General features: G+C 45.7%; 2 protein-coding genes across 7 annotated transcripts; one reads left to right on the plus strand and one right to left on the minus strand.

Moving 5' to 3' along the window:
- The first annotated feature begins 14,639 nt into the window (after positions 1-14,639).
- PLAAT1 (phospholipase A and acyltransferase 1) lies at positions 14,640-16,762 on the plus strand. Of its 4 annotated transcripts, none has more exons than XM_062006181.1 (4): positions 14,640-14,788; positions 15,229-15,455; positions 15,645-15,913; positions 16,300-16,762. In XM_062006181.1, the coding sequence occupies exons 2-4, from the start codon at positions 15,326-15,328 to the stop codon at positions 16,399-16,401; spliced, it is 501 nt and encodes a 166-aa protein (XP_061862165.1). In that variant the 5' UTR covers positions 14,640-14,788; positions 15,229-15,325; the 3' UTR covers positions 16,402-16,762. The 4 variants fall into 4 exon arrangements, with proteins under 4 accessions (XP_061862165.1, XP_061862164.1, XP_061862168.1 ...); XM_062006180.1 differs by having other exon boundaries at positions 15,232-15,455; XM_062006184.1 differs by lacking the exon at positions 14,640-14,788 and adding an exon at positions 14,802-14,995.
- A 1,480-nt stretch (positions 16,763-18,242) lies between these two features.
- On the minus strand, positions 18,243-54,833 carry LOC104561897 (probable cation-transporting ATPase 13A5). 3 transcript variants are annotated; one of them, XM_010207754.2, is made up of 30 exons: positions 54,771-54,833; positions 48,161-48,334; positions 46,845-46,991; positions 46,554-46,624; positions 46,397-46,477; positions 44,866-44,935; positions 43,175-43,309; positions 40,886-40,958; positions 39,984-40,115; positions 39,188-39,358; positions 38,790-38,947; positions 38,333-38,521; positions 38,047-38,108; positions 35,317-35,467; positions 33,968-34,051; positions 32,379-32,535; positions 30,928-31,045; positions 29,631-29,755; positions 29,306-29,469; positions 28,658-28,780; positions 27,766-27,845; positions 26,374-26,416; positions 25,437-25,546; positions 24,658-24,754; positions 23,595-23,667; positions 22,829-23,003; positions 22,300-22,490; positions 20,782-20,870; positions 19,866-19,946; positions 18,243-19,120 (listed from the first exon to the last, which is right to left on the minus strand). In XM_010207754.2, the coding sequence occupies exons 1-30, from the start codon at positions 54,831-54,833 to the stop codon at positions 18,920-18,922; spliced, it is 3,588 nt and encodes a 1,195-aa protein (XP_010206056.2). In that variant the 3' UTR covers positions 18,243-18,919. The 3 variants fall into 3 exon arrangements, with proteins under 3 accessions (XP_010206056.2, XP_061862163.1, XP_061862162.1); XM_062006178.1 differs by lacking the exons at positions 18,243-19,120; positions 19,866-19,946; positions 20,782-20,870; positions 22,300-22,490 and having other exon boundaries at positions 22,779-23,003; positions 29,631-29,782; XM_062006179.1 differs by lacking the exons at positions 18,243-19,120; positions 19,866-19,946; positions 20,782-20,870; positions 22,829-23,003; positions 23,595-23,667 and having other exon boundaries at positions 22,306-22,490; positions 29,631-29,782.
- Positions 54,834-60,948: the final 6,115 nt, after the last annotated feature.

Raw genomic sequence — 60,948 nt, forward strand, 5'->3', positions numbered from 1 at the left:
TAATAACAATGAGGATTAGGTTGCTGCACTAATGCAAACATCTTTGGTCAGCTGAGTCCATGGTGAAACCCAGTCCAAAGTTCTTAGATCATTTTTTCACCTTCAGGCCAAGCAACATGTCAAGTGGCAGGAGATCCCCATTATTTCACTTTTGATGGAGTCATGTACACCTTTGTGGGTACTTGCACCTACACCTTGGTTGAGGTTGCCAATAACGACAACGTCATTCCTATAACCATCCTTGGCAAGAATGAAGACAGAGGATTAAGAGGGGCCACATACCTCAAAGAAGTCTACATAGATGTGTACGGTGTACGAATCACTCTTCAAAAAAGCCAAGGAATCATGGTAGGTGGTGGTGCTCTTTATTCTGTTTGTTAGCCCACTCCAGTAGCCATACAAAAAAGCACCTTCACGTTTCCTCAGGATTATACATGTTTATGCTCAGTACTTGTGGGAATCTCCATTAACTGAGTATCACAGGGAAGGATTATTTCTCGCTAGTTCCCAAGGCTTCTGGATTTGGTTTACTGGTCTATTGGCCATCTCTTGGAGATGGAACTCAGAGCCTCCAGACTGGAGAACTGTTGTCTCTACTAAAGAATGGGGCTATCTATTTCAGTAGCTGTTGTCAACTTAGTCACCTATAGCTAGTTAGCAAGAGCAGAGGAGAAGCACACTGGTTTGGTCTAGAATAGCACAGGGATTCATGGCAGAACCAAAGGCAGGGAATCCACTCTACGGTGGGTAAGAGCTTGCTTACTACCAGCGATCTTTCCAGCTCCCTGTTAAAGGCACAAGCTATGAGTTTCCCAGCTCTCTTCAACTAAAAGGCTGATTCCTACAACCCGTAGTTGGAATAAGCAGTGCTAGAAATGCAAAGGAGCTAAAACTGACAGAGAGAAATCTTCAGCACTGCAAGGAACAGCACTGCAAGATTGTGAACAGAAAAACTTTAATGGAAGAATGTCTATACTGACAAATGATATGTCTCTCCAGCTGAACAATGAGAGAGTCTACACTCCAGTGGAGAACCGGTTGCGAGGCGTGACCATTGCAAGCGTTGGCAGATTTATAGTAGTGGAAACTGACTTTGGTGTGATAGTGAAATATGATGGCGATCATCATCTGGAAATCACCCTCCCTCAGTCTTATTTTTCAAAGGTAAGATTTAGTATGTAAACATTTGGCAATGTTTCAAAACTGCTGCTTTGTGCATTTACTTTCCATTTCTTTTATTCCTGTGTTTGGCCACTGCATCTTTCTTTGTAGCTGTATTGCAACATATGTCTTTTTTTTGCCTTTCCATTTTTTTTCTCTTCACAACAATTTACTTGTGTTCCAAGGAGGTAGTTAAAGAAAATGACCTGGCTAGGAGAATACATCCAACTTATAGAATTAAACATTTTGAAGCCTTAGGGAACCACAGATTTACTGCAGTTCCTATTTTATTTCTCCACGGGTGCAGTCAGGCACTACCCAGTATGTCTGAAATGGTGTAATGTCTGGTGTAAGACTGGTTGGTGGTGGTGATTCGGTCACATCATTTTATAGGACATGAACTTCTTAGTTATTGGGGGAGCTGATTTAGAACAGAGTGTGCTTAGAGTGCGGGTCTTGTTCATTTGCAGGTCCATGGCATGTGTGGTAACTTCAATGATAATCATGAAGACGATCTGTCCTTGCCCAATGGTACACTCGTCAGTGTCCCACAGTTTGGAAATAGCTGGAAAGTGGAGGCAGACAGTGATGAAGGGTAAATGTAACTTCTTTTCATACCTCCCATCTTCCTCTGATTTTGACTGTTTACTACTTTATAACATGTAAGTAATCTATATGAGACTTTTGTCAATCTGAATCTCACAAAAAAAAAAAAAAGAAAAGCCATCAGCACAGGAAATCACTGCACAGGCCAGAAGGAAACCATAGCCACCCTACTGATGTATGTACACACTTGGGGAATCGGGCTTCGGGGCAGTCCACAGTGTGGACATATTCTCTGTGGATTTTACACTGAAAACAGCAGGAGCAAGATGATGGTGTTGAGAAACAGTGAGGAGACTGCTGCTCCCTAAGGGACACGAAGCCAAGTCCTGTGTGATAACACAGGTGAGAGGACAGTGGCCTCACCAGCCAGGTCCCATCCCATACTACTTGAGCAAGGCCAGACCCAAGGGTGGAAACCAATGTCAGCCAAGGGTCCAGATCACTACACGAGTTTGCAGCAATGAGACAGGTCTGAGATCAAGCAGAGCAGTCAATTGTCTAGTCAGGGTCAAGCTCAGTGACAGTAACGAGGTTCAGACACAAGCATAGCGATTAGGTCTTTTGCCTAATCTTCCACTCACATGCAGAAAGAAGACCAGAGTCTCTAGTGTTATTTGTTTAATACCTTTCAGTGGAAACAAACTTCTCAGTTTCAGTCTCATCTATGCCTTTGAAACTTAAATGCAGTTATGTCTGTGCTTTCATGCAGTTGTTTATCAGACTTAACAGAAGATGATGCTCCTCCATGCACTGCTGAGAATAAACCAGTCATTGAAAGCCAGTGCAATGTCCTAAAATCAGACAAATTCAAAGCATGTCATAACCTAGTCAAGCCTGATGACTTCATACAGATGTGCATCTATGACATGTGCCGGTACGATGGCATGAAGTCTGCCCTCTGTGACATAGTTCAAGTCTACGTGGACACCTGCAAGAGTTATGGAATCACCATTACGTGGAGGAACAGCACATTCTGTCGTAAGTGCACGAGCAAGTGGAAAAGCTGAAACCTGGCTGGCTGATAGCATGAGAATGAATTAGCAGTATTAGATGAACAAGTTGCGTAAAAGAAAATTGAATGCAAATTCTTACTAAATGCACTTCTATTATTATGATTTTATGATTTTGTTGTTGCACTGAACTGTGTCTAGTTTGAGCTAAACCTGATTACTCAGGACTAGACAAGAATGGCATTAGTAGCCAAATGTGTGCCATGAAGCATCACAATAAGCCTAAAACGGATAAATAACATAACCAGAAGACTAAAACAAAGTGGTATACTCTGTTAGGACACAGGGCTCAAGGTCACTTACTGTGTTTTAAATGAAAACTGGCATTTGGTCAGTTGATTCTTCAGTGCCACATTCTCAGATTAATTTGCAGTGTGTCCCTCACTCCATCCACTCAGCAACACTACAAACAAGTTATGTAAAAATGAGTCAAGATTAAACAATGAGTTTCTTTTTGTTGTTTTTTTTTCTTTCATCATTTCACATTATATTGAGGAACTAATTATCACATAATGTGGGGGACAAAAAAAATTAACTTGTTAAAAACCAAACTAGATGAATGTTGACTAGATCCACCAGAAATTCCTAGTTGCCTCCTTGCCACAGGTGGAGGAAAATACTGGACAAATGAGCACTTTGTCCTGCTGCCCGGTTTCTTGAACTGTCCTCTTATGCCTGTCTAGCCATTGGTAGAAATAGGATATAGATCTAGGTGAATCTTCAGTCTGACAATGCAAATCTGTTATTTTTGCATGTGTTTGTGTCTGTGGTTAAGCTAGATATACACTTGCTGTGCATTACTGGAGGACTGAACATTGTAAGAAACTTGTCCTAAAGATTCTCATTTCCAGCAGTGTCCAAAGAGGTATTTGCAGCTGAACTGGGATCTGAATGATCTAGTGCCAGGTGCCACCAGTTCAGACATACCTGCAATAGAACTGAATCAGCAGCTCCTGAGAGGGTTCTGTGGTTTGGTTTTGTGCTTTTTTAAAAATAAAATAGAAAAAAATCAAAACTGTTTGATGATCAAAATCAGCTATGAAAAGGCAGTTCTATGCTACCACTTTATAAGCCCAGTTGTAGCTTTCAGGCAGGTGCATGTGTTTGCAGTGCACTTTCTAAATGCATTTAATAATGCTGTTTCTATTCTCTTTGCCCCCCCCCCCCCCCAGCATTGTCCTGTGCGCCCCACAGCCATTACACAAACTGTGTCTCCAACTGCCCATCAACATGCAACAACATATTTGCCTCTTCTCTTTGTGAGAAGACAGAAGAGTGCACAGAGGGCTGTGAGTGTGATGATAATTATGTGCTCAGTAACGGCAACTGTGTACCTCTGAGCGATTGTGGCTGCAGGGATGATGACAACAACTACTACAGTGTAAGTAGTTTGTGAAGCAAATCCCTGTCTGCAAAACTTGTAGAAAGTTGGTCTCCTGTCCATCTCAATGGACAAACCCCTACCATTCTATGATTCTATGATCTATGTCTTAAATACCTTTCATTTGATTAGTAAAAGCTGCAGGGTCAGGTATTAGGAAATGTGGGAGCCTGGTGCTTCACATCTGAGGATAAAATTGAAGCTTGTTCTAAACCAGTCAATTGATCGATCATTCAGGCAATCTGTCCTTGTTCTGTTTAGTGGTCAAATTCTCATGTTGAAAACAATTAGATAAATGGACTGGGATCCCCCTTCCCAGCCTCTTGGTGAGACTACACCTGAACTGAGCAGTTGTGGAATCGCCAGCTAGCCAGGTTGCATCCAGCCAGTCCCCATACCCCATGCTATTAAACTTTTATTGCATTTCAAAGCTGAGCACCTTGATAACTTATTATTAACATCACCTGTGTCCAGGCTGAGGAGACCTGGTTAACTCCACACTGTACCAAAAGATGCCAGTGTCAGAAGAACGGTGTCATCACATGTAAGAGCTATAGCTGTGATTCTAGAGAAGTCTGCGTGGTCAAAAATGGAAAATACAAGTGCAATCCAACAGGTATGTGCAGGCAAGGCTACACGTGGTGTTCCATCAGGGCTGGAGACAGAGGAAGGATCTAAGTGTCCATTCTTTCCTTCACAGCACTTCCAGTCCTTTCCACAGGGAAAGAAGGCAGCTCTGGCAGTTCTATTGGTGATACATTATTGAGCACAAAAAGGTCTCAGTTCTCAGAATAGGAAGTTCCAGTACAGACAGAGAATTTGTAGAGGGAAATGGAAGGAGATGGAAAATTTACTCATATCTCAAAATTTGACACTTCAGTCTGACTGATTTAAATTTTTAAAAGAAAAATATTTGCAGTGAATCTACCAAAACCAAAACTCAGATGTCTGTGAATCTTTGGGCAATTATCATGTTTTTCCCATTGTATGTTGACTTGAGAAAAGAAAAAAACAAAGGCAAAACAAGACCAAGCAAACCTGAAAAGATAGTAGTTGCTTTGGCTAAGTAAAGCCAATCCTATATTCCAAGGTAAACAGATTGTTTAAAACAACTTTTTGCAATGTGTCTCTACACTTGAACTTTGAAGGCTAGTACAGCATAGGTCCTACTGTACGGATGATCAGTACAAGAGCATAATGCAAAACCAGCTTCCCTCTCCACTTCAGCAAAACACCACAGCAGAGGCACTCCAGCAGTCTAAAGGAGAGCCTTGCTCCTTGAATAATGGTTTGCTCTGCCCTCAGTGGTCATGGAGAATAAAACAATAGGCACCGCACCTGATTGTTAGGTCTGGTGAACCCAATGATCAGTTCAGTAACGTCAGAAGAAATCAGTGTGACAGCAGTGAGCCAGACAAAATTAGACAATGCTTTTCATGTTCCAGTAATTTTGTAGCAACATATTTGTTGAGGACTATGAAACCAACATCTCTAAGAGCCCACTGTGAGCCGTGCTGTGTGCCAGAGTCATTCCTCTGACGTGGACCAACGTGTTCTCAGCAGAGGAATGAACTTCTCTGGCCATTCTCTCCGAGTACCCATTCACTTGGGTGATGCCTGAGCACCCATCTTTACTTTGAGAGACCTGCATGCTAGCCACTGTTATGTTTATCTAACATTTTTAAGTGATCCATGGGATTTGGCACACACATATTCAGACTGGAGAGTAATGAAGCTGTTCCCCTTTAGGATTTGGGAAATGCCAGATCATGGGTGACCCACACTACATCACCTTCGACGGGCTGGTGCACCACTTCCAAGGGAAATACACGTATATTCTGGCTCAGACCATCCCTAACCTACCTGATACTCTGACAACGTTCAGCATCGAAGGCACAAACTATCCTATTGGTCTCTTCCGACGCATTACTAACCTGAAAGAGGTTCTCATCAATGTTTACAACCACACAGTGCGATTCAGGCAGAAAAAGCAGCTTGTGGTAAGTCTCTCATTTGACTGCAGAGAAAGACCCTCCCTTGGAGCATCCTTTCAGTGATAAATGTCTCTCTTGAAGAATTTAAGTATTAAAGCTACCTGCATTATTACAGCAGTGCTATGGGGCAACCACAAATGTGATTTTCAGTTGTCTGTTTTTTTCTCTATAGCTATGGAGGATATAATTCTACTTCAAACAAATAAATGAATAGAGATTTAGAAATAAGACATCAAATTTCTCAGGACTTACAATAAAGCCACACAAGTTTGTATCAGTGGTAGGGAAAAGAAAAATGTGAATTATGGCAGGAAAACTTCATTTCCTACCCCTTTATTGGTGTGTAATGGTATTCCTAGCTCCTATATACATAGATCAAGAATAGTAAGCTCTTAGGACACATGAAAATACTGTGTCCAGATCACTTTCCTGAATACATGATTCTGTTAACTTCAAAAAATTGAGCACTGAGTTTTTTACCTGGTTAAATTATCTGATATATTTAGCATAAAACCAGAGGAGAGGAGTGATCATTTGTAGCATTGACTGGTGCTGAAACCAGATTTGGGTTTGGCCTATATATTACAAATTTTAACTGATTCTTTCCGTGTTAGTTGGATGGTGTGAAGGTGATACCCCCTGCTTATCCTCATGATGGTATTCGTATCTATCTGAGAACAACACGAATTTACCTGGAGACAGATTTTGGCTTATATGTGAGCTTTGATGGCAAACAAAATGCAGGTAAGTGCTACTAGGACAATGTGCAGGAATATTTATGGACAGTCTCAAAAAATGTTCTCATTCTACAAGAGGTCTAAACCCAAGGCAGAATTTGAAACTGTCACCCTTTGACCCTGTGGTGCTTTGTGATACGAACTTCGACAAAATGAAAACAAACAACACTTCCTAGGAACTAGGAAAAAACATAACACTGGTGTTTCTCTGTCTGGATCCACCTGAACTTAGGAGAAATGAGATGTAGAGTCAGACTGTTCTACTCTTTTAATGTTGAATAAGGCCTGAGTAATAAAAACAAAGGTAAATCACTTAAAATTGCTGATCAGGATGATGGGGTGAAGTCTGGATCCACCTCTTTACCAGCTTAACTCAGTCATAGGACCAAGGCTCTCAAGCTATACAGCTGTGCGTTCATCCTTTTGCATGCTGCTTCTTGAGACTGTTCCAGATAATCCCATTCTTTAGTGTTTCTCAGCAGGACTGTTGTATCACATATACAAAACTGACTCATGTAAGTTGAACACAGATTACCTCCTCTGTTCAAAGCTGAGTTATTCCTGATTTACAAGAGAACATAGCCATGGTTTTTCCGAGTGTCTTGTGAAAGTGCCGTGACCATAATTCCAAACCCTAATGGTTCATTTGCAGAAACAATTTTATAGGAATTCTCTTTCGCAGTGAGCAAGTGGATTGCAAGTGAGGACAAAAAGCAGATGGTGCATTCAGTTTCTTGCAAAGCAGTAAACAGCATGCACTAACACTCAGGTAGTGATATAATACCCTATTGGCTGAAAGAAAAGACTTTTGTCATGATCCTTGTTGCAGAGCACAGAAACAGTCCTGTGAATACATGTATGAACATCTATGTTCAGAGCTGTGTTCATATCCTACAGAGGAGGCCCATGTCACATTACCAATTGTGATCTGAATCATAAACCCTGATACTTGGCACTGCTTTCCACCTCTTCCTTACACTCAGAAACAAAGATCTCTCTGTAATGGCTTTTTTCTTCTTCTGAACCTCCCCAGATATAAGGCTGCCCACCACCTACGGAAGCAGAGTGGAAGGCTTGTGTGGTAACTTTGATGGGAGATCTAGAAATGACTTCACAAACCCAGATGGCGTTTGGGTGAAGCGTGTGGATACATTTGGTGAGAGCTGGAAAGTTCCTCTGAAAAGAACAACCTCTCGGATCAGGTACTTGATTTTCTATTGGATATCCATGGCAAGCACAGCCTTGCAGAAGTGAGAGAATTCACTCACAGAAGTGAGCAAATTAAGACATAGTTAATATCCAGGAATAACTACATCGTCTTATTTCTGGTCTTTCTTCTTGCCTCACCCTGTGTGTAGCTCATCACTAAGGTGAACTGTTAGTGCCCTACTATCTAGCCAAAAGAAAGTAGAAAGCAGTATGTAGGCTAGTGTTGAGCATACAGAGGCTCTGGAGGCTATGCCTGCAAGAGAATTCTGGCACTTCAGGCATGCAGCCAGTTGTTCAGAGAAAGTGAGCATATGTCTAAGAAATAGTGGCCTATTCCAGCTGCATCTTTCTGACTGATGTTTCAAGTTTTATTGAATTGATTGGATGAAGGAAACATTGGATGAAGCCTGCATCATGCAGAATTTCCCAAGACACAATTACAGATATCCCTTTTGATTTAAATACTCATGTCTCTGAGATGGCACAAAGTGTTCTAGTGTATCTTTGATTTGCTTTATCTATCTCCTGCCCATTCAGGACAAATCATGAGAGAGAAATAAGCTTACACCACAAGGCAGAAGTACTCTCGTTCTTAGAGAGTAGTACCATGAATGCAGGATTTCCAGATAACTGACTTTCATAATGACTTCATTTACAGACGAGATGTCAGCTCAGATGATGAGTCTGAGGAGGAACCAGATACAGGGCTCTTCCAAGGCTGCAGTGAAAATAAGCTGGAGCAAGAAAACAGCACCTCCAGATGTCAAATCCTGACTAACCCCAACGGTCCCTTTGTAAACTGTCATTCTGTAATCTCACCAAGCTTCTATTTCACGTGAGTGTCTACTGCAGACAGTTATTCTCCCCATTTGCAAAATCATTTTGGTGCTAGCCTCTGACAAGAACTTTTTATCTTCAGACTCCAGGAACTGAGGAGCGTGTATTAAGTGTCTATTGAGAACTGGGCTCAGTGATTCCATTATTGATATATTTTAATATCTTTTAGTATTTTTTAATAATGGTGATGATCTGTCTTTCTATCTATTCAGAGTTTCACTTTTCTGTTAGCTCTAGAAAGCAGTTTTCCTCCTCTCCTACACAGATAAAGCAGCAGTGTTAAGCATTCCACCTGTAGGCTGGGATTTCCAGTGTGCAGTTCTCATCCCACATTCAGGGAGAATTTAGAACCTTGCTGTATTAGTTTCCTACCTGGGAATGAATGCTTTCTCCTGTTGCACACAGGAGCTGTTTGTTTGATATGTGTGTGGAAGAAGACCAGGACACTACTTTATGCCGCAGTCTGGAGGAATATGTGCTGACTTGTCAGCTGCAAGGAGTCAACATGGATGGCTGGAGGCAACAGACAGAGTGTGGTAAGCACAGGCAGGACAAGCAAAGAGGGTTTCTGCCTCAAAAATCTGAGGCTTTTCCTAGATGCACCATATATCAAAGCTTCCCTGGGCTTAAAAGCATGTTGGTTCACACTTCAATCAATGTTCAGAGTTTAGCATGTACACTTGCTCTTCTGGCCTCTCTTCTGTGTCTTATGCTGACTTGTGCATTTACACTCCACCTTAGAAAGCTACTAAGGAAAGCAGATCTGTCAGCTCCTATCATCAGAAGTTTTGTGAGATAAAACAACGCCCCTGTTCCCAACTAGGCAAAACAGTTCAAATTTTGAAGACCATCACAAGCCGTAAATCTGAAGGGAAAACATTACATTTCAATCTCTTTTGAAATCTATAAAATATCCTCACTCACGTCTCCTATAAAATTTCAAATTAAAAAAAAATCAGCTGGAAACTTCAAATCTTTCAGACTAAAAAACCTGCTGAAATAAAACTTATAAACAATAATACCAAACAGTAATATACATATTATAAACAATCACAGCAAACTTTTTCTTCCTAATTTTTTCTTTCAACTTGGGAGGTTCATCAAACTCTCCTTCCCTCACGTCACTCATGGTTAGATGACTTTGTATCCCTGCTGAAACACAGTTACCACAGTTGTGAAACAGCTCTGGTACTTGCAGGGACAGCTACCCTGAACGTGACTGAAGTTATCTGAGATCAGTGAACACCGGGAATGAGGGCACAGCATACAAATAGCTCTGACAGTACATTTCCTGACTTTGGAGTGCTTCACTTACAGCTTCACTGCTGTTATACATGCATGCACATCTCTGCATATGTGCCTTCATCATACTGTCTCCTACAAAACAGTAACATCCTCTGGAGCTCCAAGGGCACTGTGTAGGTAAGTAATGCCCAGCAGCTTGCTGTAACTGCGCTCTCCTTATTTTTACAGCTTTAGCATGTCCTGCCAACAGCAACTACAGCTCCTGCACATCCGCGTGCCCACCGTCCTGCAGCGACCTCACCAGCTCCTCAGAGTGCGAGATGCCGTGCGTGGAGGGCTGTGAATGTCTCCCTGGCTATGTGCTCAGTGGCTCTGAGTGTGTGCCTTACAAGCAATGTGGCTGCACCTACCTTAACAAATATTACAAGGTACAGTCTCTCTGGGGGTCAGACGGGCTTCCACAGCACCAAACAATGTTTTCTTCTGATAATCCTTTTGACAATCTCCTCGTGCTCCTCGGCAGGTAACTCTGCATTAGAAACAAAGAGCAGTTGTTTAATAAACTTCTGGTCTCTAGAGGAAGGGAAGAGAATTGATCACTTGCTCTGCCTCTGAAACTCTGCCTGCCAGCATACTCAGGCACTTGGAGAAAGTGTATGATTATACTCTGACCTCCAGGTTAATTCTTCACCTTTATCATGCTAAATAATAGCCTCACAGGTTCTTAGGTTTACAAGGTAACAGCTACAGAGAAATTCCGTTGGTCACTGTGGTCCCTCTCCTGAGACTGAAGAGTGCTATAGGCAGGGTTGAGAATCTGCAGAGCTGGCTGTGACATGGATAGAGCCCCAAGCAAGGCTGGATTCTGAAGGACATGGAGAAGGCATCAAAGAGAGTAGCACATGCCCCCAGTGCTCCAGTCATAGGTTTTCTGGATGAATTTATTTGATATATTTTAACATTTAACTACTGTCTTCCAGATTGGAGAAACATTCACCACTGATGACTGCTCTCAGATATGCCAGTGCACAGAAAGCTCCACTGTCTCCTGCAATAACACAGTGTGTGGATCTGATTATATCTGTGACATTTCAAACTACACTCGTGGATGCTTTAAGAGTGAGTCCAACCACTATCACATTGTCTTTGAGGCTAAGAAGCCTTGACTTACTGCTTATAGGACATGACTAGGTTGGGGGGAGTTGCAACAGAGTGTGTAAAGAAGAAAAGCAGTTTGCTCTGATGGCTCACTGTAGAAACAGTGTTTTTCCCTTATTCTTGTAGTCAGGTACAAGAAATGTGCCTTAAAATACAGGGACTGTCCAGCATTAGGAGTCAGTGTAATCTAGGCAAGAACACTTCTCTTAGACTTGGATTACCTGAGAATCCGAAACATTTCTGCTTCCTTTTTGCTAGGTGGACCATGTATGCCAAGTCCTTGCAAGAACGATGGAGTTTGCTATGAAACTAACAGCAACACCTCCTCCCTCTTCCACTGTGAATGTTCAGAACTGTACACAGGAACAAGCTGCGAGGAGGAAAGGATAGGTAATAAAACATGTTTGGATTTCACTGTCTGCATTACAGAAGGCATGACAGCAGGGCTCTGTAGAGCACACAGGGCCTGGGTGTGACACCACTCCAGGAAGCTACATCCATCAGAGAACACAGCATAAACCAAGCAGACAGGCAAGAGTTGAGAAAGCGTCTGTTCGCACTGGAGTTAGCTGTCACTGACAGGGCTCTTATTTCTTCTTCAGTTGAAGATGTCACCGAGGATCCTGAGAACCACACAGTTGCCATTGTGGTTGGAGTTGTGGCAGGCGTAGTTGTCATCGCCATTCTCATCTCCTCTGCAGTCTACCTGTTCAGGTAAGGCTTTTCCAGCTTGACTGCATTCAGCAGAATCAAGACACATACGCTCTCTTTAGCACCTGTAGACCTCAAAATTCCCATTAGTCACATACCTGCAGGACCAGAAAGGAACCACAGGACTTCATTTGGGAAACGTGAGGGGAAATCTACCTTTTCCTACCAAAATGAACACATGCCATTTCCTTTACACGGGGCACATGCATCACTAAAACACAAAACTTGAGCATCTCCAAGATCTGACTTCATTTTTGCTCACACTATTATTTAACCCCTCACCAAAGCTAAGAATATAAATTTTAAAAGGTTCTTTCTTTTTTCCATTGTACAGAAAGAAGAGGAAGACAGATGCATCAGATTTTTCTAGGAACCACTCCAGGGATGTACTGGATGACAGAGTACGTGAGAGAGATTATGTCAGCGTCATAAATACTGCATTTGACAAAAATGAATCCTCAAATACATACCTATAGTTAGCAGTATGTTGCCAATTCATTTGCATTACCTTCTGCTCTTGTGACAGTAGTTCTACTACCTTGAGAAGAAATAATAATAAATAAAACATTGCATTTTCTGAAAACCTTTGGAATTGTTCATTTAAAATATCTCTCAGATGTCATGTTGTAGATCCAAAATGAAGTATGTCCTAATGCACATAAGAGACTGTGATGTCTCCAGAGGCTGTTGCAAAAACACAAAGCCCACACAGAATTTGTCAACACAAGTGTGCTGCACACCATCACATCCACATCTCTGGCAGATGTAGGAACTGTAGGCTGATGCAAAGTTAATCGTGCATCCCAGGCAGGTGGTCATGAGATTATCTTGCCCAAATCCTTCCCTGGGGAGAGGATTAGCTGACTGAGCTGGACACAGTTCTGTACCCGTCTTCTGGCAAGACATGTCCAACTGGGGAGAGAAGTACATAAGAAGACACTGAGCTTGTTGGGTGACAGATGTAATACAAACAATGGCCCCCACTGTCCCCCCTCAGAGTCATCAGGCCCCTACCTGTAGGGGCTAAGCAAGAGCATAACTTTCTAAAGAATGAGATCCTGTCATAAACTCCCCTTGGGGTCTTTGCAGACCCTGAAGCAGCCACATGCTGATCAACGTGGGTAGAGGCCAGCATCAGCTCAGTCCCAGACAGTGCTAAGGAACCCCCTCAGCAGAAGACTGAAGGTGTTTTGGCAAGGTCTAATAACTTGTAGTATGTGAGACACCCATGCTTGACACAGACCTTAAGGCTCAAGGGACCAAGGCGGTGCCTGGGCCTTGTCCAAGCCCCAACCAAACCTCCAGTGCCACAAGTGAAGCTTTGAGATGCAAAGAGTGCACCACTAAGGCTTCTCTGCTGTTCTTTGCAGGCTCATTTCTGATTACAGTGAGGAACAGCATAGGCTTCCTCTTGTTTCTGCCACAATGCTGGTTATGGTTTACTTACCCTTTCTCCTCTCCCTTGTATCGATAAACTCACATGCGCTGTTAGCCGGAAAAGTATATGTAACCTCTGTGAACAGTCAGGTAGCTAAATGACATTTTACCCTGGCCTGTTCAAGAACATGCCAGCTGTCCATATGTGCACAGCACAGCTATTTCGGAGAGGATGTGAATGGAAAGAGGCTTTCAGCCTCGTGTTACACAATAAAAACAAATCAGCGCCAGAGAGCCACTCATGCACAAACCTTAGGCTGGAATTCCACCGCGACCATAAAGGCACGTTTCCTGCCTGTTCAGCAGCAGCCTGCAGCTGCGCGCCAGCGTTTGCCACGGGCGCGGCTCCGTGAGCGCCCGTCCCGGCGGGCGGGGGGAGCGCGGGCCCGTCCCTGCCCCGCGGGATCCCAACCCGACCCTCCCGAGCCACAGGGCCCGGCTGTGCCCAGCTAAAGCAGATTTCTGTGGATACACTTGGGGTTTTCTCGGCACCACAATAATTGCCTTGGCTTTCCACTGCAAATACTTCAGACTTGAAGCAAGAGATGGTAACAGAAACTAACGGAAACGCTCCACGGAATTAACTGTATCATGCCAACAGAAGCCAGAACGATGACAAATCTTCCCCTGTTCTGACCTTCAAATCAACCAGCTTGCTCACCTGACTTCTGAACCTTTGGGCTTTAAATATATTGCTTTGTTTACCCCACCAGAGCGGTTTGATTGGTAGTGAACCCTCCTTCATAGTGCCAGCAATAGCTTAGGAGATGGTCCTGCCTGCTCAGCGCTCGGGTCACAGAACTCTTGCTGGGCACAATCATAAGGCTCCTCTGATCTTCTAAAGGTGTCACGGCCCACAGCATGACAAGCCATCCTAGCAGCTTCTTTGCCCTAAAATGACCACTGGGATTTAGTCTGAACCTCCACCTCCTTTTGCTTCTTTTCACCAGCAAAAAAAAATGAAACAGTAGCAGCATCCCTTTTCCCCGTGAAAGGCTCCCTGACGAGCGACGCTCGCTTCCCGGCCCCGCGGCCGGCGGTGACCCGGAGCCGTGGCAAAGGCTCGCAGGGAGGCGGCGGGGTGTTCCTAGAGCGGCCGCCCACGTTGCCCGGGAGCGGGAGCAGCTCTTCCGCCCGACCGCTTTAGGAACACCCTCCGGAACGCCGAGCGGCCAGCTCCCCGGACACGACGCAAAGCCGCCCGGCCCCTCCCCAGTTCCAGCGGCCGGGAGGAGCGGGCGGCGGCCCAGCCCCCAGCCCAGGCGGTGTCCGGACGCGGCGGCGGCGGGACGGGCGCTGGGGGTGAGCTCCAGCGGGACGGGACCTCTCCGGGGTGCCGGCGGTGGCCGCGGCTCTGCCGAGCTTACGGGGTGTCCCAGAGCCTGGGGTCGGGCTCCGCACCCCGCGGAACCCCCGGGAGCTGCGATCGTTCGCCGTTCTGGTGCCAACACACGCAGAGCCCCGACGGGACTCCGCAGAGCGGCCGGAGGGGACCGGCGGCGTTTTGCGGTGGGGGAGTGGTGGGCACGGTTGGGAGCGGGAGGCGCGGGAGGAGCGGGGGCGAGCCGGGGCCAGGCGCGGCGTGCCAGCCCCGGCCGGCAGCGCGTCATCCGCAGGCAGGACTGGCGGGGAGCGGGGACCCGGCGGGGAGCGGGGACCCGGCGGGGAGGCAAGGGCGGTGGATCTCCGCAGCAGCGTGCCAGTGCCGGGCTCTAATGATCTCCCCACCTCCTGTCCCCCAGCAGATGCCCTGTGCGCATCCCAGGCTGTCCTCTTCCACCGTGCCTTATACTGATCTTACCCAGCAAGAGGGGTGTATCCTGAGATCTCATTCTTGAGATGGCAGCTATGAGTGCCAGCAGCCCCTGTGACCCGGAGCCCGGGGACCTGATTGAGGTCTTCCGGCCACTTTACCAGCACTGGGCGCTGTACCTGGGGGATGGGTACGTCATCAACGTGGTGCCCGAAGGTAAGGCTGGCACAGCATGGCAGGGTGCAGAGGGGACTTCGGGGTGAGCTGGGAGCCCCAAAGCTGTGGGCTCGTGGTGGACCCTGTGTTATGTAGATAGCCCTTCCAGGAGCCATCCAGAAACCTCTCTGAAGTTTTGGAGGGGCCAGAGAGGGCCTGCCTGGCTTATCCCATCACTGCCTTCCTCAGATGAAGGGCCTACTTCCATACTTGGCAGTGCTGCGTCAGTGTTCAGCAACAGGGCCCGGGTGAAGATTCAGCTCCTGAAGGACGTGGTGGGAAGCAACACCTACCGTGTCAACAACAAGTACGACAATACCTGCACTCCGCTCCCCGTGCATGTGATCATCCAGCGTGCTCAGTCCTTCGTCAACAAGGAGGTGTCCTACAACGTCTTGGACAGCAACTGTGAGCACTTTGTGACCATGCTCCGCTACGGTGAGGCGGTCTCCAACCAGGTGAGCAGTGCAGGGTGAGCCCCTGCACACCTCCCAGTGCACCTCGTGGCTGCTCTCTTTGGGCCCCTGGACTCAGACACAGCCTGCAAACAGCATGGGGATGGCAAAGCTCCAAGCGTGGGGTCCAAACTGTCACTCCCTCTGGCCTCACTGGAGGTCCTGGACCAGTAAGTTCAGTATGGTCTGTCTGCACCTTCACAGTGACTCTTACTGAATGCCACTGCCTCAGGGTAAAACACTGAGTGTTACCCTCTCTGCTAATGGGGCAAGTGTCATACATTTAATTGCCTTGATTAGCCCTGCCTGTTCTTCATTAGCATGCCTGGGGGTAACAAAAAAAAGAAGTTCATCTTGTTTCCAGCCTGTATTTTATTTCTCCTTTGCAGGCCACCCGAGCAATTGGTGCCATTGGGTTTGTAACAGTTGCTGCTGGTGCCTTCTCCTTGCTGGGCCTGCTCCATAGCAGATCCAGAGACAGACACTACTGATGGGCTGCCCAGACAAGCTCGGAGCAGGGCCAAGAATCCCTGGCAAGGAGGGATCCAGGACAGTTTGTGGACACAGCTGCCACCAAGATTTACTAACAGCCGTGTTGCCCTTCCTGCAAGCACCACTAGCCTGTTTGCTGCACATGCTTTTATTTCATTGCCTGTGATGATTTTTGTGGGAATGCACACAAGCAAATTCCTCATCCTCACATGCTTGGTGCTCTGCTGAAGGCTGGCACAGGCTTTCTACACACATCTGATTTTGACCTAATTCTGTGGGCTCTTTCTATGAATAAGCGATTTTAACCTGCTTGAAGAAACAATTTTACTTTTTAAAAATTAAAAAGTATTGCTGAAGGTTTTTTGTGTGTCCTCCAGCTGAGAGTTTGTACAAGTGAGAAGCCCAGGTTCCCACGCCTGCAAAAGGGGCAGAGGAACTACATGCTGTGACCCTGAGCCTGGGCTTGCAGTGCCTAAACTGAGCTGTTTCTGCGGGGCCTGGGGGGCAGGCAGGAAGGAAGGGCAGGTTTTAACAGGGTGTATACCTCATGTTCCAAACAAGTCCTCTATTTTTGGCATAGTGGTGTGTTGCTCAGATTTCTCCTGCCTGGAAAGCCTCCCTTTTCCTGGAAATGATCCTCCACTGCCTGCCTTTGGGAGCAGCACACCCGAAGCCTGGGAGAGGGAGTCTGACAGAAACCCCATCAGTTTCTCTCTGGCAGTTGATTGTTCCAACCGGTGCTACTGAAATTTTTGTCTTCATCCCTGTAAGTGCAGTAATTGTTGGCATTGGGCCTGACCAGGCTTATTCAATGATCTTTAAGGTCACTTAATACAAAACATTCTGTGATTCTACTCCTTGAGCTGCCAAAGCACTGAGGCTTAAAGACAGACCACCATGTATTGCAAAGGCAGCTGGAGCTTTTTCCCCTAAGAGCTGTGGCCATGGGCTCCTTAGTGACCAGAAGCTGGATGTAAGTAGCTTGTAGCCCCAGCACAAGATCAATATTCCTCCAGGCAGCAGAAGGACAAAGGCAGGGGCCCTGCACTGCTGGGGGTGATGTGCCTGGGAATGAGCTGTAGAGTACCTATGCCCATCTCCAAATTTACAGAGCCCTGCTATTTCTGTGTCACAAAGCTGATGACTGACTTGTCTTAGAAGAAAACAGTTTGGAAAAAGTGTGGTTTATTACTTTTTACCAGGAGTATGTCTTCTGTGTTTGGAGCCATGTTATTTGCAGACTTCATGCAAGAAATTAAATCTCATGTTGCCTTTACTGTAGGCAACTGCCTGGACTGTAAGCAGAGATGTGAGCAGAAGAGCTGTCTATGAGAGGCTTCCTATTTTTGTCTGCTCTTAACATGTGCATAACGGGATCAGAAGCTTTTTTTAAACATCATTTGTTTCAGTGTTTGAAATAACGATGCCAAGATTTCTGGTCATATTGCATAGTGCCCTCTGGTACGAGATTTAAATACAGTTACTTGTTTAATAGGGGAAGATGGATAATAATGAAGTTAAACCTGAAAGTATTTTTTTTTGCTTCTGATAAATGTAATCAAAAGTTCTTTCATGGCTAAAGTGATTAGGTGGTTGAACAACTTGAAAGAGCAAGTAGGGAGGGACTCAGCTGCTTGTACCTCTCCAGCAGGCACACATCAGAGTGTATTTACAGCCCTGCTTCTTGGCATGACCTAGTTAAAGCAAGATGCCAAGGCTTAGCCTTGCCTTCTGTTACATGACCCCAAATGTGGGCCAGGACCTGGCATCAGTAGAGCTGAAGCTGAGGGAGGTCACGTGTGTGTGCAGCAGCTTTGCTGACTTCTGCCTGTGAGAGCTAAACTGGACATAGCTTCAGCAGCCTGCCCAGCCTGATCTTACAGCAGCCCACCAGTTTTCACCTTTCCTGTACTCAGAGCATTATGTCTGCAAGAACCAGCAAGGGAGAGCTGGGTGAAGGCAGTGTGTGCACCCTCTCACAGCTGTAGTTCTCTCTGGGATACAAAAAATTACCTCGCCTAGGGAACTTTCTGGTAGTTCTTGGAAGCTGTAGCATTTTACTGAACACAGGATTTCAGCAGTGTACACGTGCTCCTCTGTCATTTATTTTGGATTACCTTCCTCTTGAGCCTGGTGGGTGTATTGACAGGATTTGGTGAAGCAGTGACTGAAACATGGAGTGAGAGAGTGATGTGGAGCAGAAGAAATCATTGCTTTGCTGCCACATGCAGTATTTTTGAGCCTCTGTAGAAGATACTGGCAAGGCCTGAGACCTGCTGTCGCCATGGAATAGAGTCAAGGCTGTTGAAATTTCATCAGCAACTGAGAGAACAATCCTTGCCTGTGCTCCAGGGCACAGCCATCACAGGCCCAGCCTGCCCTTGAATGGATGGGTTTGTGCAGGGATTTCAGACATCTCAATCTGATGCATGTCAAGGGCTGAATACATGGTCCATTCGGCGCAGTCAGGGAAGCTGCCAGCAGTGTACGGCCCCATGCCGGGCTGCAAGCTCTCCTCTAGTCCTTGTCAGTGTGTTCGTAGGTGGGGTTAATGTAAACCTCCTCCGTGTTTTTTGCCACAAAGTCTTTTGCATTTACAGGAGGCCAGTTGGGATCCCTCTGCAGCATCCTCTGCCATTTTCGGTACTGGCTGTTTGACTGGTACCCAAACCAGGCTTTAACCAGCGGACAGAGGTGCTTGTTCTCCAAGATAACATCCTGTAGAGTGACACAGCACAGGGTCAGTGCTGTTGCCCTTCACTGGAAAGGAGGGCTGCTCAGGGACAAAAGCCATCTATTGCTACATATGCAATCTCCCCTGAGCCACCCAGTGCCCCAAATACCACCTTCCTCATCTAGAGAAAGGTCTTTCGAGCAGAAAGGCTCTATTCAGTTACATCAGGACAACATGAATCTTATCTCAGTCTGTTTAACTGAAAGGGATAGTCAAGGGGCAAGTGTTTGGGACTGTAGGACAACCAGACACTGCTGCTCCTTGCAGGAGGTAATAGTAGGTGCTGGATACGGCCAACCTCAACACACAGAACACTTGAAGGCTTAGGCATTACTGCAATGTGGAATGTCACAAGCCAGCACAGTTGCTGGCCTCGTGGATTGTAGGACAAGAGTGAAGTGAGTGTTTCAAAATCTGTGGCAGGCAGCTGCCCCACGCTGCAGCCTGCTCCCTGCCAGTGTGGCTGCCCACGCTGCAGCCTGCTCCCTGCCAGTGTGGCTGTGCCTAGGCCCGCACCCTCCCTACAAGCTGCAGACACGGTCTAAAGCAGCTCTGTGGCTGCATACGATTCACCTGTCTGACATACATGATGAGTCCTATGAGAAAAAAAAAAAGGCCTGAGGGCTTATGCTTCTGCAGGTGAGTGTGGCTTCATATGGAGGTAGAAAGACCTGAGCAGACCCTGCTCCTGTTCACCCCAGGGAATAGGTGATCAACACACGCACTCACCTCTGTAAAAAGAGATACACAAAAATTGACCAAGAGCATGAGTAAGATGTAAGCTCTCCAAATCACAGGCATGCAAAGAAGCTGTTGGAAAAGACATGAACAGTAATTAGGTTTAAATTCCTTGCCAAGATCTTCATCTGTTGCTAATGATTTGAGAAGCTGACTAACATTTTCCCAGTGGCAAGCATGGAGGAGGTAGTAGGAAGTGACAGTAACTCCTTGTCACAGAGATCTTGGAAGGTTTGATGCCAGATTCCCCATGGCATCTAGCTGCCTAACTCGTCTCAACTACTTCAGTTACTGCTCAGACCTGAAGATCCTGGGGCAGGCTCTGGTACCTAAATAGTTCTGGGGAGCTGCAGCTAATCCATCTGTTTATGCCCACCCTAACGCCCAGCCTGCCCCCAAATGCATCCCGTGTGAGATGGCCGAGGCTGAGCTGCAGGTCCTGTCCCTCCCATCGTTGGGCAACGGAGCTGGGGGCAACTGCCTGTGCTGGGCCCTGGCTGGGAGCCCATGAGGGCAGAGGTAGCCACGGCCCCATGCAAGCTCTTGGTGCCCTGGGAGGGAAGAGGGTGGAAGCAGCAATCCCTACCCACTCACTTCTCTGGCCAACAAGCTTCCTCCAACATGCACAACCACAACCATCTGCCAAGCTCACCAGGCTATGAGCACTTATTCTTCCTCCTGCTGCCTCCAAGTCTCCTGCTGCCTCCGAGGAGAGGAGAATGACCTTATTAACCAAGCCCCCTGTCAGAAGGTTGTTAGCAAGTTTGAAAGGGCTGCCCTGTCAGCATCAGATCAGCAAATTCATTTCTAAGATGACCATAGCTGTAGCTTCTGGTCTGTGTGCTTAGGCAAAGAGCCAGCAAAATACACAGCATGGAAAGAAAAAGTACATTTTGTTTGCACTTACCTGCATGCGACTGTACACAGCATCGATGTCAGCGAGGAGTAGGAAGAGGCAGATTGCAAGCTGGAGGGCCAGGAGGATTGAAAATACATCTAGGGAAAGAACAACATTTGTAACCCTGGGAAGGAGGGGGATTGGTGACCAAACTCAGCAAACATGCTGATTCTGTCAAACTGCCATCATATAAAATGCCTTTTATTTTCTCCTCCTAAAAGAGGAGCTGTGGAATTGAAATTAGAGGAGCTACTCCTCAGCTCCTCTTGCAAAGCTCACCACCTACACTGTTTTTTCTTACATATGTGATTTGACATGTTCTGATTCTCACAGCACCACGGAAAACGGCCTTGAAGGGACACTGCTGTGAGGGCCCCCAGCATCCCATCCACAGGCTCAGCTGTATGCCTGCACTGCAGGCAGCAAAGGAGGCTGCTTGTGCTCCTGAGCTGACCTCCTAGGGCGTGCCAGGGGCTTCTGTGACTGGCAGGGTGCAAAGGTGGGCTATATCTGTGCCTTCCTCAGGAAGAGTGTGGCTTTTCCAAAGGCTGGGAGGCCACAGAACGAGTGCAAATGGCTCAGATGTCAGGAGGTGCCAAACTCACAGCAATTACCAGGAGCTCAGCATCTTAAAACTAGCTGGCAGATTGGGTCAGCAGCTGCCAGTGGCTTCCTGGCAACCTTCTCACTGCTAGAGACGGGCAAGTGGAAGGCAAAACCAGGGAATTGCCCTTTGCTTTCTCCTAGGGATAAAACAGGGATAAAACACAGAGAAGTGTGTTCAGATTTCTCAGCAGAGTTGTCTGTCCTGTCTCAGCCTGGCTACCTGCAGGGCAGCTTCTTTCTGGTCTCATCCACCTTCTACAGAAAATGAACACTCTGAGAAATAGATTTGGGACCTGCCTTTTCATAAAATACCTAACAAAATCAACTCTGCTAAGATGAAGCAATGTCCTGCCCTCTCATCCATGAGCTTTAATTGCAAAGGATCTATCAGTCAATCAGTGGCTGGAAGGGCTAAATCATCTCTGCAAAACTCAAACAGAAAGGTTATTGTGAGAGAATTTTAACAGTGATATTGTTGGCTTTTCTCTCTCATCTCGAGGAATGAGAGTCAGGCAAGGTAAGAATGTGAATCTCAGAGGAACTCTTTCTGATGTGTGCATTTTAAAACAAATACAGCTCATCCTCATATGCTCTTTGTTTACAGCAATACACAGTTCTGCACTAAACCCAGCCCATCATCCTCTGAAAAGCACACATTTTCCAAAACAAGATGCAGCCTCCTTGCTCAGCTCTGCTGCTTCTTTTCTCATGGAAGAAGCTGACATAAGCAGTGCTTGCTGAGCTTTTTTTTGTAACAGAGCAGGAGGAATTCACATACACCAACTGTTACTTTACATTTCAGTCACTGGTGAGAGTGCAGAAAAATCCACAGCATCCCCTTCCTACCAGCCCCTCCTGCCAGGGTTATTTTAGGGCAGGAACAGGAGCCTGTGGAGTACATATTACTCCAGCTCTACTCACAATTGGTGTAGATGGGCTTCCGGAAGGGCTTTCCTTTGGAATAGACAAAGGCCACAATGATGCAGTTGATTGAAGACAGTGACCACAGTGTAGTGTCTTCATAACTGAGGACCATGCTTGGGGCACCGCTGCCTGTACTGTTTTGTCCTGGGCTGCTGAGGGACATGTTCTGGTTCTCTGGAGAGCAATGTCTGTAAGGTAACACCCAGCATTTTGTTTCTGAGCTGCAGACAGTAATTCCCTCTTCTTTCCAACTCACCATTCTATAATAACCAGATCTCACCCACAGGAGTTGAAAAACCATGCATTAAAAAAACCCAACAAAGCACCAAAACAAACCAAACTCCAAACTAACCAAACAAACCCCCCAAAATTAGCTGAATTTTCTGATGTGTGCCAAAATCTCAGCTTTCACGTGAACAAGGACAGCACTGTTTGAGGGACAGGGGCACAGCTCTGAAGATAGACCTAGCACACGGCAGCAAAGTGATCTGCAAGCTGGAGATTAGAGACCAAAAGAGGTACTTACCTTTGGCTGGCCAAAGTCACATACCAGGACTGCTGCTTCACCAGAAGGAAGCCACAGGTTTGCATGATTACGGTAAAGCAGACATTGAGGATGACGGAGAGCAGAAAGGGAGGAGAGATGAGCTGGCTGGGAGGGCGATAAGGTGCCAGCTTCGGATAGGCTTCACTCAAGCTCACTGGAGAGAAACCAGAGGCGTTTGCAGTCCCTGGCAACCCAGCCTGCCAGCATCCCTCTGCATTTGCTGGGCATGTGGAGTTGTAGAGACACCCTCCCCCACCAACTCATCACAGGTGAAAGATGCAAAGCCTGGCTCTAATAAGCCCTAATAAGGGAAGAAACAGCTTTGATCTCCCATTATTTTCCTTCTCCTCAGGAAAACACACCAAGAAGATGAGGAATGTCATCTCATCCATAGTGATCTCCATGGGAATCTAAGAGCCATACTGGGTTCCATGCCAGGAACACCTGGGAGAGCCAGGAGCTGAAGTCATAGTGTCTGAACCCCACTTTCAGTCACCAGAACAACTGTTCCCCTTCCAGTCAAGTCTCACAACCAAACCCTATCAGTTGTGTAGATCCTGCAACGGTCTTTGCAAAGGACTATGAGCCAAATCCCACACTCTGGGCTCTGGGAATTGGTCTAGAATCAATGGTTTTGATGTTACTTGCAGCAAAACTTGGCTCCTCTTTTTAATTTTTATTGGGAAATTAAGTCAGCTATTTAACTCAGGCTCTCAGACACATCTAGCTTCCCCAAGCTGCTTACATGTCAGGCAAACTGGAAGGATGATGACCATGTCTTGTATCAAATACTGGTGATTCCCAAAGATTTGCAGTTGCTGGAGGAAAAACAAAGGCATCACCACCTGAGAACTGAAGACAGCTTTGACAATACAGACTGTAGTGTCCGCTGCTATTTCAGAGCAATGTCATTTCAGCAACAGCAGCCTCATGGCCCAGCCCCATGAGGACTAGCAAGCCCAACTTGCCAGCTGCCAGCCAGGTCTCACTGAACTCCTTGCTAAATCAAAGCACTTGTGGATGACCCAACATTTGACTGTTTTACCACCCTGCTTCTGACAAATACCAATGCCCTTTGGACCACTTAGTCACACCACAGCAGTAGCAATGACAGCCAGAGTTTCACTTTACACCAGGTTTGAAATGTCTTTGGGTAGTGGGGACACGGATCCTAGTGGCTGGGGAAGCTGTCCTTATGTGGTGACCCACCAGCAGTCCCTGGTGGCCGCCAAGCCTTGGTTGTACCTTGCAGATTCACAGCAGCTCACCTTCCTTTCTGACCTTCACCCTCTGTGGGACCACACACAGCTGTGCATGAACTGACATAAAAGAGTTGGCTCAGAGTAAATTTCCTTCACTGTTTTCTTTTCACATATAAAAATTTTAGAGGATTCATCACATACTGGTGATACACAACGGTAATTCTTCCTTTACCCTCCTTCATCTCCCTGTAACATTTCTATTTTAAAGCTTTTTTTCCAGCAAAGAGAGGCTGCTGAGCTCCCAAAGCCCCCATTTTACAGCACGTCCTACTCCTGGGGCTTCCACCACCCAGCTAGGCAGGATTCATGACTTTTGAATTCCCTTTCTTCCTTTAGATGAGATCAAGTTTTATCACTGGGCCTTTTTGCTGGTTCTGGGGTTCCCTACAACCAGTCTACCCCCTGCCAGTAATTACCCAGCTTTTGTGATCTTTGCTATTCGTCGAAGCCCTGTATGCCTTTTCCTCCTTGCCAAGTAACACCACTAAAGAGAAACACCTACGGTGAGCACAGAGGACGGATAGAAGATGGATACGAAACACTTACCCAAAACAGCAGAGAGGTGCCAACAAACTGAATCAGGTTGCAAAGGGTCAGGTATTTAACCACAGCGAAGGAAGCAACCAAAGCAGCTCGACCTTCCCTGCTCAAAACACAAAACAAAGCTAAAAGCCCCACTTTTAGCTACAGGACTGTGGTTTTACTGCTACAGATGGTGTCTGCTTTTAGAATCTGTGTTTAGCATCTCTCAAAAGAATAGAAAACAGCTCAGATTCCATAGATATATATTTTAGCCTTAAAATATTTCAAAGCCACTTAACCAGCCTTCATCTGCAGTGGGTTTCTTCCTTTAGTTTTATTCTGCAGCTACAATTTTAATATCTGGATTAAGCTGCTGTTCCTTTTTTCGTTACTAATTTGCTCAACAGTTCTGGGAATCAAGCACATTTCTACACAAACAGGTGACTGTCTTTGCATGCATTTGGTTAAATGGCATTACTAAGTGGCTGCTCCATGACTGTGTGCAGCATATGGAGATATATTTTTTTAAAGTAATGTCAAGCAAATCTGTTCTGTGATCCCTCTTATATCTGCCCTTATATCTCCCTATAGTTCATGCAACTCTGCTGCTGCACCTATGCCAAAAATGTCAGCCACCATAAGCAATGCTCTCCTAAAACAAGAGAACCCTCCCAGCAGTGGCATCTGAGGATTAAAAGCCATTCAAACCCCCTTCTGCTATATTTTTTACAGTTGGTGAGGACTGGGTTTGGTTTATCAGCACATTTGGGAGTAGCACACTCCCACTCACGCCTCGCACTCACCGGATCAGCTCTGGCACACACTGGATGGTGAGGATTTGGGAGATGAAAGGTGAGGCCATGGAGGCCTCCTGCTCCGACAGCAATATCCCTGCATGGGCTGTTTTCAAAGCCTGAAATTCAGGGGAGTCAGAAGGTGGGGAGACATCCTTCCCACCCCATGCAGTGTATTTTCTGGTGCTTTACAAGTTTTGCTTCAAGGGTCCTTTGTAATTGATCTCCGTCTATTCAGTCACCCAGCTGATCTCATTTTCCAGATATCTTCCCATCCCTGGAGCTTAAATATTGCTTTTGTTCATTTAATCCCATTATACCTATTTACAATCCTTTGAACTCCCCTGTATGCTGTTTCCTACACTGGAGTTTGTGCATACCTCTCCTGTTAAACAGATAAAATTAACATTTCATCTTCTTTTCCTTCCTTCTGTTCTCCTTCCTGTGTTTCTTTTATTGCTCTCTCATGAGTTTCCTGCAACCTGTCTTTGTCACCTTGAGTTTAGTGCTCAGGAGTGAGCTGTGGACAACTTTTATAAAGCAAGCTAATGCATTCTTACACAATTATCTTATGATAACATATTTATGCTTTAATGCAATATGTTTATATTGTATATACTATGTAGACTACAAAATATAATAGATAATACAATGATTCTCTTTATACCCTCAAATTTGCAACTGTTTAAGAAATGTTTAAGAAGTCTCTTGCCCTTATTTCTGAGGATTAAAAAGAACCCCAAAGCAGTAATGCTCTGTTATTGTGTTTGTTTGTACAAAAACTGTGTGTAGATAGTACTTTACAGTGTCACGCTGACAGAGTGTAACCACGGGCTAACTTTGGGAAATGCAGGTGCTAAGTGGTGCTGGGCAGCCTCTCATAACTACATTTCTTAGGTTGAAAGGGATAAAATTCAACAAGAACAGGAGATGAGCTCCTACATACCCTGCAGTCATTGGCAGCATCACCACACATACCCACGTAGTAACTGATGGAGGAAAAAGAAGGAAAACCTGTAAACTTTGCACACAGCTGACCCTGCGGCACAGCACCTGCTAAGGGCTACCAAGATGAAGAGACTGGAGTATCTCTCTTAGGAGGAAAAGCTGTGAGATGTGAGGCTACTTAGCCTGGAGAAGAGAAGACTGACGAGGGACCTTATCAACACTTCTAAGTACCTAGAGGGCAAGTGTCAAGAGGATGGGATGAGTCTTTCTCTGTAGTTCCTGGTGACAGGACAAGGCATACCAGGCACAAGCTGGAACCCAGGAAGTTCCACTTGAACATGAGGAGAAACTTGTGTACTGTGAGGGTAAGGGAGCCCTGGCATAGGCTGTCCAGGGAGGGTGTGGAGTCTCCTCCTCTGGAGGTTTCCAAACCTGCCTGCACTTGTTCCTGTGTGACCTAATGGAGGGGAACCTGCTTTAGCAGGGGGTTGAACTGGACAATCTCTAGAGGTCCCTTCCAACCCCCACTATTCTATGATTCTTTGATTAGCACCTGCAGGTACATCAGAGCAGTAACTCATGTTGACCCTGGAGAAGATGATGGCTGTTTACAGAGGACAAGTTGTGGAGAGAGGTTGGGGCAGAGCACACAGAACAAAATTAGAGTTAAGTTTTGAAAGAGGCTGTAGTGGGAAAGGAAAAGCTGCCACTTGATTCCAGACAGCATTCTCCCCTCAATACCAAGCACCACAGAATGGGAGCAGGGTGTGCACGTTGCAGCAGCTCCCGCAGCTGCAGCTTGGCTTGTCCCAGCATTTTCTCTTTGGTTTAGTAGAATGAAAGACACATGAATTGCTGAAACAGTACAGCAGCTCCTAAACCACTACACGTGAGGTCCCTCTGATAAGGCAGGGGACTTCAACCCTCATAAACAGAAACTGAAAGCTGCCCTCTCTTGTTTATGCTTAGCAAGAAATATCCATAGTCAGCAGGAATCCTGTTTGGGGAAGAAGCATTCCTTTGAGGGATTTGGAGAAGCATCTTTGGGGTCAAATTCCAATCTATGCAGGTTGTTTTCAGCTTTGCTAAAGGTGCATTCAGGACAGCACCAACAGCCGTGCAGGAGGTGCTGAAATGAGGGCTATTTTTATATGTGAGGTGTCTGCCTCTCCATTTTTCTCTCAGCCAGTTTTAATGCTGCCTTCTGTACTACACCAGAGAAAAGTAGTGGCTATATCTGGGAAAGAAGTGCAAGCATGGAAAAAGAAGTTGTGTGTGGGTGAAGGGAAGGTTGGAAAGATTGGTCTGGAGCAGTACTAGCTGGGCCAATCACACTTCAAGGAAACATACTATTGGTTTGGTTCAAGAAGAAAATAAAAGAGAATCTTACTTGAGCTTCTGAAACTCTTCAATGAGGCTGGACTTCTGGACAGGAGACATCCTAGCAAAGACAGTCGCGTTCACCAGTATCTGCAAAAAAGAGCCATGTGCTGCCTTGGGTGGGCATTTCTGCCTCCATCACTCCACTGAGGCAGCCTCAGGCCTCCTTGATGGATGCCTGACACTTGTAAAATATTCTAAACCCCAAAACCTACCACAATTTGCTACCCTTAGGGTTTGGGTCTCCTCTAACATCAGATGTATCCTGTTCTGTTTTCTGCCTTTCTTGTTCTGTAGGAGGTGCTGGGAGGCCAGTAATCACCACATGCTCTGCAGCAGCCTTTAGACCAGCAAGGCATTGTAAATGTTTCCCAAGTGCAGAGCAGATGGTTGATGACAGCAGCAGTAACGCTGCTCAGCCTGAGTTTTCTCTTACCAGAAGATCTGGCCAGAGAGTATAAAATCTTAAAATCCTGTCACAGCACTGGCTATTTTATGGACTGGGTGACAGGAGTTGAAGATTCCTGCTGCTAGATGTGGACGTTTTGTCTTCCTGATGCCCCTGCTGAGCAGAGGCCATTGCCAGCTCTGCTAGTGGCATGTGGGAGTGGGATTGATGTTTAATTAAACTGAAGTTGAAGCAGTGAGCATGGAGTAACTCCACTGTGCAGCTGCTCACAGTGCCACAGACACCCCTGTCATCCGAGGTCTTAGCAGATGCTGAAAGCAACTTGTTTGGATTAAACCTGAGACATGGTGGGAGACTGCCCAAGGCTGTCAAAATGTGAAGTGACAATGCTACAGCTACCAACAGGAAAAATCCACCTTTCTCCAGCCAGAACACTGCTGACACTTAATAAAGCAGAAAGAGCAAGACAGTGTTTTGTTTCCTCTGAACTTACTTTTGGCAGCAAGCTGGAGAAGTGCTTTCTAATAACCTGATAGGACTTCCCAGTCATTGCAAAATGGTAGTTGCACGTTTCTACTTCCAAGGTGATCTCTTCCTCAGTATTGGCACATAGTTCCTAGAAATAAGGCAGCATTTATTCTCAGACAGAGATCATAACATGCCATTTCACTCCCACTTTGTCAGCCTTCTGCAGCATCGTTTTGTAAAACCTTATCCCTGACAGTACTTGATTTTCTAGCTGTGTTTCCACACATAACTAATCCTTGTTAGCCCCGGGCTAAGAGTTTAGACACTGAAGTTTGGCCCAGCATAGACTCACCCAGACAACCATGTGTAATTGCATTAATTCTACACATTTTAAGTGTGATTGAAGCGGCCTCTACACCTGCAAAGCCTTGCCAGTTATTCCTGTCATTATCTCACATGCTGTCCTGGGCAGAGGACCACTGGGTTCATTATTTGTCCAGGTGCATGATCCACACCACATCTCCATATACCCTGGGGCAGATATGGACAAGCTCTCAGGTTTCTTCTGTTCCTCAGAGCTACTTCCAAAGCCCCAGCAAAGAGACAATTAGGCATTAAGTGCTCTGTTAATTGCTGCTGGCACTCAAAAGCAACCATCCCTGGCTGTGCTTACATGGGGAGCAGCTGTGTTTGCTTTGCAATCCTCTGCCACTCGCCAGGCAATGGAAGCTGGAGTGGAGCCCTCTGGTTCATTTGCTTCAACGAGGATGACTTTGCTGGCAGTGTGAATCATACCCCCATTCCTGGCCACCGTGATGGCTGTCTGCAAGTTGTCCCCTGCAAAGGCAGTGGAGGAGCAAACTCCTCATGTCTGCCACAGCAGGGTGGCAGCCCAAGTAGAGACCATGGATGTGCAACGGAGGATGCCAGGGAGCTGAATCTCTCCTGTGTGCTCTGCGACAGCCAGCACAGCCACAGAAGGAGCCTGGGGGAGTTACCTGTGACCATGACACTCCTGATGCGGGCAGCAGCCAGCTCTCGTAGCACAGGCTTTGTCTCCTGCTTCAGGCAGTTCTCCATCACCAGGAGGCCCAGGAATGCCAGCCCAGACTCTGCCTCCATTCTTGGAGCAAGGATAGAAACGCACATGCTGTTTTCCAGAGGTGGCACGAAAGCAAGACTCTCCCTGTGGTTTTTGTTCAGCAGGAAAGCCACTCTCGGTGGCAAACACAGCTGCTAAGGGATCGGGACAAGCAGTGCCCAACAAGCACCAACACTGTTGCAGCTTCAGCCAAGCTGCTGATCTGCTGCTTTGTTGTCACTAGGAAGGAGCAATGCAGCAAAGATGTGTGTGCAGAGGGACAGGGATTTGCAGGAACTGGCTGGCTGAAAACCACAGATTATGGCATATGGCACTTCTATTGCAGTCCCAATCCATTGCCATATAGGAGCACAATAACCAACTTTCATTACCCTCTGATAACAGATTCTGAAATTCAGCCCAGTAAGCCTTGCAAGAACAGTAGTAAAGCAGGCAATTAATAGTGTAATTAAGAACAGAATCAGCATCTGCTAAGAGAAAGGTGTTGTATGGCACAGCTTCCCAACAGGCTTCCATTGGCAGGAGGGAAAGGTGTTCTGGGATAGAATTAATTTTCTTCCTAGTAGCTTCCACAGGGCTGCATTTTGGGTTTATGCTGAAGAGAAGGTTGATGGCACAGGGGTGTTTTGGTTATTGCTGAGCAGTGTTTGCACAGCACCAATGCTGTTTGTGCTTCTTTCCCTGCCCTGCAAGTGAGCTGGGGGTGATGGGGGTGGAGGAAGGCCAGTGTCTGAATGAGAAGCTGGGAGGGAGCATGTCCAGGACAGCTGACCCCAACTAGCCAAAGGGCTGTTCCATACCATAGGACAGCATGCCCAGTATATAAACTGGGGGAGTTGGCCAGAAGGGGTGAGTGGTTACTTGGGCATCAGTCAGTAGGTGGTGAGCAATTGCATTGGGCATCACCTGTCTTTTTCTTGGGTTTTGTTTCTCTTAATTATTATTATTACACTTCATCTTTCTTACTGTTATTATCTTTTATTTTAGTTATTATCCTTATTCCTATCTTAACTCATGAGTTTTGATTTTCTTTTCCCACTCCCCATCCTACAGGAAGTGTGGGGAGGGGCAGGGAGTGAGTGGCTGCCTGGTGCCTCCTTGCCAGTTGGGATGAACCACAGCAGAGGGGAAGGTTTGGGGCAGATAGGAAAGCAACCCCAGGGAGATACCAAAGGCTCATCAGCACAGCTTACCTCTCTAGGTTGCTCATGTCTACATCCTTGCCCAGGTTTAGCACTTTATGGGCCAGGGCAATGACTCTGAAGCCTTGGCTTGTGTATGTCTTAAGCTCCTTTAAGAAGTTAGATGGAACTGTTTACAGGAAACAAAAGTTTCATGGTTAGAATATCCCATCCTCTGTGATTGCTTTTCTAGGGTTAAATGCCTGTCAATTAAATGCCTTTCTAGCCTTAGTTATAGCACTGCAGCCTCACAAAAGAGAGCTCTTTTCTACCAAGGCTGGGTAACTGAGTGTTCAAACAAGTGATCTCTGCACCTGTTTTATACTTTAAATGCATGTTAAGGTGCAGGTAGGGAAGACGAATTACAGGACAGAGGACAAATGACTGACTTCATAATTCTGTCTCAAGCTTTACTACCTATGTGCTGGAAGACTGAGGAAATTGTTATGTTGTTTTTAACTTTGCAATACTTTGTACTCAGTACAAACTGCAATCATAGCTTTACAGTGTGGTACCTAGTTATTCATTGCACTGTAATCAATACAGAAACAATCAAGACAGGCTAAAAGGAGCTATTTAGAAACCTGGAAAAGCGGTAAATAATTCTGAAGACACTTTTCTTGCTGATGTTGACTTGTTTGCAGGTTTGTGTCATTAGATCTTAGATGGTTCTAAACTAAATATATTCATTCACCCCTCAACTGCTTTCACCTCTGTTCAGGTGAATGCCATCTGAACTGGCAAACCACAGAGCCACAGACCATTGGTTCTGCATTTGCTTGGCATCCTTTTGAAGTATTCAGTGAATGTGACTTGAGTTTCAAGTTTGCAGTCAAATTTGAGTACAAGCCTGTCATATTGTTCCCATACAAAAAAAAACCAGAAAAGCCCATGTTTACTTGCAGAGAGAGGATAGAAGTCTTGGCTTGAGTGTTAATACCAATTATCCTTAATAACAGTCATTTACATGTCCACAGCAAGTTTTCCATATCTGAGATTTAAAGCCTTTGCAAGCTGGGTCAGTAACTCAATGCTGAATTTACAGGGCTATAAATAAGGAAGAAATTTATGAGCTTGTACAGCACAACATGCTTACTGTGACACAAACAATTACCATGATCCTACTTCTGCTCTGGGTATTTTGATGCATCAACATTGGTTTATGACCTGTATCTTCAGCTGATGCAAGTCAGCTAGGGGACATATAGCAGCTGAACCTCAGGCTCTGCATCTCACTAGCTGTTGGGCTGTTTGCATCCTTAACTCATAAACAAGGAAAACTTGTTAAATGTCAGTAGTTAATACCACAAACAAGCCCAAGGCTCCTTTGTGGGAAGAGTCATACACATATAGTCGTAGTGTGGCCAGGGGAAATCATTTCAGGATTTCAGACCCAACATAAGCTCTGCTTTGGATTAGGTCCAAATAAACATTGTAAAGCTGCCCTTTCCCAATTCTGTTACCAGTATCTTGTCTGCAAAAGCTGGCCACTATTTCTGGGGCTCCTTTCATGTATAGGTCATAGTGTTCCTCTCCAATCTTCTGTGAAATAACAGACATCCTCTGCAGCCCAGAAGAAAATGGGAATTGATGTAGGATTGCTATTCCTTCAATGGGAGCCTGGAAGAGATCAGAAAACTAAAGTGTTATCCGAGACATTGATTCTACAAAGCAAATTCAATCTGAACTTCAACTCATTTGATTCTTTCTTGCTAAGGTGATTTCCTAGAAACATAGGATCATTTTGGTTGGAAAAGACCTTTTAGATCATTAAGTCCAACCACTAACCTCACACTGCCAAGTCCATCACTAAACCATGTCCCTCAGCACTTCATCTATGTGTCTCTCAAAAGTCTGTAGGGATGGTGACTCTACCACCTCTCTGGGCAGCCTGTGCCAGTGCCTAAAAGCCCTGTCAGTGAAAAAGTTCTTCCTAATCACCAATCTAAACCTCCTCTGGCACAACTTGAGCACATTTCCTCTTGTCCTATCAGTTTTTACTTGGGAGTAGAGACTAAGTCCACACCTTGCTACAAACTCCTTTCATTTAATATTAATAGGAGACTGTTTCAACTTTGCTGCCTTCTGGCTACGAGATCAGATCACTGACTACAACTTTAGGAGTAGCAGTCTTAACAACTCTGTCTTCCCAGTGTACTTCCCAGGAACCTCAGTGGTTTTCCTTATATTTTACTTATTCTCCAGGCTTTGACACAGCCTTTCTCTTAATAACCACATATTAATATAACATGTCTGGATTTGCAGTCCTGGGAACTGAAATCTGGTGAGTTATGACATTACCATGGGAACAGAGCAATCCTAGAAACAAGACACCGATTTCCTTGTTGCTACAGCACAGTCTTCCTAGGATTGCTAGCAGAAATCATACTCCTTCCACTGAGAAGATGCTGGCTGGGTTGACATTTGGACTGAAAATGTAACATTTTTTAACTGTCAAAGCTGGGAGCTTCCCAAGTGTACCTTTAATAGGAAAAGTGAACAACACTGCATTTTGTGATGAGGCTGATAAAACTGCTAGTGGAGTTGCATGACCATTACCAGTAGGACTCAAAGACCCACATCCGTGCTTCTCCATCTAATGCCTTGTCCTTACTTCACCTTCTCCTGCAGATGAGCAGGTGCTTTTGATGTTTATTTGGTTTACATGATTTGTCTGCATTAGTTTTCACGTAAACTGATTGTGTAGTTTCATGTTGCCAGCAGCTTTATGAGGTGAGGGCTCAGAGAAGTCTATACCTTTTATTAGTGCAAATAGTAGAGTTAGAAAGGAGAGGCTTTGGGGCCCATGGAGTGTTTTGGAGGCCACTTCAGGAGCAGCGTACCCACTTTAATCAGAATTTGCTTTTCTGGTCCTATGTTTCCAGGGGGTCTGTTTTGGGGGAATATGCAAGACACTACCAAGAATGGCTTGAAAGGCATTTGCATTTTGCATCTGCTGTCTCAGGTGAATGAATAATGCCTGTGCAAGGAGATTGCATCTGCTACAGGTTGAACACACAGAATATTCATTCTCATAAAGAATTGAACTTACACTGCTGGCCTTCAACCCCGGTCTGACGACGCAGGTGCCCACAGCACCAGCTCCATCCAGAGTTGTGCTGGAGTCTTCCATCTCCTGTACAGAGAAAAGCCTTGTTTCTGATACTTTCTTTTTGGCTTCACAGCTGTCTGTTAAAGCAGGAGCAGCAGCACTTGGGAGTGTGTTTCCCCCTTCCTGTTGGCACCCAGTTGCAAAATGATATAATAGGTTTTTTATGATCTCATAGGTCTTCCTATTCAGCATCAACAATAGTCTTGTTGCAGCCTTGTCTTTAGCAGAAGCCTACATGGGCCTGTATCTCTTGACTTGATGAGACTAAAAACTCGTGTCAAATTTTGTGGTTTCTCTAAAATCAAGCTCCACATAAATGTAATGCCCAATCAATGACAGAGGGAAAGAGAAATAATTATCCTTATCTAGCTAGTTATATCTTCCAGTCTCCTGCTTTTAAGAAACTCTCACTGAAGTTCTGTGCAGAAACAGGGTGGTAATTTTCGGTGTAGGATGCTTTTAGCCCTCCAGCTCTGTTACTGTATGTGCTGTCAAGGCTCATTCCCCCTCGTAGTCCCCTTCTGCCATCATGCAGCTGTGCTGGTGCCTGCTCTTCCACAGGAGTGAGCACCAGCCTGATGCCTTCCCACAGTGTCACTGAAAGAGCTGCCATCTCTTTTACTTACTGATTAATCTCTCTTGAGCAAAAGGTTGAAGCAGAAAGATGAAGCAGTCAACTGAAGAGACACAAAGCCCTTCCAGGCTAGGACTTGCCAGGGAGAAGAGCAGCCCTTTATCTTTCTCGTGCCTCCTTTCATCCTGCCTCCACCCAAACAACTCTCCATCATCACAAATGAGCCCTGAGGCTTAATCTCTCACTTCCTCCCTAGGTCTGAGACTTGCTGTTCACTCAAATGGAGGCTGCAGCCATGGTTTCTCCATAGGGATGTCCCCTTGCTAATTGGAGATAACAGCCTTCATCACAGGGGCATAAAAACCTGTGTGTGTTTCCTTGGCTGACTTGCAGAGTGTGCATCACACAGCCAACAGCATGGTCTGATTACCTGCTTCCAGCGAGCAGCAACCAAGCTTCCCTTCTGCTTCCTTACACTCTACTGTTTACAAATCAAATTAAGAGAACAAATGCAGGCAGCCCTAAGGAAAATGATTGCCAGACTATCAAAAAGCAGACGGAGTGCTGTAAATCTGCCACACACTCAGGAATAACAGAGCAAATGCCAGCTATTATGACTGGGACTGAAAAGGAGTTTCCCTCCCAGGCATGTATTTGAACTTGAGTTGGAAGTGTCTGTGCTCTGGATGTGTGCAGAGGACGCCAGTCACATTACCCAGTGTGTGCCTTCAAACATCTTCAAGTCCAGTGGATCTCCTTGAATCTTCTTGTCCAAAACAACCAGTGAATGACAGCTTGCCATGGCTCCACACATAGGTCCCCAGGGCAGAGGAGTGCTGGATGGGAATTTATGGATTTTCTGAAACCTGATTAGGAGCAGAGGGTTAGTGAGATTGCTTACAAGAGACATGCAGAGACACAAGTCCTCAGCTGGTGCATACAGGTGCTGCCCTGCTGCACTAAGTGGAGCTGAGCCAAATAACAGCAAGCAACACGCTGTCCTACCCATCCTTCTTGTAACAGGCCAGATGTATTCAGGAGGCCCAAAATTATCCCCAAATTAATTGGTACAAGTACAACTTGACTCAGAGTAACTGAAATGGTAAAACAGAGGCATTAGACAAAGCACTATTGGAGAGTAAACAACTTGCAGCAGTGATCTCAAAGAGGTCTGGCAAAGTGCTGTAGGGGAAGATTGGTGAAGCTGCAGTGTGGGAAGGGGCTCATCTGCTTGGGCTGGTGCTCTGCATCCACTGGGGTAGACAAACACTGGCAGCCCACACTCTGTACCCTCAAGGGCAATAGAGGATCCATGAGGAACCCGAGCTTCACTTCCAGTTGTAGATTTAGCTACACAGCCACAAGATACCAAATGCTTGTCACTCACATCTGGGTTTCAAAAATGAGTACATTGGTTGAATCCTATAGATTTACACCAAGGCACACTGTCAAAGGTCTGTGTCTCAATTTCATTCTGTGGAAAACCTTGAAGTTTATTCTCTCCTTGGCCCCACAGTACAGAGCAAACATATGCAAAGCTGAGTTGGGTGAAGTCTCTATAGTTTTATCATGGAAGTTATTTCTCAGAGTCTTCTATTCTCACACACACATTTTTGCCCCCCTAAGAAACTGGCTGGCTGACAAGCTGTGTTTGGCAGACCAGAACACAGCCCATTACCATTTAGGCTGGCATGTTAAGGAGACAATTTAATAGATTTTATTTACCTTTGATCACAAATAGCATCCTCTGTTACTAACACAAGCACAGGGAAATGCATCTGGAAATGAGCAGCATGACAGCTCGCAGCTCTATTAAAAGCAAAAATGAATCCAGGACCTGTTGTCCCTCTGGGCTATCCAAGCCTGTTCTGTTTCCAGCAAATTATACCTCATTCTCACAGCCTGGTCATAATTGGCTTATTAATTAATTAATACTTCAGAGACACTGAGAAACTGCTAAACGCCACATAAAGCCAGCATTCATATCTTATTAAGTGTACAATAGGCTATTTCACGAGTTGAATGAAATTCCTTCCCTGTCACTGCCTCACAGTACCCAGCCCAGCTGACAGACAGTCTTATAACATGTTTAAAAACCACAAACATTTAAAGAAAGTAATTATGCAAATAGGCTAATGAGATCAATACGGACAGCAACAGCTCCTCCTCGCGTTTTGGCAAGCCACCAGCACTGCTTCCCAGCCAGCTGTAGATCAGACACGTCTGCAAGGACAGCCTTATGTCTCCATAGTTTGCTGAGGTTTTTTTATTACATGAACTTATTCTGATATCTTTGAGTCTGGTTTTGTTCTACTGCTCACGTGAGCAGACACTACCTTCAAGGCCAACTTGATGGAAGTGCTTCTGGCTCTACCACGAGCTGTCTGCTTTTGGCAGGCTCTAAACCTGTTCAACATGAACCTACTCAAGCATGGCCTGCCTTGAAGAGACTTTTTCTATGTGCTTGTGGTTTGGTCACACTGGAAGAGTATTTTATTGGTTGACACTCATTAATCTCATCTCATTAGTTTGGATCAGATAGTAATTTTCTCTCTGTTCCTTGAGGAAGTGTTGGGAATGTGATTTTTCTCCTCTTGCAATGAATTCTTTCTTTCGTTTGTTATGACACAATTATCTCTGTGGTGTTGAAGCATCTGTTACAGTAACAACCACTAATAAAACCTGGGAGCTGGTATAGGGTGTGTGATTTGCCCTGGTCACTGCTTAAGATTAATAGTTTGAGTTTGGCACAATATGTCCTGCAGAGCTGAAGTCTGTTACTCTATCACAGTGGTATGAATTCAATAGAATAGCTCCAGATATAGTCCAGTTTAGTTCTGACATAGTGGTTATGTCTTGATTTCAATTGTCTTTGGGTTTGGATTTGAGATGGAGCCTGCCATGGGTTTGAGGGAGACCCCAAGGACACTCAGGCTTTGCAGGTCTGATCTGTGCTCTCAGATGTTTCTTTTCACAGCATTTACAGAAAATAGGTGAGATTTGTCAGGAACCAAAGTCAGCAACACTTAATTTCAACAGAAGGAGCACTATCCTAACATTTAAATAATGAAAGGTTTATTGACTAGATTAAGAATATTTATTGAACTATGCTGAGAATGCCATAATTGAAAAGCTCTGTGCATATTCTGCAAATCCCCTCAGGGTAATTGAAAGCTCTTGTGCTGCTGCTGCCTTCTGTTTGCCTTCAATTAACAGTGACCTTTACAGCTACTCCTGCCACAGCAGTGCCCAGGTGCCCTCCTCAGAGGAAAGGAGCTGAGCAGGGAGCAGAGGCACCCATTTCCCTCTGCCCCCTCAAATACACCCAAACATCTCTCGCTGCATGCTATTTGCTGTCTCTCCGTATCCTATGCAACTGCCTTCCTCCTTCAGGCAGTACATTCACACTGGAGATTAGTTCTTGCTAAATGAAATCTTTCCTTACCAGCTTCCCTCAGAAGGGACGACACCCCACAGGTCCAGTCCATTTTCTGTCAGCGTGCCTGTCTAAATGTAAAGAAATATCTTTTTACCTTACTATTGTCCACCCCTTTCTCCTGCACATCCCCAGTGGTCCCCCAGGTCCCAGGCAGAGTAAGGAAAGCCTCCTGCCCACAGTGTGATCCTGCTGCATGGGCACATGGGGTTAGAGAAGGGTAGGTGGGGTGGAAAACATACCCCGTGTTCCTAGCAGCCCCTAGCATACTTCAGTGCCCCAGGATGCACCTTACTTTGTCAAAGCAAACGAGGTTGATCTGCCCACAGATATTAATCCTCTGTGGCTTGATGCAGAAAATCTTCTTTTTCTTCAGTCTCCTTTGGATATGAAGAGTGTTTGTTGTCAAGGCAGAAGTGAGAATAGTAGGCACAGGCAAAGTGAGGAGGAGGAGAGACATAGCCACCACATCTGCCACTGGCTTCTGGAAACAGCAAGAGAAACAGGGCCACTGGGGTTGGAACAGCCTCCCTGCCCTGCTACCACTACTCTCAGGGGGTCTGAACCTCCTGCCCAGCAGCAACACACCCCAAGCTCTGCCCCTGGGGATGAAAGATTTATTCTGCTTTGCTCTGTTCACCTGCCCCCCGCCCCCATTTCTGGCATCTGCAAACTGAATTACAGATGTGAACAATATTCTGAGGATCTTGACTGAGGGCTCAGAGCTGGCAACTGCCATTCCTCATACTTACCTTGTGGGACACGAACACAAACAGGGTGTAGATGAGCCCAAACATGCCAATGATAGAGAGGGCTATGATGAACTTGAAGGCATCTCTGTGGAGTTTGAATTTCACTGGCTTGGGGTAGAGGATGGATCTCACCAGGTCACCTTTAGCTGTGTTGAAGCCTGCAGGAAAATATGTACCACACATTGCCTATGTGTCACATCAGCATCATACTGTACCTGTGCTGTTTGAGAACAGGGAACATCACCGCAGCCATCAGGTGACAACGAGCACTTCTCAGGGACAACAGACCTGCGCTGGACTTGAACTACTAAGAGAAACCAGCATTCCTACCAGCATTCCTAGCAGCCTCTGGGGCTGCTGCTTTCTCTCTGATGGGTAGCAAATGATCAAAGGAGTACCGGAGTGCAGCACAACAGCTCGCACCGGCCCTCTGCCCGTCGGCTTCGTCTGGATGACTTCTGTCCCACAGAAAAGCACGTGGCTCCGGTAGTCTTCCATACTGTGCATTTTCCAGGGCAGCAGACTCTCCGTGAGGGGCAGGGGGGTTTTAGTCACTGGAATGCTTTCACCTAAGAACAACATCATGCAGCTTCACTTAAAGGAGGTTTAGAAGTCTGTCAGATTGTACATATTAGAAAGTGACGGCACCCTTTAGGTGCTCAAGCTTGCCTGACTAATTAGCTTGGTTTTATGCTTACACATGTGGATTTATGGTGGCAGCCATTATAGTTTTAGTTTCAGAGTACATCAGATGGTTTCTCTGTGCATTTTGTATCCAAGAGCTTGGATCCAATTTTGCCCCTGACCCAAGTTCATGCCTTGTAGTGGCTTGATGTTTAAGTGTAACACTGACCTCTGTGCTCATACATTGCCTGCATGAGCAGAGCTGCTACAGGAGCAGAATCTAAAAAGTAAAAAAAAATACATATTTGGTGCATTTGAGTGTTTTCACTTTCTATTCCTGACAGCCTATTAATCCTACTCATTCTTAATGTAGATAAGAAATGCATATTACACAGTGGCACTGTTCAAAAGAGCAAGACAGATGAATTATTCAAGCCACAGTTCTTCCACCTCCTACTGCTGCAAACTACTCAAATAAATAGTAAACAATTTGCTGTCAGAACATATAGAGACATCTCCCTGACAGGGAACTTGCATAGGCCTTTAACATTTCAAATTCCAAGGTTCCACCTGTGAGCATCCCTTCATTCACAATGCAGCTTCCTTCAATCAAGACAGCATCACACGGGAGAGCAAGTTTTTTTCCATCTAAAAGAAACAGGTCTCCAGGGACTAGGTAAAAAGACTCCAGCTCTTTGCAACCTGTAGAACAATACAAAAATTAACTTTTCTTGTTCATAAGTTCTGGCCAACTAAATAAAGTCTCAAGGCACAGAGCATCACTAAATTGCATGATTTAAGGGCAGTGATTCTTAGAAATAATACTGTCTGAAGAGCAAAAACACAGAGATCAGCCCTTGTCTAAACATCCCCTTTCAAGTGTCTGTCTTCAGTTTCATTTGCTTAGTGTCCATAAAAAACTTTGACCAAGTAAACCTGCCCAAGGTCTTTACATCTCTCATCACCCTAGCAATTGGCCATTTCAACATCTTTGGGAGGCAAAAATAGCTACAACCTCCGTTTTATGGGCAAGGAACTGAGACGCAGTATAGAAAGCATGTACCTTGGTGGGAACCAAGTATCTACACATTGTTCACAAGCTACTTGACAAGATTGTGAAAGAAGCCTGCAGCACAGCTGGGAAGCAGGTCTCAGAAGGCCAGAGTTGTTATCTAGTTGCTAGTTTGTGAAATTAAATTTTCCAAGCTGTCTCTCCTGTTAACACAAATTACCACGTTCACCTGTATCATTACAGGTGCCACAGATCCAGACAATGATCCAGATGCACCGCGGAGGCTGTGCCCATACCTCTCACCACCCTACCCTTCACCTCCCTCTGCCCCATTCTCCCTGAAGCTCATCCTGGAGGTTTCAGCAGCAGAAATCAATGGGAGCTATGCAACACCGGATATATTTCAACATGTTAGTTAATTATATAGGCTGGTGAAGAAAACGAGAGGCAGATGACTCACCTTCGCTCTTCGTACAGACTGTAACCCGGACTTTGTTATGCTCCTCAACAAAGTTGTGCAGCTTGGTAGACTGCTGTTGGTGGGAAAGCAATTGCAGCGTTTCAACACCAATACTCAAGTGAAGCAGTGGGTTACAACTCAGTGGTCATGCTAACATCACGGAAACTGAACTCTGTTGAGTTATCCAGGGGAGGTTTCACATCACTTAGAAGACAGGATACGAGTTTGTCGAGTTAACTGAGAACAAGCTACCATGGGAACACGGACCTAATCTTCTGTTTGCTTCCAATTCATGTTGCTCTATCTCCCTCAACCTTCAAGAGGCTATTCCTGCTTCATGCCAGCCTCCTCAGACTTGAGGGTTTCTTGTGCTCAACAGTTTTATCCTTGCAAGGAGGTGATCAGCAGGACAACCAAGCTATTGCTACAAAACTGCTATTGCAAGAAGGAAAACAGACATCCTAATTTAGCTGGGTGGTTGTGAGTTTTTGCAGTCTAATTACATATCGTGAGGCAACGATGATGTCAACTGTCATTGCAAGGCCATTAGAGAGAATATCTTATCTCCATTTAAAAGCTGCAGTTGCAAAAAACTAATCCCCGAGTGTGGGTTCCCTCATTAGCACTGTTCGTGTGAAGATGTCAAGCCAGTTTGAAGAATATTTGGAGGCCTCAAACATTTTCATTCTTCCTGCCAAAGTTATCAGTCACACAATAAAACTGGCCTTGCCTAAGCAAGCTGAAGGGACCATATCTGGTCTGGGCTCTGCAACATTAGGACAGACACCAACTTGTTGAGTACAAAGGTATGCTCAAAGAGATACAAATGCTTGTTCAACATGGGAGTGCTAGTCATCCTCCAGATGTTAGTCAGAGATACAGAAATGTGATGCACAGCCAACACACCTGTGCTGGCAAAAGCCCCAGCTGCTCACAAAGCCCTCATTGAGATCCAAGAGGTAGCCACAGAAGCATGCAGGGCAGAGGGTGTGCAGGAGTGCCTCATCAGCACAGCACACCCAGGAGCGCATACTGACCCAAGTCCTACAGGTCTGGGAGACTGCGACGTGCACAGGGAATATGCTCCCTGTCTCTACCAGTCCAGGGAAAAGCAGAGTTTTCAAACAAAAGCCAGCTCTTACAAGGACAAATTATTTCCTCCTCCTGAGCAGCACTTCACGGAGAAGTTTGCTACTCCACCTTCTCGAGGAACCTTTCAAAGTACTGAATCTTGCCCTTTCCCAGTAATTCAGTGTAGGACCAATGATTTTAGCAGAGCATTTGAAAGCAATGTGAGATGTGCCTGGCTTTGAAGCAGCACAGGAGCATGACAATCAGGTCAGTGCACCCCAGAGCTGCTATCCCTTCACACTGTCTGCAGGAGCTGTAATTCTCACTGCCCTCCAACCTTGATATTTTTCCTGAAGATTAACAAAACATTTACCATGACTGTGGAATCCCTGGTTCACTTTCACTTTTAAATCTTAGCAATACAGAAGAATGAGGTACCTAATATTCAGACCTGAGAGACTAAAGTGTTGCCTGCCAGACTCCTGTTCCTATCGCTCTTTCCCATCTGTACTTTCATTCACATAGTTTCTCTCTTTTTGCCTATTATTTCCCTATTTTCTCCACGTGATTTTTGCCTTCCTTGTGTATTTATATTTGGTTCATAAATCAAGAAAGTGCTTTCCAAATTCCCAGCAAGAGCATTCTGCAAATTCCAGCAGGAAGCACCTGCTGCGTGAGGATACTGAATGGCAGGCAAACATTGCAGAGGGCTCAGTTCAATCTGTTTGCCTTTGCCACGAAGGCTGAAGCTTTCAGGTTTATCACAGGTGAGTGCTTTAGGTCAAAAGGTGAATGAGCTGAGTGTTAGCTGAGAATTAGAAAATTCTTCCAAGCAGCTGTATCCATGACAAAAGCGTTGAACACATTTGAGAAATGAAATGTCATGTTTCTGTTTGCTGTTAAGATCTGTTATTTTGCAAACCTTAAGAGGAACGAATCCTCCTGAAATTACAGTAGGAAGCAGACTCAGAGATTCAGTCCACCTTTATAGAGTCTTACAAACCCAGGTATCAAACTTCAATCTTTAATTCTTGGGAAGTTCAAGACCCGAGATACAACCCTTTTAACTCTTCTAAAGCAATAAATCTGTACACAGCAGAATACATAGCAATAAAAAATAACCAGAAAGAGCAAATAAACAGCTATTTGTGTCTGTGGTGGATGGAATAGCTAGCAGAGAGCAGGATGGGGAGCTGGCAGGCTGCATGGCAGACTCACCTGTCTGAGGTGGTACACTGTGAAGCCAACAGAAATGGTTGACAGAATTATGATGGCCACTGAATATTCAATATAGCCTTGGCTCAGCCACAGCATGAGGCTGAAGGCTTGGAATGCATAGGAGGGGTTTAAAATCTGCAAACACAAATGTAACATGCATCAGGAGAGGTGAGCGTGGGAAAAAGGGAGAACATTTCATACAACAGGCCACAATCCCCACTAAAGTGCAAGAACATAATGCTGGTTATTGTACTGTCTAGCTAGCAACAAAAGAATCAGATGAAGTTTGTCAGACTTGCCCACCACTTGGCCGGCCTGAAGGAATGACAGGCTTCTCTGTAGAACTGGCATAACTAAAATAGCCACTGAAAGAGCTTTCTGCATATGGATTGGAACTGAAATGAATTATTCATCTGACAAATTTGGTCCCTCAATGAAAATTTAATACCTCCTTCGACATTCACTAGGACGAAGAGATAGACACTAAATCAGGGTGCTAGCCTTTGGGCACTGAAGCTGTATCTGGACTGAAATACCACAAGCTTCTGAGGGCCAGTCTGCCTGCAGGCATCACCATTAATATTTCAGACATGAAGCTTCAGCCTTGGATGGAAGTGCATGGTTCAAATTAAATAAACTTTTTTGAGTGCTACACTGGAGTTCTCTTCAAAACCATCTCCAGAGGGCACTGAAAGGTTGGTAATATCAAATCCAACCAATTTCCAGGAGCCCTGGAGTGTTTTGAAGGGTTTCAAACAAACTCCACTGGAAGTTCAGACACATGTTAGCTTGGAGTCCCAACATTCGTAGCTCTTTTCTATTTTAAAGGCATCCATGTAGCATCCGTAATCCACTAAAGTGAAGACAGATGACATGCCAGTATCCTGTATGCAAAGCCTATACATAAGGGTTGGCAAAAATATATGTCCAGCCTTTCTATATGCAAACTCAGCAAGTAACCAGTCATTAAAGTCTCTTCTTATTTACAAGATGTTTGGTTTGTCCTCTAAAGGAAAAAAAACACAGTCTTGTTTGTCATTATTTGTGCAGGAGAAAAATTATCTTGTGTGTACGTCACAGGATACAACGAAGTTCAAGGTGAACAAGGCAATGATAAAATAGGAATTTTGCAAATGTTTTTCTCCATTCTAAAGCACACTCCCAGTTCACTCTGCTGTTGAGGTCAGATGCAAGCCTGTTCAATGCTTTGAATTAGCTTTGGACTACTAAAGCAAGGCTATTAGAGTGGAACAAGTGTGCCTTAGTTGTACCAATAAGATTTTTACTGCAGATCGTTATAATGGATATACATGTAAGGACAAGGTCACTGATGTGTTCAGTCCCAGAAACTCCAGAAAGCATGAGCACTCCAGGTGTATGTCACTGCTCAGTCATCAGGCAAGTTGTTCCAGCTCACAGGAGGTATTCAGTTGAGAATAAGGGCCTAGAGCAGTGGAAGACATCAGTCCCTCACACTGCTGCTATAAGTATGCAGCACCAAGCATCCTCTAGGTTCCTATTCTTCTCTGTAACCTTCTGCCAAGAAAGTCTAATAGCAATAAAGGAGGTTCACCAACTTTCCTCTATGGCTTATGCCTATGAAGCATCAACAACCCCATCCCACTGTGTCCAAGTAAAGTTTTCAAAACAGTTTGAACTTGTCCCACCAAGTGCTAGTCTGACTTACTGACCTCTTTTAAAAGCAACTTCCAAATAGGACGAATTTCAACTTTGATGGCATTAGGCCCACACACCAGCTGCCTGTAGGAAGTAAGACAAGAGTTCCCCATATTACAGTTTAGTCACATAGGGTAAGTCTTTGAGGGGAAAAATCTGCACCCAAATAACATTATCACTAATCTAAAAAAGTCCTGGGGCACTGTATGGCTGAGTAGGACAAATAAAGATATTTTATCTAAGAGGACTTTTTTCAGAGACAGAATTTTACTGTTTCCTTCCTGAAAAGGTCATCAGTTTGCTGCTAAAACCTGTGATGAGCTTTCCAGAGTGCCTTTAAGGAGAAAATGGCAAAGGAAGCCAATCACGGCTTGCTGTGCCCTAAACCCCAGGTGAAACTGATGGCACGTTCCCCAGACTTTGCCTGACATCACTGAAAAGATGAGCTCAATAAATCACAGAATCTTAAGGGTTGGAAGGGATCTTCCACAACCCACTTGGGCAGCCCCTTCCAGTGCTCCCCCACTCTCACAGGGAAGAAGTTTTTCCTTGTGTTTCTTTGGAACCTCTTGTGTTCCAGCTTATAACTGTTGCCCCTTGTCCTATCATTGGCGATCACTGAGAACAGCCTGGCTCCATCCTCCTGACACCCACCCTTTATGTATTTGTAAACATTAATGAGGTCACCCCTCAGTCTCCTCCAAGCTAAAGAGCCCCAGCTCCCTCAGCCTTTCATCATAAGGGAGATGCTCCACTCCCTTCAGCATCTTTGTGGCCACGTGCTGAACTCTCTCCAGCAGCTCCCTGTCCTTCTTGAGCTGAGGGGCCCAGGACTGAACACAATATTCCAGATGTGGTTACACAAGGGCAAAGTAGAGGGGGAAGAGAACCTCTCTTGACCTACTGCCCACAGCCCTTCTAATACACCCCAGGATGCCATTGGCCTTCTTGGCCATGAGGGCACATTGCTGGCTCATGCTCATCCTGCTGTGCACCCTGACCCTCGGGTCCCTTTCCCCTACACTACTCTCTAAGAGTTCATTCCCCAGCCTGTACTGGAACATGGTTTATTCTTTCCCAGATGCAAGACTCTACACTTGACCTTGTTGAATTTAATTAGATTTCTCTTTGCCCAATCCTCCAGCCTGTCCAGGTCTTGTTGAATGGCAGCACAGCCTTCTGGTGTGTCAGTCACTCTCCCCAGTTTAGTATCATCAGCAAACTTGCTGACAGTGCCCTCTGTTCCCTCATCAAGGTCATTAATGAATATATTGAACAGTTCTGGTCCCAGCACTGATCCCTGAGGGACTCCACTAGACACAGGCCTCCAGCTAGACCCTACCCCATTGATCACAGCTCTCTACCTTCCCTTCAACCAGTTAACAATCAGAATAACAATTTTGCATGTTTCCAAGTTCACCCATGCAGTTTGTGCTGCCTCACTAACAAGATGACTAGTGAAAGGTTTACACAAATTTGAAAGGAAGAATTAATAAGTCACAACACTACACTTAGCTCTTATGTCTACTCATATATAGACTGTACCTGATCTTTCGTTCCTCCCGTGTCAGGCCACCTCCAAATTTGTGGTGTATGTTTTGACAAGTGTTGCTGTCTTCTAATGATCTAGAATAACAGGAGAAGGTTCAGACAAGGGAGACCCCTATCACAAAGGGGTTTGTAACAGGCTGTTGACACTCACCCAACTTTCTTGAATTCTTTTACAGAAAAGTCCCAAACATAACGGATTTTCTGCACCTGGATACATCTCATCTGCAAGAACAAATAGCAAACACTCCTTTTGCTGTTCAAGGGGAAATAATCTCACTGTTACAGAAGTGCATCCACATGTTTTAAGAAAATACTTTAGCTTATTGAAACAGGATTTGCAAGAAGATAATGGCAGAGCACCCTTGGGAGCCTCCAAATGAGACTCCCATTTCCACTCACTGCTTCTCTGCCATCCTTCTCCTCCATTTCAGAAATTAATTACCTTTAATTGTGGCTTCATTATGGCTCTGTTTATCACAGAGTCCTTATCAGCTACAAGAGGACCATCTGAACTACTACCAACAGATAGTGCCAACGTGGACAAATCAATCCAGGTCACCTTCTTCCGGGTATATCTCTGAAACTCATCCTAGAGAAACAGAGCACAGCACAGTGACAAGCCCAAAATGTTGCCTATGAACATGTTTCCCAACTCTGGGAAGTATATATCAGAGAGCTACGGTTCTGTGGCATCATTGCAGTCATAGCAAATGTGAAGTCCCTAGTAACAGGGATGTTGGTATCTGTTTTAGTACCAATCAGTAAAACACTTAGAAGTCAATCTTGCAGTCATCTCCATTTGCTTTGGTTCACGCTGCAGAGCAACTTCAGAGAAGATGAAACTAAACCAGAAGATTTGGATGGACATTCCATCTATGGGATCAGACTTGAGCTAGTTGGAAGTAAAAACTCTCTGAAATATTTCTGGAGTGAACATTGAGCCCTCAGCACGAGCTACTTTGCTCTACTAAACTCCTTTAACACTGTTATCTGCTATACACCCATAGATAAACGCAACTCAGCTTTATTGCTATATATGCAGAGTGACTTGTCCTTTAATCAGCTTAGTCCAAAGCAACCAGGTGCAATGAGCAATGGATTACTCATATAATGGTTTGAGTGTGTTTATTTTGGGACTATCATTACGGTATTCAGCATTAAGTGTCTTAAGCATTTGCTCTTTTAGCATTGAGTTGGATGTTAATTTACAGTCATAGTAATGGGAGTCAATAAATAATAAGGAATAAATACAGTCATAGGAGACCTGGAATATAATTAATACCTGAAATCTAGCTTTCTAAAACCCATCACCTCAAGTGTTCCCCAATAACTTCAAAGCAGAAAGGCTACTAACAGCCAGAGCTTCTAAAGATGATTCCTCCACTGAAGTTAATTGTCTGCACTCCATGCACATAAAGGAAGGGATGAGGCAGAGCTGCTTTGCAGAACATATTATTGGCAAAGGGCAGCTACAGGAGCCTATGGAGAGGAAGCAGCAATGCCTGAAGTCTGCTTGGTGCCCAGCCTTCAGGCAGAGTAGCTGTGCTCTTGTTAGTGTCAACATGGTCTTTTATGTAGTATTTCAAACTCTGCAAATAAAAACGGTTGATCTTCTGAAGGTTGACTCATCTCTACTGCTCTGCTTCCAAATCAGGAAAGTGTTATTAACCTCATATATCACACAAAGACAGGCAGGCTGCTCTGTCTCTGAAAAGAACAGGTTCTGCAAAGAGCAGTGGGCAAAGAGGGTTCCCCTACCGTTGTTCTGAGCAGAACAACATCCGCTTCTTCCAGGCTGCAGCGGGTGCAGTTTGCCCACACATCCCACTCTGGCTTCCAGTGAAACAGCAGCAGCAGAGCCCCACAGGACAAGATGTATCCAGCAATGCACAAGGCCTTTCGGCAGCCTTGGGTTTTGTAGCCAAAAATCTCCTGTACAGCAAAGGGAAAGCATTCTTGGTTAACAAGTTTGACCTTGTGTCGTGGTTTAAGCCCCACCAACAATGAAGCACCACACAGCTACTCATTTACGCTCCCCACACACCCACCTTCTGTAGGATGGCAGAGGCCCCAGCAAGATGGGAGGAGAAAAGATAACCAAGGGCCTCGTGGATTGAGACAAGGGCAGAAAGAGCTCACTGTCAATTACAGTTCTGGGTGTGGTAGTTTGAGCCTGGCTGGATGCCAGGTGCCCACCACACCGCTTTACCCCCCACCTCCCGAGAAGCAAGCCAGGGAAGGGGAGAAAATAAGATGGGAATCTCGTGGGTTGAGATAAAAGCAGTTTAATAAGTAAATAAGCAGCAAAGCCGCGCGCGCGGGAAGCAAAGCAGAAGCAGATAAGCTGTTACTCTCTACTTCCCATCAGCAGCGATGTCCGGCCACCTCCCGAGAAGCAGGGCTTCAGTACGCGTAGCGGTTGCTTTGGGAAGGCCAGAAATGAATCTCGCCTCCCCTTCCTGCTCCTTTCCCCCAGTTTATATTCCTGAGCTGACGTCATATGGTATGGAATATCTCCTTGGTCAGCCTGGGTCAGCTGTCCTGGCCATAGTCCCTCCCAAGATCATGCCCACTCACAGCTATTGGTGAAGGTGGGGGAAGGAATGCTGGAGGGACAGCCCCGATGTTGTGCAAGCGGTAGTCATAATATTGATATCAACAGTAAGCACAGCACTGCAGGAGCTGCTGTGGAAAATCACTACCGTCCCAGACCCACTACACTGGGTAAAACAAACTCAATTTAGGGAAGAAAACAAGAACAGTTTCTTCTACAACCAACTAGAAACAGAACAGATAGAGAGCAAAACTGGAGCTAGACGATGAGAAAAATACAACCAGCACTTTAATATCTCCTTCCCCTACCCCTCGCTTCTTCCCGGGCTCAGCTCACTGCTCCTGATATCTCCACTCCATCACTGGTGCAATGGGACATGGAAGGGGGGATGCAGTCAGTCCCTCACAGATTGTCTCTGACACTTTCTTCTTCTCAGGGGAGAAGGACTCCTTGTATTCTTGTTATGTTCCAACGTAGGGTCCCTCCCATGGGATACAGTCCCTAATGAACCTCACCAACCTGAGTCCTTCCCAAGGGCTGCTCCAGCTCCTCACAGACCCATCCCCATGGGCCTCCTCAGCAGCAGCAGAACTCCCAGCACATTCTGCTCCAATGCCACCCCCACACAGAGTCACAGCCTCTCCTGTCACAGCCAACCCTTCTGCTACGGGGATCTCCACAAGCTGTCAGCAGATCTCAGCTCCACCGTTGCCCTCCATGGGATGCAGAGGGGTCTCTGCTCCAGCACACTTCCTTCTCTCTTCCCTCACTGACCTGGAGGTCTGCATGGTTGCTTCTCTCTCAGCCAACTCCTCCCATAACCTCCCAGAAAGAACAACCCTCCTCTTCTGGCTTCTCCTTCTTAAAAGATGATCACAGAGGTGCCCAGTCGGCTCAGCCTCACAGATGAGTCTGATGTAGAGCTGGGGAAAATTTCAAGCAACTTCTTACTGAAGGCACCATTACAGCCCCTTCCTCATTACCAGCAACAGCTCCACACAAACCCAACAAACCTTGGCATCGGTTGATCAGGAAGCCCGGGCTTATTGAGAAGAAAGGCTTTTGACTGAAGTCTTCCCTCGTAATAAGGTCATTTTTGCAAATGAGAGTTTGCTGATTAGTAAAAATACAGTTAAGAATACAGCAGAGCTGCTGAAAAGAGGGTGCTGCTGACAGAGGAGCATTCTTACTTCAGCTCTCCCAAGACTAATCAAGAATTAACTCCAATCTGGAGCTTTTACCATCAAGACTGCAGCTGACCTGTCATGGCAACACCTCTCTCTGCAGTGCTAGCACCAAACAGCCCTGCCTGCCACCAACGAGGATATTTCCACGCGAGCTCAGTGCTGACTGCTGAAATCCACCTTGTAGCTGGGGCATGGAATCTGCCTCAGGGAAAGAAAACTGCCAAGCACCTCCTCACAGGTACCAGGCATGGTACTGACTGGTATGTTATCTTCCATCACATACACCTTATACCACATAAATCTGGAAGGAGTTTTTTATCTTGCTCTATACCTCCAACTTATTCCCCAGGTGTTCTGCCATCTTCCCTACTGGTCATTTCATTTTGATAGCCCAACAGTCATCTATTCAGTGATGCTCCATTGTCTGGGGAGGAGATTGGTATGTCCATAGATTTAGTTTTTTCCCTCTTAAGCTTTTTGTACCCTTTGGTTTGTTTTAAACCTGTCTATTGGGGCTTGTGGCATAATTGGACCTATCTCAACACACTGGGTACTTTTCCAGCCCTCTCAGCGCCCTGCAGGGCATGAGGGAGAGGGGGGATGCCCACAGCATCAAGAGATGCCAACCCTTTGAAAATATCACCCACATCTAGCCTGGCCATAGCTCTCAGCAGTGAGACAACAGCCTTGGTGGGACCCTGCAGCTCTGCATCCACCTCTCAGCAGCTGTCTATCTGTCCCTTTCTGCTTCCACACAGGCATCAAGCTGGGATTCTGGCGTTCCCCCACTGGGATTCACTTTGTGCCACCCATGCTATGGCAGATTGTATAAAAGTTTAGTTGGGAAAAGAATTGTATTTTAAGGCTGAAATGAAAACTTAGAAAAAGAGGGTTTGGGTGGGATTTTGTGTTGCATCTACTGCAGAAAAAAAAATGAAAAGCCCCAAAGCACAAAAAACAAACAATTGTTTCCCATCAGGTGTCAATTCCTGCTGGACTGATCTATTTGTTTCCCTATGTAGGGCACCTTCCAGCCGCCTCTCAGCATTTCCTCACTCTAAAAAGCCCAAAGAGAGATAAAGTAAATGAAAATATTCTTGTACATCTACTTGTGACTACATTGAATGTTTTTCCAGAATAGTTTGCCAGCTAAAGTACACAATGTGGTGGGATAGTGTAATCTGTTGTCACAGCTTATGGAGTGAAGGAGGAAGAAATGGTGTTTTAAATCCTATAGAAAATTAAAATGAGGAACCCCCAGATCCAAAATACATGTCAGAGAAATGCCAGAATGACTGGTGCTTTACAGGACAGTTTGCAACAAAGCAGAGCTCTTTGGACAGGGCTTCTACAAACAACTGTACTGATTCATCTTTAAATATCATTTTCAAGTGATTTAAAAGTCAGAGGAGTAAGCATCTATTTAGGTTTAAGAGAGCAATTAACTTGATTTATCTAAACTCTGATCATAATCAACATAACCTAAGCTGAAATCAATGCAGCTCAACTGAAGTAATCATGCAGCCCTTATACCAGTTTAGCAAAATCCACTTCAAATCAGCTCTATAGTTTTCAGATGTGCAGCCCTGCTGTATACAAAATGCTATTCCTTCAGAGGCCACAGAAGTTTAAATTGACAACTACAAATGGTGTTTTCAGGGTGGGGGAACAAACCACAGTGTCTAAACAACTAAGGACATTTATTTGCTTGCCTTTTCATAGCAGCATTTTTATAAATACATTCCAATGAAGACCTAGGAAAACAAGGAGCCTATTATGGGGGCAGCTGGAGTAACAAGAGGTGTATGGGACCACAACTCATCTATCACCACATAAGGGACTAGGAAGGCTTAAATCTGCAGCCAAAGGTTGTGGGGGAAGGCTGGAGAAGAGCTGTAACATTAGGGCTGGGTGATTTTAAGGCCAGGAGTTGCACAGTGAGAGCACTTGGGAAGGTCTAGCATGAGCTGAATATGGTCTGTTGCCAGCAAGTGGGTCTCTAGCACACAGCTCTGTGCTAAGCACAGCAACTCAGGAATCCAAAAATGCATTAGGCACAATGGCAGATAACCAGTAGCACATTGTGCATGTCTAAAAGGGCTGGGTTAAATAAGTGGAGTAGTGCTGTGAGCTCCTGATGTGCAGGGTGGTGGATTGGCACCCCGACCCAGAGGCAGCAGGACCTCAGTATAGCCAGGTCATGGTGGGCCCTCACCCCTAGCCAAGTACAGGAGCCCAAGGCCCCAGGGCAGAAAGATGGCCTTGACTGCAGCAGCCTGACCCCTCTCAGCTGAAACACAGGGCCAATGAGCTGTGTCTGCACAGGCAGGGAGCAGAGGCAGCCTGGGTAGTGCACAGCCTGTGCTCACAGGAGAGCACTGGAGATTTTGGGTTTATGCTAAAGAGAACATTGATGGCACAGGAGTATTTTGGTTATTGCTGAGCAGTGCTTGCACAGCACTAAGGCTGTTTGTGCTTCTCCTCCTGCCCCAGCAGTAAGTGAGCTGAGGGTTAGGGAAGCCGGTGTGTCCCCAAGAAGCTGGGAGGGAATATGGCCAGGACAGCTGACCCCAACTAGTCAAAAGTCTATTCCATACCATAGAACATCATGGCCAGTTGTATAAACTGAGGTGGGGTTGACTGGAAGTGGTGAATTGCTGCTCAGGCATCAGTCAGCAGTGGGGGAAGCAATTGCATTGGGCATCACCACTGCAGGGTTTTTTTCTTGGGTTTTGTTTCTCTTAATTACTACTGTTATACTTTATTCATCTTCCTGTTATCATATTTTAGTTTAGTTATATTTGTTCTTAACCCACAAGTTTTGATTTTCTGTTGCAAGGCCTGTGGGAGGAGAAATGAGTGGCTGCCTGGTGCTTCTTGTCAGCTGGGATGAACCATGACAATGGCTGATTTACCCCACTGAGCCTGTCTGCAGTAAGAAGAGCTTTTTCAGGATGTGCAGTTCTGGGAAACAAGGCTGTTCCAGCAAACAGGACCCCACTCAGCCTGACACAGACAGCCTTGCAGAGGGCAGGCAGGGCCAACACCAATCAGAGCAGAACCACAGCCATTCTCTGCCATGGGCTGAATGGGATAAAGGAGGTGTCTACTGGAAGTGAGTACAGCTTCTCAGGAATACACAGGCTCCTGCTGATTGTGAAAACAGCCTCACTTTACCATCCATACATCCTAGCCCTTCATCCTCAGCAAGGAGTCAGCATCCCCATTGCTTCTTATGCAAGTAGAGACAGGCATTGAGAGTCATACCCACATCCCAGCTAGTGACTCCTGAAGAACAGTGTCTCCAGCAATCAGCATGACACAGATGATCCCTAGGTGACTCCTTACCTGTCTCCCATAGCAGAGTCTTCTTTTTTTTTTTTTTTTCTGTATCTGAATTGCACCTGACTGCTGCAACTGGCCTGAACTCCCTAGTCTAGAACAAGTCCACCTGAGCAGGAAGCAAACATAAGCAAGAATTTACTGAAGGCAAGCAAGGAACCTGCAGCGCCCCTGATATTAGTAGCCCTGTAAATAATCCTGATACAGAGGTGCAGGTGTGCTTTGCAGGGCAGGATCTCTCCCACCTGTGCACACTCTGAAGTCCTGCATCACTTCCTCAATCTCCAAAGCTAAGCAAAAAGTGACACCATTGTTGCGGGGAAGCACCCTGTAGCAGCCTCTGCATGCAGAGACCAAAGGCTCCTGTCCTGTGGGAGTGTGCCACTGCTTCCAGTGCATGCAGCACGTTTATCTCTAGCAAATACAGGAGTGACAGGACTGTATTTTACACCCATGCAGAGGGGAGCACTGGAAATATCTGTATTTCAGTTGTTCCTTGCAGAGAAAGCTGGAGGAAAAATCCTTACAGAGTGTGTAATCATGCCATGTTAGCAGGTAGAAGAGTTTCCAACTCATTGTGTTTGCAAAGCACTCAGCGCAGCCCTTCCAGGCTACTGCATGTGATCAATAATCAATCCAAATCAAAGACAGAATGTAGATTCAATTAACGTTAATAAAAAACCCCTGTAAGGACAGAGTAGCTCTGTAAGAGATGCTGTAAAAGACTGAGAAACAAGGGATTGCTGTCCTGGGATGTGCAGTAGACTTTGGTCATCTGTCCAATCTTCCCAGACCTGCTAAGCAGCAAACACCCTTGCAGTCCAGGAGAAGTGATTTAAACACTACTTCAGACAATTGTCTAGGATAAAACTAATTTGTAAGCACTTTCCTTACTACTCACTTTCTGATACATGATGATGCAGTAAGGAAAAGTGTGCCCATTAGTGAAGATCCTTACAATTAGTGTGGAAAAGACAATGGAACAGACAGTGGGGAAAGGGACACTGCTACCTGGCCAGATGACTTCTGGTGGGCAAAGAGGTATCTTCCAGGTTTCGTTCCTTTAGACTGAAGTAGTACATTCCCCATTGAGCCTTTACTTTGCAAAAATCAATCTCAAAGTCAGCAAGGACTTATGCAGGGTATTGCCTTCACCAAGCTTATGTTGAAGAGATAGTGCCCAAATGGGGAGTGAAGGTGAAGAAAGGAAAGAATATCCAGAATGGGCATGTAAGAAAAGAGGTGCATAGGAAACCAAAACACAGCATGGTCCCCTACTTCTTACCAGCTCATTTTCTTCATCCTTGTTGAGGAGCACAGAATGATCTTTCCAAAAGGTTTCCCCCATCTGACCACGTTGTTTTCAGTCTCAGATGGCTTTTTCGGTGAGGTCAAGCAATGTTGAACCGTTACTGACTTGAACTCAGGCCAGTATTCAAGTCAGCCCTCACTATGGTCCTGTCTCCTGCCTTTGAATGCCTCACAATGCACACGCTTTTTATCAGGCTCCCAGGAGAGGAAGGAAAATCCACTCTGACATGTAAAGCCCTTGAATGCCTGCCTTATGTAAGACATGCTCTTCAGTGCCTGCGGGCTCTGCTGGGCTGGGACAGACTGGAGCAGAGCTCTGCTGGCTGAGGCCAGGGAGATGGCTCTGAGCAGGGCTTGGAGGGAAATGGAGGCACATGGCAAGAAGAGTGGGAGAGTGCTACAGCCCTGCACCTCCAATGTGTCAGAGAGAAGCATCTGCTCTGACGAAATCACTGTGTCCAGGTCTGTGCTCAATTTCAGTGCAATGGAGATCTATGCTGAAGCAGAGATTATCTGGTGTGGATCCAGTCTAGATTTCCTCAGTAGCTCCAAACACAGACTCAAATGTGAGCTTTGGTTCAAATTCTCTCTGAGATACAAGGAAGGGGCAAAGCAGCGGTGCTGGATGACTGCTTTGGAGAAACCCATCTGGGTGACACAGGGCTCCTGAACAGTGTGCAACACGAACTCCAACATGGCAGGGAGAGATGGGGCACCCACTAGTCCCTCTGGCAGGGGTGGCAGAGGCATGCAGGTTTGGGAGCCACACTGCCCATCTTCCAGTCTCTCATGTCCCAGCTTTCAGAGTTGTCAGAGAAATTTTTCAGGCATTAACCCAAAATTGCTCTGTCTCCCCCCATTCTCCTTCTGTCACAATCTGAAAACAGTCATTTATCCAGGCTGGAAAAATGTGCTGCATTACTGTCCTGAATAAAGTACAGGTTTGTGTGGATAGAGACAATGGCTCTGACTTTGCTAGGACTCTTTTTGGCTCAGCCACAGGGAAGCAATTCTGTCACTGATGAGACCAGGGGATTTAAACTCCATAAAGAGACACAGTCTTTGTGCATAGTGTATTTCCCCAGCCATGGCAAATCAGGAATTCTTCCAAAGTCTCCTTCCTCCAGGTGTGAGAGAGAGAACAATGCCCAGGGGCTGCAGTGCTGGCTCTCTGAAGTCCTCTAAGTCTCCTTCAATCTGAAGCTCCATCCTGGAAAGAAGCACCTCTCACTGGGCAGACTGCTAGGGCGATAAAAGCATTAATCCATGTATTTTCTGTCTGAAACAGGGAAAGGAGAGACCAGGCTGTCTGGCCCTAGGATGACTGAAGAGCAATTGTCACTGCTGTGTCTTGCATCCAACCATATCCATCTTTGAGGGCTTCTGCCAGCTGCAGTTGTGTCTGTGAAACAGCAAAGACAGACCAATCCTGGAAACTCAGGGGGATGGTCAGAAAACGCTTTTTTTTTTAAGCATTGCCATTTCAAACTGTCTAGAGCCTCAACTGAGTCAGGTTTCAATGTAAGCACACAGTTCCCTTCAACTCTACCTCTCCTCTGAGAGGGCATTGGCAAACTCATTAAACAGACTCCCTCACTTGCAGGCATTCCACTACCTGGGTTTCAGAAGAAATACCCCTTGCTAAGAGTCTGGCACCTGGCCCTCACACAAAGTCCTGTTATTTCCTTTGTGGATATTGTGGTGGCAAAAGACTCATACACAAAGAGATAATCTGCAATCCACTGCAACTAGGTGATTGCCCACTACCAGTCAATGCCACCTCTAACTCTCCAGGGGCAGGAAACTCAAGAGAGGCATCATTAGATGGGTGGTGATACTAGTTCTCTCAATTTTGTGTTTTATTTACAGGAACATGATCTGCAGTGCCTGTACCAGAGTCTCAGCACTGTCTCTGCATGGGGCAGCAGGCAACCACCACTAACCCTTCAGCCTATGCTTGCAAAGTGCTCACATGTGGGACACCTCCAGCTCCAGTTACCAAGCTGTGGAGACAGCACCTGAGAAGGCAAAAAAGGAGGAGTCAAGGAATTAGAGACGCAGAGAATTACAGGCCAGTCAACACAACCAGAATACATGGACAGATGCGAGAGAAAAATTGTTAATCAGTTTGTAAGTACTGTGGGGATAATAAGGTGATAAGGAGCAACTAACGTGGATCTGTCAGGGGAAGATCCTATCCAACTAATCTCATTTGCTTCCTGACAGGGAAATGCTCTGGGGAACAAGAGAGAAACAGCTAATCTGGCATATTTAGGCCTTTGACAGAGCTTCCCATGAGATACTGAGAAATAAAGTTCATTAACAATGGGCTGAAGGGTCGAGCCCTAAGTATGTGTCAGTGCTTCAGTGTCCATCCTGGGGAGCCCAAAATATTCATGGTTTTGTTAGCAGCTTGGATAACAGGGTGGAGAGCAACTGAGAGGTGTTCATGACACTGAACTGGTGGAGACACCTGTTTTAGAGGAAAGATACAAAGCCAGACAAATAGTCTGAAATGGCCATGTGCAATTCAGTCAAATGCTGCACTTAGTGGCTGTGGGAAACAATTCTATATGGGAAAGTAGTGGCCAAGGTGGTGTATGATAGGAGGAGATGTAGCTAACTGCAGGTTGAGTTTCCTCTTGCCAAAAATGTGACTGTCACTCTGAGCCACAGGACCCAAAGGCTGGGGAGGAAATGATTCTGCTTGACTCACTGTTAGCAAGTCCTCAGCTGGAGCTCAGGCTCCAGGAAGGTGCAACCTAAATGGCAAGAGATGAGAAGTCTGGAAAACATGACCCACGAGGAAAAGCTGAATAACTGTGTTTGTTTAAACTAGAAAAGAGAGGGCTGAAGGGAATCGTATCAACTCTTACAATACTCAAAATAAGATGGCCAACTGGTTCTCCTACTCTGGCTAAAGAACAGAAGAAATCAGACTCATCTCTTGCTAGATTAAATAATTAGATTTTCAGAGTTAGTTTAGATATTCAGGAAGATTGTCATAGTAAAGGACAGCCAAATACTAGCTACTCAGGACAGGGGGAGATCTCAGAAGATTTTAAGGAAAAGCTGGACATAATTTGCCAAGGATGATCTAAGGATAAGTAGAACTTGCCTCGGAGCAGGGAGATGGACAAAATGACCACGTGAGGACATGATCAGCCTCACACTTCTGTGATTTCTTCAGGAATTCCTGTCCAGTTTTGCACGGGGAGTGGTGCCAAGAGGCATTTGCAGGCTTCCCAACTGACAAGCCAAAGCAGAAGGCTGTGTCCCTAGCCTCACTGGACTGCTGTGGAGGAGAAACCCATCCAGGGGGCAATCCAGACCACTCCAGTTCAGCTCCAGCTTTGAAGAGCTGCTGGAGACACACATCTCTAGTTCCTCTTTGACTGCTTAGTCCGGAACGGAGGATCTTGGCTGATTTTGAATGGGGAAAATCTGGAGGGCAAAGAACTCTCTGCCCAGAGCCATGGAAGGAGGAGGCACAGAGGGACAGGAGAGAGCCATGCTGGGGCTGCCCGCCTTATTCATACTCTTACTTTTCACAGTTTGAACTCTCCTCTTGTACTAGTGCACAGCAAGTCCAACTTACTGCTCTTCGGGCCCTTTTCCTTCTTCATGTATTTAATACAGCTCTAATTTTGCTCAAGTACCAGGTATCCATTCAGCTGTAAGGAAATGTAAAGCTAGAGCCACATCAAAAAGTTCTTTTGAAGTATAAAGAAACTAGGAGGTAATCTACAGAGAGCAGTAAAACAGCACTGTGTCTCACCAACGAAGCAAAAAGAGATTTACAATTAAATTTAGTTCTATTTCAGCATATAAGTCAGGCTGTACTCAGTGTAACATGTACAGTTAATCAGACACAACACAGTCCATACAAATGAGCAACCTCCTCTCTCTGGAAGTTTAAAAGGCAGCTACAACAAGCATTTAATATCCCTGCTATGTAACAATACAACATGTTGCCCAGTGTTCACAGCCCAGACACAGACCATGCGCTGGTAATCTACCATTTGTTCCAGCTGCCCTCCAGGACACTGGGATGCATATGTGGCATCCCTCACTTCTGCTCTGTGTGGCATGATTGCATGCAGTAGTAAATCTCCGTACATTGAAGAATGGCTGAGGAAGCACTGTGGTTTTCATGGCCTGGAGCTACCAAATGAAGATTTCCCCATCCTTAGGTGGGGTGCAAACGGGGAGTAAGACATAAATGAAAAGCATCTCCTCAGAACCACTTCACAGGTCCAAGAGTCCTTCTTCCAGTACCTCCCAAGTAATCTGTAGGTTCAGGAGAAAGCCTGCTATGACCTTCTGACATCCTCTTTCTCCAGCCTCACTCTCTCTGGGAATAAGATGCTCCTTTACCTGATGTTCCTGTGGCCCAGGAGGAAGGCTGGGACAGTCACACTTGATAAAGCAGGAGGCTCATACTCTAATCCTGTTTGCTAACCACCTCAGAAGTGCTGAAGAGATTTAAACAAGACTTATGGGTGGATGTTTCATGATTGGTTTTTACCTAGTGACCTATACTGTCAGTGGCACACAGCTCCTGAGGTCACTAGTCAGAAGAGACACTTCAAAACCAGAACACTTTGGAGTGGGATCAAATGTGCTTTGTAATTCAGATACACAAGACATTTAGTTACTGTCTTAGTAAAAGAATTGTGTTTCTACTGCCAACAGCCAATCAGGAAGCAAATTTACACATCCTGGCTTGGCTGAGAGTGTGTTTTGAGTGCTGCCATCCCTTGTATGCACTCAGCAATTAGCCTGTGGTGCACTGGACTATCATGCAGCACAGCATGACTCTCCTACCTTGGGGGCCAGCTGTCATCTGCCCACAAACTAGATAAAGGCTGTAGTGGGGTTAAGCACTGGCTGGTGGTGGGTGTCAATGCAGAATGCTCCAGGGCAATTCTCCACCATGAAGGCTTTAGAGGCCATAAGAGTGAGTAACGAGTCCTGTCAGCTCAGTTGTTGGCACCAGACACCTGCAATATGTAACTGCAGTCTCTGTTTCCTTTCCTTAAACCCGGTGGTCTAGGTATCAGATATGTGGGCTTTCCTTTCCTGGTGAATCCTTGGCAGGTCTCCACAGCCTCTTTTGTAATTCTCTTGAAGATCTATATTGTGCAACAAGTTCCTTAGACAAAAGGTGCTATGTGAGTGGAAAGATGGTAAGTGTTGTGAAAGGTTCTGGCTTGTCAGCATTATGTACACCCACAGCTATTATTGGCGAGGGTCTGCATTTGTTCCTCCTTTTGCTGTGAGTGCTGCCAAGCAGCCTGAGCTCAGGTGCTGATGAGTAGAAAAGGACTGGCTTGACTTTATCAAGATAAACAAGTAATAAACAAATGGAAAGGACAACAATAAAAGTGATTGTCTTTTTTCATTGGCTAGGATAAGTGTATTTCACAAGGAAAATCAAATTTTGAAATGATCCCTTCAGAGTGGCTGCATGGCTCAGTGCATTGGCTGTGCTCCAGGGAGTCTGCCCCTTGGATTTAGTTGTAAAAATCTAACCAGCAGGGCCAGTGTTTGCTGGCAAGGATCACAGGGGGTCTTTTCAACTCGAAGCCACTGCCAGGCACAAAAGGAGAAAGCGAACCTGGAGCCTCGATCCTCTAGGGCATCGTGTGTTTGGAAAGCTTGGACCACAGACAGGGACTGCAGAAGCCGCATCCAGGGTTGTCAATCTGTCTCTGCCTCTATGTAGCCCTGGAATCTGAAACATACCCCTGTAATAGTCCTATAAGACAGCTCTTTCCATGAAGCAGCTAAGTTTTATTTCTGTTTCTCTACTGTTGTATCAGAGCTGGGAGTGCCAAGCAGCAATTTCAACTGCTCAGACAGAACTGAATGCCTACACTGTACCTGCCTCCCTTGCACACACAAGGAGCATGGCAGGTGCCTGACACTGTGAAGGCAAAAGGCTGCTTCTTGCCATTCTGATTTCCAGAAGTATGAGATCTTTTCAAATCAGAGACACCCTGAATGTGCAAAATGCAGACGTGAATCTTAAATGTACTCGATGCTTTTCTTTTTGCTTATTCCTCATCCTGACCCTAAATACACTCCCAGTCCAACTTGGAGGGGACCAGCCCTGCACTGGGGTGTGGATTGGGTCCTCTTCTGTTTCA

The sequence above is a fragment of the Colius striatus genome, chromosome 12 (assembly GCF_028858725.1).
Source record: "Colius striatus isolate bColStr4 chromosome 12, bColStr4.1.hap1, whole genome shotgun sequence".
Classification (NCBI taxonomy): Eukaryota; Metazoa; Chordata; class Aves; order Coliiformes; family Coliidae; genus Colius; species Colius striatus.

Coding starts and splice junctions, on each gene's coding strand:
- PLAAT1 (XM_062006181.1), top strand. CDS start 15,326: ATGGCAGCTATGAGTGCCAGCAGCCCCTGTGACCCGGAGCCCGGGGAC. Junction 15,456..15,644: donor CATCAACGTGGTGCCCGAAG/GTAAGGCTGGCA, acceptor TGCCTTCCTCAG/ATGAAGGGCCTACTTCCATA. Junction 15,914..16,299: donor GTGAGGCGGTCTCCAACCAG/GTGAGCAGTGCA, acceptor TCTCCTTTGCAG/GCCACCCGAGCAATTGGTGC.
- LOC104561897 (XM_010207754.2), bottom strand. CDS start 54,833: ATGGGGGAAACCTTTTGGAAAGATCATTCTGTGCTCCTCAACAAGGAT. Junction 26,417..27,765: donor GAAGAGTTTCAGAAGCTCAA/GTAAGATTCTCT, acceptor TTCCTCCATCAG/TTACTACGTGGGTATGTGTG. Junction 20,871..22,299: donor GAAGCCCATCTACACCAATT/GTGAGTAGAGCT, acceptor TTCTTTCCCTAG/ATGTATTTTCAATCCTCCTG.